General features: G+C 39.9%; 1 protein-coding gene across 3 annotated transcripts; it reads right to left on the bottom strand.

Moving 5' to 3' along the window:
* Nucleotides 1-2,286: 2,286 nt before the first annotated feature.
* On the bottom strand, nt 2,287-37,460 carry bod1l1 (biorientation of chromosomes in cell division 1-like 1). 3 transcript variants are annotated; one of them, XM_012955727.3, is made up of 28 exons: nt 37,368-37,450; nt 36,738-36,867; nt 32,616-32,740; nt 31,526-31,716; nt 30,305-30,895; nt 29,180-29,329; nt 27,993-28,162; nt 26,498-26,609; nt 25,785-25,905; nt 24,955-25,027; nt 17,926-24,511; nt 16,606-16,646; nt 15,838-15,925; nt 14,411-14,469; nt 13,871-13,922; nt 13,287-13,345; nt 12,698-12,782; nt 11,835-11,896; nt 11,119-11,191; nt 10,268-10,311; nt 9,182-9,251; nt 9,029-9,072; nt 8,283-8,322; nt 7,382-7,428; nt 7,211-7,292; nt 6,467-6,596; nt 5,770-5,895; nt 2,287-4,267 (listed from the first exon to the last, which is right to left on the bottom strand). In XM_012955727.3, the coding sequence occupies exons 4-28, from the start codon at nt 31,707-31,709 to the stop codon at nt 4,150-4,152; spliced, it is 9,207 nt and encodes a 3,068-aa protein (XP_012811181.2). In that variant the 5' UTR covers nt 31,710-31,716; nt 32,616-32,740; nt 36,738-36,867; nt 37,368-37,450; the 3' UTR covers nt 2,287-4,149. The 3 variants fall into 3 exon arrangements, with proteins under 3 accessions (XP_012811181.2, XP_012811182.2, XP_012811180.2); XM_012955728.3 differs by lacking the exon at nt 36,738-36,867 and having other exon boundaries at nt 37,368-37,460; XM_012955726.3 differs by lacking the exons at nt 36,738-36,867; nt 37,368-37,450 and adding an exon at nt 36,268-36,571.
* Between the last annotated feature and the right edge of the window lie 34,629 nt (nt 37,461-72,089).

Here is a 72,089-nt window from a genome sequence, read left to right on the forward strand (position 1 = left end):
AAAAGGATATAAAATCACTAAGGGCCAAGGCACAAACAGATACAGGGAATATGATGGAAAATAAGGACCAGATCTTTGCTCACAAACACAAGTAAAAACATTCTACTAGTTTTTAGCATATTTATTAAAGGTATAGTTCAGAATAAAGTATTTTTGCTTTATTCCTTGCAACTTTTTCCTAGAAAGTTGGTGTTTTCTGGCAAATTCTGATTCTGTCTCTGCACTCTCTCCAGCTCATTAATATCCTTCTTAAAGAGATACAAACACCAGAAATTTAACCCTATTTACAACTGCCATAACATTGTCTTTGCATGCTCTTTATAATTTTGTCATAAATGTGTTAGTGATTACCATTGCTAGCCTTAGACCAGCCAAAGATACTATTGACTAAATCACAATTCTACCCACTTGTGCATGCATACTATCAGGACTGCGTATAGGATTTCTGGAGCACCATGATAGATGGTTGTGTGGTGAATGGACAGTCCCATGGGCCAGGGCACTTCTCAGTGGAGAGGAGTCCAAGGTTGTGTTGAGCAGGCACCTGATTGCTTACTGAGAATGCATGTGGAAGCAATAGGCCGTTATTCACAGTGCAGTGAGGCAAGGTAAGAAGGCAAAATGCCACCCTGGTTAACTTTAATAACCAGAAGTCCTGTTTTCAAACCATTTTTCTACTAGTGCAAAGTGTTACCATGATGATGCCATAGACCAGTGCTGTCCAACTTCTGTGGTGCCGAGGGCCGGAATTTCTCTAGCATACATGGTGGAGGGCCGCTAATGGAAGCAAGTTTTGACAACTCCCCTTTTTGAAACCACACCTATTTTATCACAATGGTGGTAGCGCAGCAAGATCCCAAATGCTTGGTCCTCACTGCCATTCATATGTGAAAGAATTATATTATGTCATATTAAGTCATATATACCCTTAAATCCATATGCCTCCTCCTCCCCTTTGGATAGCACAGCAACCCTCAGTACATAATTACACACCTTAGGGACCATTTAATCGCTATTTCCAACTGCTAACAAACTCCCACAACAAACCCCTGCCAGGTTCACCTCGCACAAGCAGCATAGGGCAAGCAGAGTATGGCACACAGGCAGCACTCTGCCTGCCCTTAGCTGCCTGTGTGTGCCATGCTCTGCCTGCCCTACCCTGCCTGTGTGTGCCATACCCTTCCCTGCCCTATGCTGCCTGTCTGTGCCATACTCTGCCTACCCTATGCTCCCTGTGTGTGCCACACACATAGGCAGCATAGTCCAGGCAGTACCTACATAGGTACCTACAGTACCTATGTCTGAGGTGTGAACGGGTGAACAATGGGGGTGATTACAGCCTGAGCCTGAGGTGTGAACACTGCAGGGGTTGAACAATGCAGGTATTAAAAGGTGTGAACAGCAAAGGGGATTACATTTTTAAACAATACAGGAGGATTACAGCCTGAATCTGAGGTGAGAACCAGCCACACAGTGGGGGGTCGTGGGCCACATGCGGCCCGCAGGCCGCCAGTTGGACAGCACTGCCATAGACCATCCCTTTGAGGTTCCAGTTCTAATGCCTTAAGATTGAGACAAGGCTCTCCAGTTTCAACAGGGCTGGCATTAGGGTAAACCTTGGCTAACTTAGTAGGCTATAGACTAGAACATCATTAGGGTGGGACATGCTGGTTTTGTGCTGCATTCCTTCTGTGAGCAATAAAAAAAAAAAAAACAGCTAATTTATTATTCACTATTCCTCTGTAAATCTTACCAAACATCACCCATAGTTACCTCATGGGAATCTGTAATTCAGAACTTTCTGGATAATTGGTTTCCGGATAAGGGATTCGATTGCTAGATTAGTTGGTTTCCAGATAAGGGACTCCCATACCTGTACCAGATATAACTTCCTTCCATTTGGAAGTTTGTAGTGGCGCAAAAGCCAAGAACCCATGGGTTTCTAGTTATGCTAGTGCTTAAGGCAAACATGAGAGAGAAAGCCCCCCCCCCATCTCAAGACATGTAAATTATAGTGAATTATGATTATTGGATACTATACCTGTATCTTTTAATGAGGATCCATTGCATGTGGCATTTATTAAATGTATAAGATTATGACAAGAAAGAATGCTTGAATGTAAATTATGAATGGTGCAGTCCCGCTATATTAGTGTAGTGGTGCCCTTTCTACACCAAGATTCTGGGGCCACAACACCATAAAATCATTGGAGGGCTGACCCACCGTCATGACATTCAGTGTAGGACAATCACACTATATAGCAACCACACGTGTACCAATGCAAGTCTGGAACCAGTATATATTTTATGTAGAAAAAAAGTAAGAAACTAAGATGTATCACAAAATATCCACTGTGTAACAAATAAAACAAAAAAATACAATGTATCATGTGGATTATAAATTATATAAAGAGAATGCAATAAGAGGAGCAACAGCAGAAAGAAATTTATGATTTGGCAACATTAAAGCAGAGCAAAATCTAATACTGGAATATGTTCATTTGCTCCTACAGGGTTCTACGCCTTCGCTTATAGGCTGCAATATGTATGCACAAAACACATTATATATACATAACAAAACTATACAGGGATTTGTTTATGGGGATATATGTACAACTTGAATGAATTAGACAGAACAGAAATCTAAAGTGAATGGTTCTGTCTCACAATTTGTAACTTGCAACGGAGTTTTAAAAAGAAAAAAAAAAAAATCTATTTCACAGAAATATTTTATATATACATTTTATCCTTTTAAAGAAACTTGTTAATTTGTGAAAAAATATTCACTCTTAAACTTCGACATGAATGAAGTACCATAACTTTATCAAGGGGAACTCAGCCTGGACTCTCCAGCGACAAGTCTCAGTAGTTGCTGCTATGTGAGCAGAGACAACAGCCAATAAAGGAACAGTGACACCAAAATATGAAAGTGTTTTATAGTAATTACAGTATAATGTACTGTTGCCCTGCACGTATAAAACCGGTGTGTTTGCTTCAGGAACTACTATAGTTTATATATAAACAAAGCTGCTGTGTAGCCATGGGGGCAGACATTCAAAGGAGAAAAGGCACAGGTTACTTAGCAGATAACAGGTAAAACACCACTGTATTCTACAGAGTTTGTTATCTGCAGTGAAACCTGTGCCTATTCTCCTTTTCTCTGAAGCAAACACAAAATGCTTCCTAGTGCAGAGCAGCAGTACATTACAGTTTAATTACTTTGATACAATTTTATTTTTTGGCGTTACTGTTCCTCTAACTTAAAACAGCTGTATCTAGGGCAGGAACACAGCTCATATATAGGTTTTGTTGCCCATACATCAGCCCTGCTGCTATTGAACCTTAACTTCTTAGCTGCTCTTTAGGGCACCTGGAAGGCTGACCATACCTGCCATCCTAGTGACATATGGGCAAGCACATTTTATGGTTCCCGTTGCAACACATTACAATTCAAACTGTATAAATCTAGAATGAGTCAATGAGTTTGGAAATTTCCAAGTTCTTCTAGGCTGCTTGTACTTCTGCTCCTCTTCCAGTGTCTGGGAGGGAGTGGGGACGTCTCTCCTTCACCAAGAGTATGGGTAACAGGCAGGAGGCACGGCTATATTCATACATAATGCTTCCTGGCGGTTCTGCTGAGCCCTGCCCATAGGTTCTGTACAGGGGAGAAAGGTCCTAATCCCCAAATGAGACACTCAGGCCAAAGCAGATAGTTGGGAAGGATCCTGGAGAAACAGCCAATAGGTGGTTTATAAATGCACAAACTTACTATAAAAGTGTATCAGAAATTTCTACTTCGCTGTACATATCATGTTGAAGGCTCATAGAGAATGCATAATAATGGCCCTTTATAAATAATCACTCATGTCCAATATAATATAACAAGGGTGTTCCCTGATACGCTTAAATAATACTATATTACAAGACTATATACAGTGCAGCACCTACATTCTAAATACCAACCCCCCAAACTATTCAACTAAATACATTAACATTGATGCTTTTTGGGGTATCTTAGTGTACATGTGCTTTACATTCTAAGCACTCTATGAAGGTACATTTTGTACAGAGTATTAAATTAAAATAAAAAGATTGTAGGATTCATATAAATTAACTTTGCTAATGTTTCTTATCCAACCAAAAGCAAAATCACTGGCGCTTTGCCCTCTTCGGTGTGATTTCTTCTGATGTTTGTTGCCCGCGAGACTTCGCCAGAGGAGGACTTGGTTCTCGGCAACGTTTTGTGCCAGACAATTGTGTTTTCATCCTTTAATACAGAAAAACACCCAAAATGAAATATGTGCGACTGGAAATATGTGCGCCCACCATACTCCCTCTCCAATTCCGCCAAGCGGAGGCATAAGTACTGCACTTTAAATGCTCTTGTAAGAACTAGTATGGGATCTGTTACTCGGAAGCTCAAAATTACAGGAAGGCCATCTCCAATAGACTCCCTTATAATAAACAATTTACATTTTTTTTTTTTTAATTCCCTTTTCTCAGTAATAATACAACAGTACCTGTACTTGATCCCAACTAAGATATAATTACCCCTTATTGGGGGCAGAACAGCCCTATTGGGTTTATTTAATGGTTAAATGATTCCCTTTTCTCTGTAATAAAACAGTACCTTGTACTTGATCCCAACTAAGATATAATTACTCCTTATTGGGGGCAGAACAGCCCTATTGGGTTTATTTAATGGTTAAATGATTCCCTTTTCTCTGTAATAATAAAACAGTACCTGTACTTGATCCCAACTAAGATATAATGAATCCTTATTGGAGGCAAAACAATCTTATTGGGTTTAAATATTTTTTTTAGTGGGCTTAAGGTAAGTGATTCAAACCCCAGGAAAACCCCAGGTTCTAAACATTCTGGTTAATAGATCCCACCACTTTACTGCCCTTTATAGCTTCCACTGACATAACCATTTACCTGTAGGGATTAGGACCTGTAGCTTGGCAAAGAGATACTTTTCCAGTTGGCAGCTCAGAGGGACTTTGATGCCATGATAATGTGGGAAGCCAACTTGTTAGCAGAGATTTATATTGGGGTTCCCAAGAGGAAAGTTTTTAAGTTTAGGCAACAATTTCCTAGAAAGCTCTAACCACCTTTTAAGCATTAGAAAAAAAAAAATACCCGGGGAAATGGTAGGCCCTGGAATGATAGGCAGGGCTGAAAGAGCTGAAATTGTAATTTTTAAATCTGCATAGAAGAGTCAAAATTCTGAGAGTGCAATTGTGCTCTCTGTACTAGTGATGTGGCCCCTCTTTGGCCATTTCAGACACTGAAAAGTTAAGCGTGGGTGGGACAAGGGAAGTGGCATCAGAAAGGCTTTGTACAGTAGTGTGATTAAATGGGTCCTAGATGCGGACTTGTCAAAAAGCAGGAGTGAAGGATTATACCTGGAGAAGCTTGTATTTTTCTTTAATTTCTTGGAAAAAAAAGGGTTTCCCTATCAAGGGCTATGTGCAAACACAAAACAGCACTGGACCTAATTCAGGATTACAATTTGTTGTTTTATTTTTAAAACAAACCCGGGTTATAGAAAAATAAGGTGACTGCAATTCTTAACTACCACCTAGCATGTTTAGTGCAGATGCACCAAATCCAAGATTAGTTTGGGATTCAGAACTTGTAAATTTCCAAGTAAACTTTTTTAATATACAAATGAGTATTTGGCTTGATATTGGACCAGCATTCTATGGAACATTATTCCTATATGCCATCCAGTATATTCCTATATGCCATCCATTTCCCACTCACCTTATATTTGTGTTTTTGGGTGATTTGGATTCGAGTGAATTTTTATTTTTGCGCCTCTTACGTGATGAAGGCTCAGGGCTACTTAACTTTGAAGCAGCTCGGGTAGTGGGCTTGTGAGGCAGGTTCCTGAAAATATAAAAGCACATTTTGCGTTGTTGCCATTTTGTACATTTCTGAATTGTACCTGCTTTTCTTGAAATGATAGAATTGCGCCATGCTATCTTTCTGACCCAAGATTCCTTACTGTACCCCCAATAAACACAGTACGTAGTCCACCTCTTCAGCTTTGTGCAACATCAGCTGGCAGATCGTTACAACAGGTATGGGATGGGTTACCTAGAAAACCATTATCCAGAGAACTCCAAATTATGGGAAAACCATCTCCCATATAGCCCATTTTAAGCAAATAGTTCTAATTTCTAAAAATGATTTTCTTTTTCTCTGTAATAACACTGTAGCTTGTACTTGATAGTATCTAAGTTGCATGAATCCAAATCAGTGGCAAAACAATCCTATTGGGTTTATTTGATTTTTAAATGTTTTTTTAGCAGACTGAGGCCAACATTGATCCTGCACCTAGTGTTGCTCTAAGGCAGCTTAAGAAATGCGCCCCCTACCCCCAAGTTACTTTCTTGGGGCTGGAGTGGCTCAAGGGGGGAGGATTTTTTGCCGCCCCTGGTAACTTGCTAAGAATTACCTCTCTGCTTCCAGGCGAGAGGCTGCTCGTGTTGTGGCACCTTTATGATCATCTTCATTGTCAGTGTCTTCTGTATGTTCAGCATTCTCCTCCTCTTCAGAGACAGACTTCATCCGCTTTTTTTCTGGTTCTAGGTAGCGCAAAAAAAAAATAAAAATTAACTATTAAAACTACTTAAATACACAAGAAGGGGGGTTGTGGGAGCATACCAAGGCTAAGTAAAAATATATTAGTACAATAAAAGTGCAACCGACTCCAGTCAGTAAGCTACAAGAGAGGGGATTAATCAAGCCACTTCCATGTGGGTGTAGCACCCCCACACCTGTCCCCTTAAAAATGGGTGTTGGTCTGGGAAGTCTCTCTCCTTGTATTCATGTAAAAACTACTTAACCCGACTTTTGCAGAGCAACTGCATTATATTTGATGGCTAACGCTAATGCCCTACAGAGTCACCCCCAGTAGAGATTTATCGCAGGTGACTAATTTGCCAGATGAGCAAGTCTTGCCTTGACTTGGCCACAACTAAGGGTCCCTTGTCTGCAATCCTGATCAACAAAGGAATGAACACTGATTAGATATTTGGGAGGCTGAGGTTTAAACCTATACAAAAGTCAATAGGATGTCTCCTCACTGCTGCACAATAATGCCCCACACAAATCAATTTGTTTGTTACAAGAAAGTCAAGGGCTTTATTCCATAAGAGAGAGCACTATCCGTTTAAAACCCCATTTATTAAGGCTTTACCACTCTCTGAAGTGCTGAGGGAACGTTTTGGTTTCCTTCCTCTCCGGGGAACAGTCTGCCCACTTTTATCTTCCAACCTTACCTAAAGTACGAGCAAAGAATTGAGCAACATTAGCCGGTGAAGCCTTCTGAATTAGCATGATCATAAAGTTAACATGAAGAGTCACTTACATCAGAAGTTTTCTGACATTGCTCAGTCTTCTCCAAGGTACGCACATCTGTTAAAAGAGGCAAAATAGTTTTAGTTTAGATTTCTCTTTGCTATCTTTATTGGTTGACAGAGCAGATTGTAGATTAGCAGGCTGCTGGCTCAAAGTACTTTAGGATAATGGAGCATTGTAGCCACTGTGGTACTGTTATGGAAGGCCACCTGAAAACACATGACTGCTTCCCATAGCAAAATGGTAGCAGCGCTCCATGTTAGACTGGCCCACCAGGGCACAAGGGAAACACCCAGTAAGCCCAGGTGTTAAGCCTTGTATATTTCTTGGTCATTAACCCTCTCTCGATGAGAACAAAGGATCAATGATGAGAAGAAGAGTATGGCTGTGTATTATGAAGCTTCCCTTGCTCTGACACCTGTCTGCCATAAGTGCAGTGTTGCACTGGGATGCCAGGGGCCCACCAGGAAACCTTAGACCACAGGATCACTTTCCACAAAATCTTTTCTCTCTCCTGGTGGGCCCCTGGCATCCCAATGCAACACTGCACTTATGGCAGACAGAGGTGTCAAAGCAAGAAAAGCTTCATAATACACAACATCTTGTCAAAAAGCAATAACCAGCTCAATGCATTACTATGATCTATTTTTAGAAATACATTTCTAAGTAAACAAATCCATGTTCTTTTCAGCTAAAAGCATCACATGCTGCTCAGCCTAAATAAGAGGACAAAAACCCCCAAGGCCGCCCTACTGCTTGTCATTTAGGGGAGATGGGTCAAATCTGTGGCTCAAGTCAATGTACCGCAAAGGTTTAAATAAGCCTAATGTAAAAGCATGGTCATTGTTTCCCAGAGAATAGAAATACAGGTAGAGAAACCCATAACACAACAGACAATGGTATGCACATACCTTTCTTTGTAGAAGTGCTTTCTTCCTGTCGAAGGCGTGCCTAAAAGAAAATGCAAAAGAAAACTTTGTAATGCATTGTAACACTGACGGAAATCTTTAATTTAAGCAGTTCTATAATTGTTTCTCCTAAATCTATTTAGACAAATGAATCCACATTACATAAATGTGTAACAGTTTCAGAACTTTATCTCAGCACCATCACATCTTCATAAATACTAACTCAATCATTGATTATGATCTTAAACATATAATACTGCAGATTGCTCTTTCCAACAGCATTAGTTTATGACTGATAGACAGGCCCTGACTGGTCATCGGTAAATTCTGCCAAATGCCAGAGGGGCACCTGTAAAATGCCATAGACAGTCACTATCTATTGGGCTGGTGTGTACTTGAAATGCCAGGGCCTATTTTGAATGCTGCTGACAGATACACATTTAATACATCAAATGTGATTCGTTTTGAGGGCTGTAAGCTTTCACATTTGCAGTATCCCTATAGAACATATAATATACTCCCAAACTCCTATGCATACCTTCCTGGTACTCAGCAGATTTTTTGTATCCTAATGGGAGTCAGAGGCCTACATGTTAGGCTAATGACAATACCTGGAAGGGTAACAATAGGGATCTTTGGGCTAGATCTTGTATGGCATTTTAGATTTCTACATTGCATTGCTGCAGTAGCTAAGCTTATACATAGAACAATACCACTGAAAAAACAAATGCTGTATTTGATTAACCTACATTTGACGTTTTTCCTTCTTCGGAACTCTCCTTTACTGACAACTCTGAAAAACAATAATAAACAGCTATAATCATCTTTCATAAAAGTATTGCTAGGACTAAATTACTAAATACACAGTATTCAAAAAAAACAAACAAACAACTTATAACAACCTGTATCAGGAACCAGAGGCCGTTTCTTTGGAGGCCGTCCTCTTTTTCTCTTTTCTGGTGGCTTGGGTTCCTAAAACAACAAGGAATGTAGCTGCTGTTAGTGCCACACTGTTACACATCATTAATAAAAGAGCTGCAGCAATGATATTTACAGACAGTAGAGACTACGGTCACCAAAACGCAATGGGTTTAATTAAGCACTGTTACTTTACTTCAGAGGACCTTTGGCACGTAAGCTTTTTATCAGCGCCTGTAGTTTAAATTTATGTTTCTATTCCTTTGGACAGTTTGGGGGGGTAAGGTCGTGATCAGAAATTTAAATGGCAGGAGCTGATAAAAAGCTTACGTGCTGAAGGTCCTCTGATGTGAAGACAATTTCCGGGTCAGTGCACAAAGAAATTCAAGCACCCGTTGCCTTTTCGCCGTGCTGCTATGGAGCAGTTTATGACTAAAATTCTAAATAAAGCATTTAAAAAAACGACAAGGGGGAAAAGGGTAGGCCTATTATTAGAGATGTTTTATAGTGAATAAGGTTATCAAATATTTATGTGTTACTGTTCCTTTAAAAGGGGTTGTTTACCCATGAGTTAACTTTTTGGATGATGAAGGATCACCAACCTTTTTTACTTGTGAGTCACACGCAGATGTAAAAAGTGTTGGTGAGCCACACAAGCATGAAAAAAGTCCTTTGGGGGGTGCCAAATAAGGGCTGCCGGGGTCAGAGACCCCCATTTGAAAGCGGCATAGAGTTAGAACAAGAAGGTGGCAAATAATTCAAAAACTTTACAAAAAATAATGAAGATCAATTGAAAAAACTAAAACTAAAACATAAAAGGTGAACCACCTCTTTAAGTCCTGTAATATCCTTCTTGAATTAGACACAAATATACCAGGCACAGACACACAATATGCAGCCAGAAAGTTACTTCATCCCACATTTGCAGGTGAAGACAGTGATATATTCAAACTAAGCTAACTTTTAGAATTCTTCCAGAGCTTAAGTATTTGCATTTGCTTTACCAGAAGGAAGCGTTAAACAGACTGGACAACAATAACGATAAGGAAACATTAACTGGGGCAACATACCTCTGGGATTTCCTCTGTAGGTTTATCCTTAGCAAGGCTTTCTTCTAAAGAAGAGAATGGAAAGAACAAATAAGTTCTAAAACTGCAAACATATGAATACCTGTTTCACATATGCTGAATGATAAGCAGGGAGATGAAAGATAAGTAGTTAGAGCTTACTGTACCATAGCTATATCCGGCTTCTACTTAATGCTATTTAGGCTAATGGGTGTTTTCTCTACCAGCAGAGAAGATGCCAGTGCTGCCCTGCATATAAAGGTAACAGGCATAAATGGGATCTAACTTCCCCTAAACACCTGGCAGATTTTGGAATGAAAGCACCCCAAAAGCAGGAAGAAACAAGAAATAGTTGGAGTTATCCCCCCCATCCCTTATATATGATGACAGTCAAATGTTTTCCCACTGGTACAGATAGTATTTAACATTCTTGTGCAATTGAACTGATAGACAAGGTAGAATTCACAGCAAATCCCAATGAAAAAAATATGTTATACATATACACGTCAGCAGTGTCATGCCTGCCCTAACATCTGTGATATGAAGCCTATTAAGTGTCTGGCAGTCGTTTGAGGCCTATGGGCCCATTAGGCATTTTATTCAGGAAAAAACATGACCTTGCAAAAATGGATAGAGGCAGACACTGGAGACTGGACTCCTTATAAATGCTCAATTGGGCATTCTGAATAGCAGAGACCCCATGCATGAACTTAACCGCTTTACCAAAGAAGAGACACATACATATTATTCACACACTTCAATAGCTATATCTAGCTGCCAATACATATGGATAACTACATGTATAGTTGTTACATTTACAACATTTTGGGTCTGCACCTTACATGTCAATATACCTTTCAGTTTTTCAAGACTCTTACGGCCTCGGGGCTTTTTCACCTTTGGAGAAGATTCTTCTGAACACGGCACCTACACAAAGCATTAAGTTTATACATATTGGTAACAATTGCAAAAGAGGTCACTGAGACTTAGCCAGCAATAACAGAGACTAATGGGGTTATGTAATAAAAGGCAGTAAGTTTGCCCAGGAGCAGTAACCCATAGCCACCAATCAGCAGGAAGCATTTACTGGTCACCTGTTTTAAAACAAACATCTTATTGGCAAGCTATGGGTTACTGCTCCTGGGCAAACTTAGTGCCTTTTATTACATATGGGGGGGTAAGACTTTGGGCATATCTTTAATCAATTTTGAGATCACTTAAAGCGACGCACCCATTGATGGGCTCTGCAGCATCAGAAACAATAAACTCATACACAGAATGTCACTGGGTTGAACAAACACCCTTCCTTCCTTCCTGTGGCTTTGCACCATGGCCAAGATGATAAAATATAAGCTCAGGATCTATTTTGTGTGTGCTCAGCATTGGTCTCAGTCTCCCATGGATACAGATCGAATCGGAAAAATGCAATCAGTTAAAGGAAAACAGACATTGATATAAACATTCATCCAAACTGTAGTGGATGTTCAATATTGTTTTTTTTGGATGTGGAAATCATACATAGAAAAGGTTAACTAAGGAAATAAAAAAAAAAAAAGTTTATTCAACTTACCTCTGGTGCCTCTGGACCGGAGGTTTCACAAGTTGCTTTTTCCTCTCTTGGCACATCTTCATCTAGAAAGATCATATACAAAATAAGTACATTACTTGGCAACTGGCTTACATCAGTGGCACTGATGAATAGGGCATTACGGTTTTAAAAGCATCACTTATCACTAGACCAATACAGCTTTACATTTGCTTAAAAAAAAAAGTTCTATTAAACCTAATACACAGATTAAATAACCATATCTGTCAAAAATCAGCCATTGCTTTTTAATATGGCCATGCACAGAGCAATATGGACAGGCAGTTTGGCTAAAACCACCAGATTATCAGCCTTCACACAGTGTTTGGAGGCAGTTTAGACAGAATGCTGTGCAATTCCAACACTGTTAATATCTCCTAATAAAGAAGGAATAGCTGGTAACCTATTACTAGGTATGTTCACATCTCAGGGCCTGCTGGGTCACATGAGGAGAAAAGTTTTTTCCCCTTAAATTGAATCTTGTCTATAAATTTCACGTGATAAACCATGAAATAACTTTCTCACTCCCGGCGCAAGTTGCCCAGCGCTGGCAGGGGCAGTTTTTATTTATTTATTTTTTTAAATATTTTTTTCCCCTATCTAGAGTGTGGGCTCTATTAGCCAGCACCTCTAGATGGGGAAACGATATAGGGGTGATAGGTGCCCTTTAAATGGTAAAGGCATACAAAGTAAGAGACATTCTGCAAACCAGTACTTAATCTAATCAAAGCCTTACAACTCAACATACATGCAGTTTGTGAAATGCAGGAATTGCTGCTAGGTATTCCAGTGCACTGAAAGTCAATGAAAAGTCATTTAACGCACAACCTTTGAACAATCTAAAATACCTTTAATTGTTTCCAGTACATTTTGTTCTGAGGATTGCTGTTCTTCTGAAGTGTTTGAGTCTGTCGTCTCAACAAAGCTTTGGCCCTGAACAGAAAAAAAAAATAAAATATATTTTACAAGTAAGACTATTATAACTTGTCAGAAAAAAAAAAAAATTAACACTTTGCACAATATTTTCTTTACATATATACATATAAAAATTAACCCAATAGGAATGTTTGCCTCCAATAAGCATTGATCATATTTAAGCTGGGATCAAGTACAGATGTATTACACAGAAAAAAGTCAAATATTATAAAAATTTGAATTATTTGATTAAATTGTGTCTATATAAGATGGCCTTCCCATATTTAGGAGCTTTCTTGATAATGGATCCTATACCTGTACTAATATTCATTATGTGAGAGAACTCCGTGGTGTTTTATTTTAATAAAATCAGCAATGTGTAAAAATCTATAAAACGTGATCTTATAGGAAACCTATGGAATACGCCATAGATTTTAACTATATAAGCTCAAACCCTTACTTTGTTTAATGTTCACAAAGAAATACATATATAATACAATTTAAAAATGCATGCACAATTACCTTGCCAAGATCAGAAGACTCGTGTGCTTGTCTTAATACTGCTTCACTTTCAGAACTCCCTAAAAAACAGCAATGTCTGAATTGGATCCAAAATATTTTGATCATTCTATTACCTCTGTTGTGTATCTCCACTAGAAATGCGGCAGTCATTATCCAAACTGCTAGTGCCTATTTTATTGTGCCTACAAATAACAGTGCAAATGTTACAGCACAATACCCAGCATCCCCTGGCAGCCAGAAACTGAAGAGCTCACTGGAAACTCATGGTGCAGTGATTGGTTTGACATGCCTGATATAATCACTAATTCTATATACTTGTGCAAAGGCATAATGCAGCAGGCTTTGAGCAAACACACACATTTATTTCCTATGGGGCATCAATCAGCACAGCTTACTAGCAACACTGAACACTAAAAAATCTGAATCCTTAATCCCTGATGCCTATGGTGTTGGAGCAAAAATCATTTGTCACATTTTCAATGAGCTGTAATGTGTTATGTATCAGTAAATTTTCCTTTCATTAATAAACTGGACCCTTTTTTCCCCCCAAAGCCAAAAGTACGTTTACTGAATGTGCGAGGTACCTGTTTCAGGTGGTTGCATTAGGGAAATCTCACTTGCTTCACTTTTTTCTTCCTGTATAAATTAGCAAAAAAAACCAAACACTAAAGTTAAAGCCCAAATAAAAATAAAAAAAACACATCCTAGCCCTTTATTATTTAGCAATTAGAACCCCCCGAACCCTCAATGTCAAACAGACTGCCTAGCATTAACTAATTTCCAGGAGTCCTCCAATACCAGGAAAAACCCATGGGCCTCAGCCAAGACTTTAAATAGCTTTTTTCTTTGATTATTTTTGTTGTATGTTCCCACTGGCGATTTACACTTTTGGTGTGAAGAAAACTAAGGCCGTTTTGTCACTGCCGGTAGTGCAGACTTATAGGAGACAAATCGACCCATGTGCCATTGCCCTTAGATGATACAGCAGACATGCCTTAGAAGCTGTATAGGTTACATTCTAACCAGTGTACCAGGTCAGCTGGAATATTGTCTGCATTCGCAAAAGCAGATGTGTAGGTGGGGTGGTGTTGTGGCATGAAAGATATATTTTAATCTCTCCTTACCTCTTGATTGTTTGTCGGATTTACATCATTTTCGCTTTCAGCTGTAACAGAATCCTCATCTAACAAAAAACAAATCAGATTAAAAACCACATGCAGAGTGAGAGTCTGCTATCTAGGTTTTAAATGAAAAATACCTTTGATTCTCCCAACCATCCAGGTCATTTCATCCATGGACAACACACAGTTATATACACACATACATACAAAGAGGCATTTTCAAAGTATTAAGTTGTGAAATATAGGGCATGAGTGCAATGAAACAGACTACAGTTTATGCAGTCAAAAAAAGAAATCCTTTCATACATGCACATGTATAAGTGAACATGAATATTCATACATATCTTTGTACACAAACATTTACCTACAAACAAAAATGATTAAGCTTGAAGGAAATTAATTGAAATCAGACCAGCTGCAGTGTCTGGCTTTTACAGGGAAATCCTACCCAAACACAACTTAAGCTTTTTGAAAAGTAAACATAATTTTAAGCAACAGCAGTCGCCTGTCCTGAGCCTGCCTCCTGCTAATCCCACAATTCCCTGCACACGTGATGTCAATAAGAAACATCACAGTTCATCATTGCATTGTAACATCAAAGTTTTAGTCCCTCCTTCAATTTCAAGTGATGCAGAAAGAACCGTTTTGCAGCTTTTAAAAATGGTATTTATTTATTCATATAGTTTACAATGATAGGTATATTAGGGGTTTCTGTGTTGTGTGGGGCTCTTTAACTAATATTGGTCCAGAAGCCAGAGTTCCCCTTGAAGTAAAATGTTTTTCACTTCATCAATTAATCTAATCTTAATCTAAGAGCAGAGTAAAGTGACTCCACTTTTCTTTCAAGGGCTAAGGATTTCTAAGGAAGGGGGAGCGTGACTGCAAATTTGAATGCAGCCTAAACTGGCAGCCTGCTGATGAAAGACCGTATTATTTCAATGCACTTCTGAACCATGGGAAACCACTTGTTATTGTGTTATTACTAGGGACAAAATGTCAAATAATTGACAAGTAAGAACATATTCCTAGTTTAAGGTTCACTAACACAGTTCATTTGTGTGCCAGAAGAAATAGAAGAAATTAAAATCATTTGCGAACAATGAAGTCCCTAAGATACAGACAACCAAGTCAGCGCACTTTTACACTTTGGAACACTACTACAAATACTAGAGGGTAAGCTGGCACTGCAGGACACATGTATCATACTAATATAAAATATTGCATGGTTATTTTACCAGGTGTAAAATGAAGCTGATCCATAGTAGATGATGCTGCTGCTGCTGCAATTTAGGATGCAAAAGTAGTCACCAAGGGCTTCTTTGAACGTAAAACAAACCAAGGTCCATGGCCCCGTTTTTATAATAGAAATAGTATTGCCTATGACTTACTTTACTTTGTCTACATTCATTCCTGTTAATAAAGTTACTTGCCTTGATTTTTGCTCTCCAGGACTGCACTACCACTTGTTGTTTCCAAACATTCCTCCTTTTCCTCAGTTGTAATTTTCTCTTGTTCGTCCTAAACCATAAAACAATGCTTGTTAAGCAATATAGGTCAACTGTCACATACAGGTGTCCCAAAAGTAATCTTAATGCAGGGATCCCCAACCTTTCTTCACTTGTTGAGCCACACAAGCATGTTCTTTGGAGATGCCAAATAAGACTGTGATTGGCTATTTGGTAGCCCCATATGGGGACTGCTGGCCTGCAGGAGGCTCTGCTTGGAGTAAAACTGTCTCTGTGCTTCCAAAACTTGCCTCCAAGCCAGAGATTTAATAAATTAACACCTACATTGATCCCACTGGAATAAGAGATCTATCCATAATTTGGATCACCATATCTTATATCTACTAAAAAAAAATAAGTTTAAAATTAAACCAAATAGGATTGTTTTGCCTGCAATAACATTAGTTATATTCTGATTGAGGTCAAGTACAAGGTTCTGTTTTATTATTATTACAGAAAAAACAAATTCTTAAAAATTGGAATTATTTTATTAAAGTGGAGAAGATGGTCTTGCTGTAATTTGGAGCTTTCTGGATAAAAATTTTCCAGATAACAGATCCCATACCGGTATACTGCCACTCTTAGGTGTGTCTGAGGGGACTGATAAGTAAATATAATGCACCACCACTGTATGCCGCCGTGTTTGGGGTTGGGTCAAGCATAACATGAAAACAGTAGATTATAAACATTTACCTGTAACGCATCATTCCCAGAAACATCAGCCACCAGTTCATCTGTTTAAATGCAATAAATGAACAGTTAGAGGCAAAATATGGGCTACAAATTAATTCAGAACAGGTCATTGTTAGACTTAAACAACCTGCCAAAAAGCAGAGTTAGTAAAATTTTGCCAGTTTGGGCAATGGCCCATAGGGAGATTATTTGTTTGCGGTAAATCTCTGCTACCGCGGGCAATTAATCTCCCCGGAATGCCTTACCACTGGCAATAAGCGCATACAAGCCACTTTATTTGGCAAAATGGCGTGAAGTTGCAGGCTGGAGAAAATTTTGCATGACTTCAGAAAAACTACTTGTTTCGGGGAGATTAGTCATCTGTGGTAGCAGAAATTTAACTACAAGGGACTAATCTTCCAGTGGGGTATCAGCCTCATATAGCTGGCCATATACCACAGATCACTTCACTGAGGGGCAGCTATTTAAACTTACCTTTACAGATATACCAGATCATTAGCTAAAATGGATTCAAGGAGAAGGAACGGTAAAAACTAAGTAAGCTTTATCAAAAGGTCTGATATACAACCATAAGCACTCACAGAAACGCAGCACTCTATCAAAAGAAACACAGGATTTCTTGTCTCCTTTGTGTAAACATGTTCTTCAGTATCTAACACGCTCGCAGAAAAATCCTTCATTCTTGCTGGAGTCTGCGCAGCTCTCTCCTCTCTCTCTTTTCCTGCTCCCTCCTCCCATAAGAATTCATAAGTATTCACTCACCCTCCCATCAGAATGTGTGATCTGAGCTATCAGCCCCTAGAGCTGCAGCACGAAAGCTACTAAGACCAAGCTAAAATGGCAGGTACTGGGACCAAGCTTAAAAGGCATTTTGCCATTTGATGGACAATAGATCAGCCACATAAATGCAAGTTAGAACGCTATATTTATTCTGCAGAAAGCTTTACCATACCTGAGTAAACAGCCCTAGAAGCTCCCTCTGTTTAAGACAGCAGCTGCCATTTTAGCTTAATCTCAGTAGCTTCTGTACTGCAGATATCGCTGCTTGTAGCTCAGATTACACATTCCGATTGGGGGGGGGGGGGAAGAGCAGGAGAGGACTGTGCAGACTCCTGCCGGAATTAAGGACTTTTCTAAAAGAGGAAGTCTGATACCAAAGAACATGTTTATACAAAAGTAGAGCGTTTGTGAGTGCTTATGGCTGTATTTACATAGACCTTTCTGATAAAGCTTTCCTTCTCCTTTAAAATAAGAAAAGCACGTTAATGTCAAAAGCACACAAAAAAAAAAAACGATAAAATAAACATGCTTTAAAATTACCTGCAAAATGAACACTTCTAACACCAGGAGCTCGAGATTCGGTTTCTTCTACCACCTCCCTGTTTATGGAACCATGATCAGAGAAACTGCGACCATGATCAACTGACAGACCACCGGAAGGCACTGTATTACTTGGTATAGATTCAGATACTGATACTAAAGGAGAATCTTCAGGTTTAATAGTGGGATTAGGAACAGTGTTGTCTACAACAGTTTGCTCATCATTTGAAGGGACTTGTTCGGAAATATTAAGGTTGCCGTCTTCTTGATCATGTGTTACGGATTTATCTGCAGTCGGATTCTCCTGTAAATGAGAAGCAGCGTCCACTAAAGAATTTTCCCCAGCTGAGGTTCTCAGGTTGTCTTCATTTGTTTCAGATGTCAAAAGATTTTGCCCCTGAGCATTTAATGTAGTTGTCTCATCATCTGCAGCAGAATGTATTGCCACACACGTCTCCACTTCAAATATCTCTTCAGTACGTTGAGATGTATCAATTTCCATTTCAGCCGTCTGGTTATTTTCTTGCATATGTGGATTTTCTGCTGTAGAGAGTACAGCAGAACCATCAGGAGTTAACAATAAGGCATTTTCAAGATTATTCTCTTCTGTACTTCTGCCTGCAATGCTCGGTTCACTACCTTCTGTAGTTATTAGAATAACTGCACTCTTTATTTCTTCAGTAAGTTCATGGTTAGTTTTCGGCTCTCTCCTCTCTTCAGAGTTAACAGCTATAGGTTGACCCTTGCTATTGAAATTAAACATCTGAGCACAATTAGAATTCTCATCCGTGCCGGACGAGAATGAAGAATCTTCACTTGCAGTTCCAGTGCTAGTTACAAATCCCTCACCCTCCTCTTCCTCTTCTTTTGCACCAGTACTTGTGATAGCACTCTCATCATCTTCTGTAATGGCATTCGAATCAGTCACCTCTTGCCTGCTCATAGCATGGCCACCAGGTTCAATTTCAGCCTCAGTGCAGGAACTATCACTTTTTCTTATGTCTTGCCTCACTTTTGCTCTATCACTTTCTTCTGTTATCCCAGTGCTGGTGACAGCACCTTCCCCTTCCTCTAATGTAAATTGCTCATTTGGTGTTTCGGCTTCATAGGCGTTACCTATACTTGCTGGTGTCTCACAATTTGCACTCTCAAAGGAAGCATTGTTTTCTGTATCCTCAGCAACCAAGCTTTCTTCACTAGGGTCAGTTCTGCTAGTATGAGAGACAGGGGTATCCTCCACTGGGACAAGAAGTACATCGCCGTCATCAACAATTGCCCCAGCTTTTGCACAAGTCACATGATCAAATGTCTCGAAATTTTCAGGAGCCATAGCCGATTCACTCACTTCTGCGCCACCACTGGTAACAGCTCCATCAACTTCTCCATCTCTTGTTTGCTTTATATTTTGCCTAGGAGCATTACTGCAAAGTTTATATTCTTGAGAGCTGGCACTACTCACAGCATCTTCCTTTTCATCGGCCCTTTCATAATCCTGATTTACATTGTCATCCGAGTTAAGTACAGGATGCATAGCTGCATTCTTGCCACTTGCACTTAGCACCAAAGTCTCTTCTGAAGTACCAGATGTGTCGATGTCACTTTGTGATGATGCAAAGCTTGACTCAACCGTAGCCTCAACATTATGATAACTAACATTACTTTCACTATTGTTGCTGCTATAGACAAAGGAAGTATTTGCTCTTTCTGTGCTGGATGAAGTAGTTGCATCTTCAAGATTTTGGCTGCCCACTGTCACAGTTTGGATTTCCTGCAGCCTTATATTAGTAGACAGACCGGAAGAACTAGCAGCCTCTTCATTTTTCTGTGTCTCTGACACATTTTCTCCTTCTAAGCTGCTATCCATCATATAATCTGAAGATGTTGCATTCCCTCCAACACTACCAGATGAGGATTCCATGTTGTTACTTGAAGAAGCTGCTGTAGCTTCACTGTTGATGTCACAACAAATGTTTACATTTTCAGTTCTCTCATCTGCAGTAAGTATTTCTGCTATAACTGTGGATGTAGTAGCAGTATTAATATCAGGAGTACTTGTATTTTTGTTTTTACTACTAGAAGTTGTATCACTAGAAGTGGCTGCATTCCCACTGACTGTAAACGAGCTACCTGCAGTTTCTTCATTTGCAATTGGGCAGTTTTCTATTGTAGTACTAGAAGAAGCTGTAATACTGTCTTTTTCAGTCCCAATATCTTGTGCTCTTTTGTCGTTATTCAATAAAGTGCTTGAGGATGTTGAAGTACTTGCTTTTTCAGTATCCAGCTCTAGGTCCTCTCCAGTACTGCTATCCATTGAAATATTTGAAGAAGTTGTAGCTAGTGTATTGTTGCTAAGGACACAGTCTGCTCCACTAACGGTTATGTTGCTTGATGAGGTGGCAGCATTATCAGTACTGTTTCCAGGGCATAGTACAGAAAAATTCAGGCTATCACTACTGCTGTTCATTGCAACACTTGAAGATGCAGCAACATTTATATTGTTGGGACTTAATGAGGATTTATGACCTGAACGCTGAACACTACTAGTATTTAAAGAACTTGAGGATGATGCAGCTTCATCACTTCCATTCTGGCTTGGTACTTCAGGATCAACACACATATCTTCTATACTGTTATCTAATGCACAGCTTGATGAGGCAGTATTTTCTCTCTCTTTGAGGTGGTCTGCGTGTTTTTGGTCTTCATGACCCTGTTCTGCACCACTGCTTGAACAGCTTGCTGCATCCCCGCCGTCCACTTGACTAATAACAGAAACTTCAGTGCTACTGTCCATTACAAGGGAGTCTGAGGAGTTTACAACATGAGTTCCTGAAGATATAACACTAGAACATCTTTCACTCACACCAATGTCTTTCAGAGTAGTTGATGTTGCTCTAACATTTTTGCTTTCCTCAGCACTACCAAACTGTATGGTGTTATGCTGAAACCTGGAGTCTCTGTCTAAATAACCAGAAGAACTTGCTGTATTATCTCCACTAGGATTTTGCAACCATACACCAGAAGCATCGGCTAAACTGCTTTCCATTATATTGCTGGATGAAGCGGCTACATTTTCATTGTCAATTTCTGAAGAAATAGAACCCTCAAAATGTAATATTCTGCTGCTATCTATTGCACTACTTGAGGAAGCTGCTGACAAAACATTTTCTGAGACTTCCAGAACAACATTTTCTGCTAAACTGTCTGAAGAGGTTGCTGCATTTGCCAGAACATTTTCAGAGGCCTGAAGAGCGCCACTGTTGTCTACAATGATATCTGAAGAGGTTGCTGCATGTGCATGAGCATTTTCTGAGCCCTGAAGAATACCATTGTCTTCCACGGTGCTGTCTGAGGAGGTTGCTGCATTTACTGAAAAAATGTCAGACCCCTGGAGTACCTCATTATCTACACGGACATCTGAAGAAGTTGATGCATGTGTTATTATACCAATATCATGAGAAACCCCATCTGGGTTAGAGAGTGGAGCTGCAATGTCAGATGAAGTTGCTGCAACTAACCCAGAATGATCATCATGTATCTCCACATTGTCAGAAGATGATGCTGCAAGCATCATTACATTTTCTGGAATTGAGAGAGAATCTTTTTCCAAAGCATTGTAAGAGGAAGTTGCTGCATTTATGGAGTCATTTTCAGAAATCAAATCGGCAGCTTTATTTTCAACTGCATGGATAGAAGAGGTTGCTGAATGAGTAATGATATTTTCAGAGGTTGGAAATCTATCGTCGTTGTCTTCTGCACTGACAGAAGAGGATGCGGCATGTCTTGTGAAATATTTAGTAGCTTCACTTACGTCACCATTTTCTGTGTCACTTTCTTGACTGTTAGAAGATGTTGCTGCATTTTTGGGGGTGCCAGCCGAAGATGCCATATTACCATCTGATGAAGTTGCAGGTTTCAATAATACATCACAAATAGCCTCTGCTTCTAGTACAGCGCCGATTCCTCTCTGAGATGAAGTTGGTGCACTTTCCCGGCTTCTCTCTGGGGAGCATGCTGTACTAACACTGGAAGTTGTTGCAACTTCAAAGCTATTTTCTGATAACATTGTGATGTCTGCTTCACCTAAATTTTCAAAATCAGCAGAAGTGGTGGCAGTGCATTCCCCACTATTACCAACACCTACTGCATATTCACTACGGTTTGTGGCCATAACATTATCCAGATGTACGTTTGTTGATGTTGCGGAATTTTCACCTAAACTGTTAGTATAAATAATTGTTCCTCTGAGGGACACATTCTCTGTATGTTCAATTGTGGAGCAGGATGAGGTTGCCGTATCCTCACATTCAGACATATTTCTGTCCTGTGCACGAGATGAAGGAAAGGCATATCTTTCATTCAGTTCAGCAACCACTATATCATTTCTTTCGGAACTTGTTTCCACAATTGTACTGTCTGTACTGCTTTCTCTATAAGGAACAAAACAAGTTCCAACAGCTGATACACTCTCCTCACCAACTGATTCGCAATTATTCTCTGCCATATCGTTATCACTGGTTATCTGCATAACTTCTTCAACATCATTTCCAGTAACAATATTGTCTACTGCCAAAGTATCACAGTCAGAGCTTGTGTGCTTTATTTTAACTGCCTCCTTATTCGCATCAGTTTCACCAGTTGCAGTTGTTGAAATCACATCATTTGTTATTTCAGTCGATATATCAACAGGAGAAAAGGTAGAATTAATGGTAACACATGATTCTGGTTTAGGACTCGTCTGTTCAAGAGCAAAATGTTCACCACCACTTACATGCTGAAGATCTATAACATCACTAATAGGAGTACTACATTCTGCACTTGTTACAGGAGTCCTTTCAGAACAATTGCCTACTGTAGCAGCAGCAGTCTCCGAGTATTGCCTAGTATCATCTTCAGAAGGCTGTGTGAAATCATCAACAGGTTTATTTTCACTGTGCTCACCAGAGAAGATTCTTGAACATACTGATGCAGCATTTACTCCTCTAATGCTAGAATCTTGCTTTAGTCTGTTCTCCTTTCCATACCCACCGTCTATGCTGGTGGCATTTGCGTTAGGACAAATGCTGTTTAATTCAAATAAAGGCTCTGAGACAGCTACTGATTCAGCCGTTTCAAATCCTTTTTCCACGGATATTCTTTCAGATTTTACACTGTCACGAGAAAGTTCTTCGTTCATTATAGATGACATATCTTTGGAGTCAGAAGAACATGAAGAAAGCTTTCTTTTTCTCCCGGCATGATCATTTCCATCATTTTCTAGTTTTGAGCCTTTTTTAGAAGTCACACTGCCTTTAGAGCTTTCCCCTTTAAATTCCATTGGGGTTTTTTTACTTGATTTTTTATCCAAAATGCTTCTTTCTTGTGCTCTTTTTTCATCAGTAACTTTGGAACCTTTGTCATCTGGCTTACTACTCTCCCCTTTACGTTTTAAGTCCTTATGGCTGTGCTTTGAGCTTATACCTTTTATATTTTCTCCTATATGCTTCTTATCGAGTTTTGAAGAAGAACGTTCTCTATTGTCACTTCGAGATTTCTCCTTTTCTTTGTCTCCTGAATGTTTGGACTTATAATTGACATCTTTTGATACAGTACTTGATGCCTGAGTAGTGACTGCATCTTTTGCTTCTTCATGGTCTTCAGATTTAAGTTTTTGGTATTTTTCAGCATAATTTTCCAATAAAGTCTTATCTTTGTCATTCTTTTGTGCTGGCTCTTCCTGGTCACTCAGTTTTGATGATTTGCCGCTACTTTTTGATTTAACTTTTAAAGAAACACGTTCTTCTGAGCAACTATATGATCTCCTTTTATCTCTGTGAGTGCTTTCCTCTTGCTTTGCATTTGTGCGTGCTAAATCAGATTCAGTTTTATCATCAGAGGAGATCCTTGACTTTTTCTGAGAACTACTATGTTGTCTTGAATCAATCTGAGAGTCTCGGTGTGTTCTGGAATCGCTAAGTGATCGCTTATACTTGTGTTCTGATCTTGATTTTTCCTCAGACTGGCGTCGTTCTCGCTTACTCTCTCTGTGAACACTTTCACCTGTTTTGCTAGAATGCTCAGTTCCAGATGTTTTCTCCTCTTTGTTGTAAGAGGAAGATTTGCCTTCGCTTTTATGCTTACTTTTTCGATCAGATCTTTCTTCAGAGCCGGATTTGCTTTGACTACGCTTATGTGGGGTATCGTCATCTTTTGAATTTTTCTTAGATTTTTGAGCGTCAGAATCGTCATTTGTTTTATTTATATTCTCGGTTTTATATCTATATTTGGAGGACGACCTGTCTTCTGACACAGTTCTTTCACGCTCATTTCTATGCATTTTTGGGTCCTTTTTCTGTGCCACTTTCATGCTGGGCGATTCACTATCATGGCTTTCCTTTTTCAGTTTTTCAGTTTTATGTGCACTTTTCTGTCTTTGCTGTTCTTCAACATTTGTCTCATTCTTTTCCAGTGGTGTTCTTTTCTTAAAGTCCTTTTCTGTTCGAATATCAGTTTTACATTCTTCGGCTAATTCTGCTATTACTTTAGAGGGCTTATCACTCCGCCCAATATTATGCTTTGCTTCTTTACTAAGTAAAGTTTTGTCATGTGACTATAGAAAAAAAAAAAAAAAAAAATGAATGACAATCACTTCAAATGAAAAGCCTGGTTCTAATGCTCTAGTTTTTTTTTTCTACAACAATGGCAATTTTAATGTTCTTTTTTTCAGTTACCCAAGAAAACAAACAGTATCTTAAATTTCAGGCTGGATAAATGCACACATTAAAAATATTAATATATTTAGAGTATCAAGCATTTACTTAATTTTTTAAATCAGAGTGCACCACCTTCTGGACTCCTAGTGGGGAAAATTCTGTTTGTATATCTTGAGAAAGATCTCCTAGTGGGACCAAAACGTTAACAATCAACCTTTGATTTTTCATTTATTGAGTGTGTCTCATGACTATGGATATATTTTTTTTTTATTATAGCACCATGGCATTTGCTTAATTTTTATATTGAGTATTTGTTTACAAAAATAATGCAAACAACTACCTCATTTTTAATTGAATCCTTCATATCTTCTTCCAAAAGGTCAGATTTTGACTTCAGGGTATTTTTTTCATTCCTGTAAATAACAGAAAAACAAACACATGACAATGTATACAACTGCCTACATGAAAGGAAATATTTATTCTAACCAAATACACAGTGCTATTTATATACACAGCTCCACCCTCTCTTCTTTGTAACCAACATTTTTATTGAAAAGTAAAGAAAATACAGAAGATAAGGGGTTTGCGAATTCAGCTACCTTCCGGTAGTTTGTCAACCAAAAAAGTGATTCATTACACGAGTAATACAGCATACATAATACGCTTAAGTTGTTTGTCTGAGTTTCGTAAGGTAGACAGCTTAGGGGACAGTAAAGGAGGGCAAAGATGGAGGTAAGATAAAGAAGGGGGGGAGAACAAGGGGTGAGAAGAGGGGGGGAAAAAAAAAAAAAAAAAGCTCTTTACTTTCTTAAAGCGCAATCAAAGTTTATAAAAGTTACTCTCAGCAATTTCAACATAAGCAAAGGCCAAGGCATTTTTGGGGAAATTTGATGCATGCGGTAGGGACAAACTTATGCAAATAGCATATTGCATTTACTTTTCTCTTGCATAAAACTAGGTCACAGTAAAAACCAAAACATTTCAATGCTGTGAAATAAAAATATCATAGAACATAACTTCAGTGCAGGAGACAATTGAGAGATGTGTCTGGCTACCTATGCAAGGCCCTCTAATCTTACACAAACTGAAAAATTGTAAAGGAATACATTTACTATAAACCGAGCTACATGTTGTAAATTGCAAAAGAATGTCACCCAAAATTAGGAATACCTTGACGCTCTTATTTTCTTCTTGCTCCTTGCTACTTTTTTTTCTAAAAACATTTGTTCCTTTAGCACCTCCTTTATGCTGGTAGATTTTGCCTTGACATGTTTGGAAGTCACGGCTTTCCCTAAAAAAAAAAAAAAGCTGAATATAGATCATTTACTTAATGTTTCATTTAAACACAAGTCTTGAATAAAAGTAGTTTCTGCTTTGCAAGAAGTTGTTTAATCTGAAAGGGTTGGTTCATCTTTAAGTTATAGAATGTCCTATTCCTAGCAATCATTTCATTATTTTTTTTTTTTTTTTTATAGTTTTTAATTATTTGCCTGCTTTATCTACAGCTTTCACATGGTGGTTACTGACCCCGCTAGCTACAATTTTTTTTTCTTATTTTTATTCAGCTCCTCTTCTTTTCATATTTCAGTATCTCAATCACACCACTGCCTGGATGCTAAGGTAAACAAGCCCATAGCAACCAGACAGCTACTAAAATTCCAAACTGGAGAGATTCTAAACTAAAAGCTAAATAAAAGAAAAAAAAATTGAAAACCAACTGCAAAATGTCTCAGAATATCATGTCTACAAAATACTAAAAAGTTAATTCCAAGGTGAACAACCACTTTAACTACCAGGATGTCCAACTGATTATAATAAAATTAAAAAAAAAAAAAGCTTTGATCCTAAATGAACACATGCCTACATCAAAATGGCACTCTTACCTTGGCTGATTTTTAAGTTCTTTGTTTTCTCAGCTGCTTTCTGCTTACGCTTTTCTTCCAGTCTCTCCCTTTTCACTTGTCTTTTTAAAAGTCTCTCTTCTTTTTCCTTTGCCTGGAAGTAAAAACTGTGTCAAAAGCAAAGGTGTGGGATGCTTTTATCATTGCGATGTATTTGTTACCCCATGGTTGCCTACCGAGATTCAACTGGCAAAAATGACTTGAGTTAAAGCAAAGCAAACTGCGCCAACAACTAAAGTTGCAATTATTTTAACCTAATAAAATGCCAGCCCGACAGCTTTATAGAATAACATCAGTTGCAGTAATCATCTAGGGCTAAAATATCTAGCTACTACCTGAAGTATTCCTTTCAGACCAAAGACCACCCTCTTGAAATCATATTTTACACTAAAAGTCAGAACACGCAGAGCATTGCCCCACTGGAGATACTGCCTGCATATTCAATAAACCCACAGCTGTGACAATACTGCTGAACAGCAAGATATTAAGCATATAGAACTGCTAGTATAATGTAAACATCTGAAAATAAAGAAAAAGTATCTCACTGAAAAAAATGCTCAGAAGATTTTGAACCTCTTTAAATAGTAGTATACCCAAACATCTTATATTTGAGAGGTTTGCATGTAGCGGCAAGAAAGTGCTTCCCCTTACTATTAAATATACAGTATACGCTTATAAGGCAGACGAGACTTTACCCCATTGCCAAGAGTTTTCCTTCTTGCAGAAAGGAAATGTGGAGCTTGTAGACTTAGCAGGTTCCCTACATTATGCCCAATATAGCTAACATTGGGGCTTAATGGGACATAGGTGGGCATGTCCTATTTAGGTTTTTACAATTGGGGCCCTGATCTACTTAGTTGGCTGGGTCTACCTCTCAGGGGGCAGAGAAAGAGTGATTTAATATCATGTGCCCACCTGCAGGGAGGGCCTACTAAGTAGTTTCGGACCCAAAGACTTCTAATGACACTGTGTTCACAGCAACAGTAACTTACACTATATATCAGTAAATATTGCCCTTTTACATATTTTCCCTTGAGCCACCATTTTGTGATGGTCTGTGTGCTCCCTCAGAGATCAGCTGACAGGAAATAATGGCACTCTAACAGTAACAGGAAGAAGTGCTGGGAGTAAGACAGACCTTTGTACTTTAATTGGCTGATGTTACTTAACTTGTATGTGTGAGCCTTGAATCATATGATCCCATGGGGCGACCCTAAGTGCTTCAAATGGCAATTATCTATTTAGGATTACCCAATAGCACATACTTCTAAAAATGTGTATTTTTATGAAAACGGTTTATTTAGATGAAGCAGGGTTTTACATATGAGCTGTTTTATGCAATAAATTTCTGACCTACATTGTTCGGGGGTATATGTTTCCTTTAAAAAGGTGGCTTAGGGAAGAAGAGAGACAGCAGGGCAGGGGGTGAGTTTTTAAATGGTTCAGTTAACCAGCAGCAACGCCCACTAAAACTCACAACAGACTGCCGACGTTGCTCCACTGAAAGTTCATCATCAGAATCACTGTAGTATTTGGAGTACAAGTATGGTTTGTGCACATATATCTGACGGCTTGATTTTGCCTTTACTTCATTCTGATCAGTTTCTGGCTTGGCAATATTCTTTCCATCTACCTTGTCCTCTTCGTCTAGGAAACAAACAGAAATATGTAATACATCTCTCTGCCGGCAACGTAAATTTTATATTGACAGGATCTGTGGGTATTGCTTTGCAACATGAAAAGTACAGGTATACATGATAGCTCACAGGAATACTATTCTTTGAATTAAAAAAATCTGTTAAAGGACAATGAAAGGTTAATATAAATTAAAAGTAAGCCTAAAGGGATTCTTTTTAAGTACATACTGCATATCTAAATTCCCAGATCCCTGCTTGCTTCTCTGAGATATGGTGCTGGCAACCTACAGCAATGTGAAGACTACAGTGACATCACTGAAATATCTCTTCCCTTCCTGTAGGTGCCAGCGGCAGCCTTCCTATTCTCTGAGCATGTGTGTAACTTGATCCTGTCTCCTGATCTGAGCTACACATGCCCACCAGGCAATCAGAAGCGGATCTGGCAGAGGGGAGGGAGGGAATGAAACACATGTGCAGTATGAAGCAAGGAGGGAAAGGAAGGGAGAATACCTTTTTAGAGATGGCTGCCTGTTCTAGAAAATGTGAAGTAAGTGTGACTGAGTAATATTTGATTAGGTGAGCCAAAAGGCCCCATCTTCATGTTCAAGTTATCACACAATATGATACAACAAACCCTAAGCTCTCAAACAATAAGGGTTTTTGTGGCAGGGCACATAAAATAGGTGGGGGGGGGGGGGGGGGTTTGAGCCTAGTCAGCCAAATACAATGAGAGCTTGGATGACAAATGTATCTGCTGTTCATAATGATCCAGGAACTACAGTAGTGTATCTGTTATAGCAATGGGTATAATCTAATAAGAGGCACAAAGTGTGAATCAAGTCTAGTAACCCATGCAATCAATGAGATGATTACTAAACAGATAACTAAATGCTTCTTGGTAAGTAGAACTGAAGCAAATGTGCACATGTTACCATTTACATTCCCCTATATTTTCCTGTATTTGTATCCATATTAAATACTGATAAAGGTAGCATGAAGTCTGAAAAACCATGGAATAAGCACTTACCATCAGAGGTAATTTCTCCCTCCTCAGTACTATCTGAAACCACTGGGTCTTCCTCACTTTCTTCCTCAAATGAAGATAGGTCACTTGTATGCACAGAACTGACAGTGACATCTGTATAATCATCAATATCTGAATCTACAGAAAGATTATCTGGAAAAGAGTAACAATGTGGCTATTAAAATGCTATACATTTTACATACAGAAACAAAGGAATATTAAAGAAACTTATTTCAGCTGCATAATGAAAATCATATCTACAGAACAAATGGGACAGTTCTTTATAAGTTAACGTTTTTTGGGTAAGTTGCAACTTCTGCAACTCCAGCACTTAATGGTATTGCACAGTGTGCCTTGGACAATGCGAATGCCACATAAATACATAACAATACAATGATCTAAAATAAAAATGGAAGTGTGGTGGAAACTTTAGTTACACGTGGCTTTGCTCTACTAGCAGAGACACACCCATGGTTGCCCTATATTGTCCATGCAAACAGCCATTTATTTTAAAAGGAGAAGGTAACCAGAGTATAATCACTGGGGTCACCAGAGTAATGGTAATCGCTTACCTGATACCCCAGGCCGGTGCTCCTGTTAAGAGAAAATTGCACTGCTAGGGGTATATGCAAGCAAGAGACCCTTTGGTCTTTGTACATGCGCAGTAGAGTGAAAAGCCAAATTGACCAAAAAAGCCGGCTTTTGCTGCTGAAAGAAAGGATGGATTGTTCGCCTGCATTTACCCTGGGCTGGTGCAGTTTCTTTCTAACAGGAGCACTGGCCAGGGGTTTCAGGTGAGCAATTACAATCACTGGGGAGTGCCTAACATTGGGCACCTCCTAGTGATTTGGCCTTTCCTTCTCCTTTAATGATAAACACCCGTCTCAGTGCAAACAGGGTGCATTTTCAAACCAGAATCTGCCCTGTGGGTACATTGACAGGTGGTTGCAATTAAAATGAATGGAAAAACTCTCTCCCAATGAAAAACAGCAGAAAATCTGTTGTGTGAAATAGTCATATTTAAAGTCCAGTGTAATATGTCAGTGCAATATATAAAGAACATTTACACAAGAAGCATGTATGTTTTTGGAGTGTGGGAGGAAGCCAGAGAAGCCAAACAAATCCTACCTTCTTTTAAGGTGCTAGTTGCCTTCTGTTTACTGCTGCTCTTTTCTGGTTCGTTCTCACGTTCTTTCACCGTCTTATCCTCCTTAACCTTTACAACATCATCACCCTTTTTGGGGTACTCATTTCTTTTTTCAGTCTTTGCTTCCTTCTTATCCTCTTTCTTCTGTGCTATTTCACTGACCTCATTTTTCTTCTCACTCTCTACAGCTTTTGGCTTTTGCTCCTCATTTTCATTTGGAATGTCTTTGCTCTGTGAGATGCCAACTGCGTCAGGTTGTTTAAAGGCTTCTACAGTGGAAGAAATATCATTGGAATCTTCTGTCTTTATATCAGGTTCTGTTTCTGCAACCAGCATATCAGGGATGGATTTTTCCACCTCTTGAGTTTCCTCTAAAGTACGATCCTTTTCTTCTGTAGCATCAAAACTTTGCTGAATTGTTCTTTTGCTCACTTTGTCACTGTTTTTATTGTTCGGAGTTTCTATGAAGGCACGAGCAGCAGTTGCTTCTTGATTGAGTGAACTGATTGTTTCCAAAATGGACATTGCATCACTTGCTACATTGGTGCTAGGTCCAACTGCTGGTAGAGAACCTTGAGCAGAAAGTGTAACAGATACTATTAGGAAACTTATTTTTTTTCTACTTTTAGAAATTTGTAAAATTTCAAATTAAATCATGGCTGGTTAAGAAAAAAAAAGGTGCAGATACTAATTTGATATAAAATACAGGTATGTGATCAGTTATCTGGAAACCCATTATCCAGAAAGGTCCAAAACACTGGAAGCTTATCTCCATTTTAATCAAATAATTCAACATTTTAAATTGTATTTCCTTTTTCTCTGTAATAAAATAGTACCCTGTACTTGATCTATATAGGAGACAAAATAATTGAAACATTAAATAAACCCATTTTTTTTTTAGGAGACAAAGCAGTGCCGTCTAACTTTTTGCATGTATGTATCTGTGTGCAGATTATTTCTCATATAGCACGACTTGATTCTATTAAAATTATAATGTAATACAATGAAATCTATAGAGCCACCAACTAGACTGGGGGGGGCCATAAAAACCCTTTGGAGGGCCACATCAGGCCCACAGGACTCTAGTTGGACAGCCCTGAATTAAAGTATGTAGATCTAAATTATGGAATGGTCTGGAAAACCCAGGTCTCGAGCATTCCATATAACAGGTCCTATACCTGTACTTACAGACATACACATACCAGGAACAGAGATGGAGGCTTCTGATCGCTCCTCGTTTTGTTCTGTATTTACATTTCCATCCTCTTTATTATTCATCATGGCCAAATATTCTTTAACAACTTTTTCCACCTGAGGTCTGAATAAGTGGTTTATCTTTGGGTCGACAACCTGTGAAATAATTCTGTCAATGCCAGACTCTAGCATTCCAGACCTGCCAAAGCACCAAATAAAAGAATTGTAAATAACAGAAGAATTGTTTTTTTCATGAAACTGAAAACAATAAAAATATTGCTAAGTAATGAAGTATACAAGAACAACCATCGAAAGTAACGATAGCTATATAACGTGATAAACTTGCTCATGTCAATGGGACATTTAACTTCCAGTTTGAGCACTGTATAAAAAGACTCTTGAGGAGCAAAGATCTTGCTGGCCTATGGGACACAATATAATGCAGCATGTAATCCATAGTTCTTCAACTTTGGTCTTATCATGTGTTGCCTTTAGAGAGAGAGACAAAAACACACACACACACACACACACACGTGTGCATAGCTACTGCCTACAAATAAATAACTAATAATTCAAACCAGTGTTTTCCACTGCACAGAAGCACACCACTTACTGAATGGTCTACTGGCCCTGGTTACTTTTCCATTGAAGTACCAGTGATACCCTGCACTCTCCCAAATGGGCCTTGGGACAGTACAGAGGATCACTGGGACTTTAGGAAAAATGTCAGAGCACTACCTAATGGAAAACACCTGGACCAGTGCACTTGTCAGCAAAAAAGGTGTGCCAGTCCTAGGTCTAAGGTACCAACCCCCATTAATTAACACTTTACCATTTAATTATCCATAGTGTATGCATGCATTATCTATCTAGTCAAGTACTCTGCATCTAAATGTGAGTGAGCAAATTTTCCCCCTGTTACTCCACATCAATCATCTTACCATAATTCCAAAAATATCCAGGAAAGCAAACTGTTGTGTACTATGAATTTAACCTAACTGACCTTCAGCCTGGGACAAGCATCTAAAGAGTTGGGTTCCTGTAGTGGGTCAGTCCTGGGGAACTTTTGCCTTATGGCTATTAAAATCTATTACTTACTTAAGCACCTGCTGCCTGATGTTGTTCCTCAGCTGGTTCTTGTTTAGATGAGGACTCCATGTGTGGCTTGCTAAGTGACTGGCGACAAAGTTATCAACTCGCTGACGCAAATTTTGATACGCTGGCTACAAAAAAAAAACACAACCGGTTTTAAAATGGAAAATCTGTTTATGTCGTTTATGCCGTTACACAGCTAATTATAAATTATGCACTTATTGAATGTTCTTAGCCCTTGAGCCAAACGACTCACAATAACGGAATGAAGGCGGTTATCCTAGCCCCAACGGGACTTTCAAACCTGCCCAATTGACATCTGCCCAATTTTCAGCAATTTTCTGTCTGGCTCATCTGAAGACCCAATACAGTGGTTGATAAGCTGCCAACTCCATTGTGTCCATTGGCAGATAGTGTTTCAGCTCATCAATTAATTTCTCTTCCTAACAGTCCTTCTTCACCTTTAACATTATCCATATATTTATTCATGTGTTCCTAGTAGTGGGTAAAGTGTTTTCACCCTATAGCACAGATTACCATAATTCCTTGTTCTTCTTTACACTCTTATATAGACTGCCATACAAACGCGCAACTTTTTAAAAATAAAGCACTTGTACACAGTACTGCCAGACAATGTAATGTCAGACAATCAGAGGAAGTCAGGGTCCAAAGGCTTAAGGTGGCCATCCACGGGCCAATTGTAGCTGCCGATATCAGTCCCTTGGACCGATTCGGCAGCTTATCGGCCAGTGTAGGGGCAGGAAAGAGGGGCATGCCCGACCGATATCTGGGCTGAAATTGGGCAGATATCGATTGGGCAGGTTAAAAGATTTAGTCGGATCTGGGACCGCATCGGCTCGTTGATGCGGTCCATGAACCGACTTGCACCCATTGCTCCCTACAGTTTTCCAGATATCGCCCAACCGTAGGTGGAGATATCAGGAGAAGATCCGCTTGCTTGGCGACCTCGCCAAGCGAGTAGATCTTAACGTGTATGGCCACCTTTATTCAAGTACCTGAGGTTGCTAGTTGAACAATAGTTGAAGAGGGTTTATAAAAAGCAATTCAGTGTTAATGAGGAATAATTCACTTAAGACAGGCAGTAACATGTCCTCAACTGCAGTCAAGGATGAAAGGTGATGGCTGAAGAGATATATTTAGACAGAACTTATTGTAATACTGACGTGTTTGTATGGACTTTCATAGGAACATCAGCATTCGTTTAAGAGTTGTGGCACGAAAATCCATATAGGCCAAAGTCCCCCAGAGCAACCCCCAGTCCAGTGGTACCTGCTCATTATGAAGGGGACAGAGAGGAGAGGGAGCCATGCTGTTCTCTCGCTAGGCTGAAGGCGGCGCGATATTTCCATAGGCTAATTGCTAATCAAAACAGTACTCCAGTCTACGGAAGGACCTCGCCGCTTTCAAACCACCATGATAAACAAAACTGCAGAGGATCCCTTTGCCATGTAGAGTGCGCCTCTCGGGTAAGTACCTCACAGCTGGGGGAAGATTTTCGTGCAGCAACTTCTGAACGTGTCAGTATCACTTTAGTGTATTGTATAACATGCACAAAACTATTGTACATAAAGCAAAAATAGTGTTATCCTGTATTTATATAGCTTACAACCTAAGGTCCCTATAATACACACACAGGCCAATTTTATGAGTAGGGCATTTATGTGTATAGAGTGTGAGAGGAAACCCATGCAAACACAGGGATAACATAAAACGTGTTGCTAAATGTATCAGTGACTTTGCTTTTCCTCCAACCCGGATACAAATTAACCCAATCCAGTCACTATCCACCTCAGCACAAACACATCCACTGGATACCCAGTGTACTTGATACACAGTGATACAATATATAGCTGCCTCTGGCCCTGTTGTCCAATCCCCACCCCCCCACACAGATATACTACAACAGAGCTTATTTACCAACACTGCATGTATGCTTAATTCATTCATTGCAGTGGACAACAGTGATAGCGACCAATCAGATTTGTACATACATAGTAAGACTTACAGGAGTATGATTGGGTAACAGCGCTGGTGGATTTAAGCACTGGATCAGGAAATCAGCCCCAGTATCCAAAGCTGGAGGGACTGTACCCCCGCAGCCACTGCCCGGGGCAGCCCTAGGGACTGTACCCCCGCAGCCACTGCCCGGGGCAGCCCTAGGGACTGTACCCCCGCAGCCACTGCCCGGGGCAGCCCTAGGGACTGTACCCCCGCAGCCACTGCCCGGGGCAGCCCTAGGGACTGTACCCCCGCAGCCACTGCCCGGGGCAGCCCTAGGGACTGTACCCCCGCAGCCACTGCCCGGGGCAGCCCTAGGGACTGTACCCCCGCAGCCACTGCCCGGGGCAGCCCTAGGGACTGTACCCCCGCAGCCACTGCCCGGGGCAGCCCTAGGGACTGTACCCCCGCAGCCACTGCCCGGGGCAGCCCTAGGGACTGTACCCCCGCAGCCATGGGGCAGCCCTAGGGACTGTACCCCCGCAGCCATGGGGCAGCCCTAGGGACTGTACCCCCGCAGCCATGGGGCAGCCCTAGGGACTGTACCCCCGCAGCCATGGGGCAGCCCTAGGGACTGTACCCCCGCAGCCATGGGGCAGCCCTAGGGACTGTACCCCCGCAGCCATGGGGCACCCCTAGGGACTGTACCCCCGCAGCCATGGGGCACCCCTAGGGACTGTACCCCCGCAGCCATGGGGCACCCCTAGGGACTGTACCCCCGCAGCCATGGGGCACCCCTAGGGACTGTACCCCCGCAGCCATGGGGCACCCCTAGGGACTGTACCCCCGCAGCCATGGGGCACCCCTAGGGACTGTACCCCCAGCGCCATTGGGCACCCCTAGGGACTGTACCCCCAGCGCCATTGGGCACCCCTAGGGACTGTACCCCCACAGCCATTGGGCACCCCTAGGGACTGTACCCCCACAGCCATTGGGCACCCCTAGGGACTGTACCCCCACAGCCATTGCCCTGGGCACCCCTAGGGACTGTACCCCCACAGCCATTGCCCTGGGCACCCCTAGGGACTGTACCCCCACAGCCATTGGGCACCCCTAGGGACTGTACCCCCACAGCCATTGGGCACCCCTAGGGACTGTACCCCCACAGCCATTGCCCTGGGCACCCCTAGGGACTGTACCCCCACAGCCATTGGGCACCCCTAGGGACTGTACCCCCACAGCCATTGGGCACCCCTAGGGACTGTACCCCCACAGCCATTGGGCACCCCTAGGGACTGTACCCCCACAGCCATTGCCCTGGGCACCCCTAGGGACTGTACCCCCACAGCCATTGCCCTGGGCACCCCTAGGGGGGCAGCCCCACAGTTTGGGCATCACTTACCTAGTAAAGTGCTATTCTGCGATACAACTTTTTCGCGCCTTCCTACACAGATTTGACACATTCCCTCCTTCCAATTGCTCATTTCGAGATCTCTTAAACTAACCTTAACACGAAACATTGAAGCTAAAAGCATTAGTGCCGCAGAGGAAGATGGGAATTGTAGTCCCAAACAAGTGCCATGTTTTCTCTCTAATGAAGGGAGCTCTCCCCCTACACTGCTGCTGGACTACAGCTCCCATGACCCCCAGCATGCCGAGAGATGCATTTAAAAGACCCCCTCGCTATCTCCCATGTTACCTTCGTATCCACATCAGCCAAACAATCCCTTCGGAACTGGTCAAACAGCCCCTGACTCTTCAGGTGATTCACTATCTGGGACACAAGCTTCGGATCCCCGGGCGGCGGGGTGGCCATGCTGTCAGTCACGGAGAGCGCGTCTCAGCCTCAAGCCCCAGGCCCGGGAGCGGGTCTCAGCGAAAACAACGGGACCAAACGGAGACAAACCCCGTGTTTATGTTCATCACCTACACAAAACACAGCTTTCCGAGACCTGACCCGGAGGCACCAGGGAATTGTGGGAGCCAGGCTCAGGTGAGAGCAGGACGTTATTGGGGCGGCATGAAGCGACCAGCGCCATCTGCTGCACTGGAGGGTTCATAGCCAGACAAATCTCACTCAAAGTAATGAAAAGCTGAACTATACACATTATCAATGAGACCCTATTTTTCTAGCACAAACAAAGTAGGAGTATTCACAAAGGTAGTTACCTATGGGGTGAGTCAGGCAGCCTTGGGGCGCAATGCTACTCTGGAACACTAACCCATAGGCGCCAATGCGGTTATGGCCTTTATTAGCCTTAGTGTCCTTGACTGATTAGCTTTAAATGCTGATTGGTTCCTGTAAGGTAAAAAAAAAGTCAGCTGCGTTGTCAGTTCACCTCATGGGGTTAGTGGTAGCCTACAGAATGTCTGAACAACAGAGTTGCATCTAACCAATGTCACCAATTACATGATTGGTCAGCTACATATGCACGATTATTTACACTCACTTCTCACTGATTTAAAGGTAGCCTAATGATTAATGAACAATTGTATCATTCTGCTTGGCTCATCTGGTAAACACTGCATCAGCACACAGATGGACTACTTGCAAGGCTGCCATCACAAACTGGGGCCCCATAGGGGTTATTTATGTGGGGCCCCCCATGAACACAAGCAGCAGTTCCTAAATTGTGGCCAAGCCACTTGTGTGTGCAATATAAACAGCTGATGTTTAAGCGGTTCATATAAAGAGTTACATTAATTAATGTGCTAATTAACAGTTCAGTGGGATGTACCCTAAGTTCCATCTGGGCCCTGCTTTGCGCTGTCATTGCTTGATATGGCAAAGGTAGTTACCTGCTGGGTAACATGGGGTGAGTCAGGCAGCCTTGGGGCGGAATGCTACTCTGGACACTAACCCATATGCGCCAATGTGGTTTTGGCCTTTATTAACCTTAGTGTCCTTGACTGATTAGCTTTAAATGCTGATTGGTTCCTGTGAGATAAAAAAAAAAAACATCAGCTGTGTTGTCAATTCACCTCATGGGGTTTGTGGTAGCCTACAGAATGTCTGAAGAACAGATTTGCATCTAACGAATGTCACCAATTAAATGATTGGTCAGCTACATATGCACTATTATTTACACTCGCTTCTCACTGATTTAAAAGTTGCCAAACTAGCCAACTTAATGATTAATGAACAATTGTATCATTCTGCCAGACCTATCTGGTAAACACTGCATCAGCACACAGATGGACTACTTGCAGGGCTGCCATTACAAACTTTGGGGCCCCATAGGAGGTATTTATATGGGGGCCCCAAATTTTGGCCAAGTCACTTGTGGGTGCAATATAAACAGCTGATGTTTAGGATAATGCCAGATGAGGCGTCTGGCGTATATTTTCGGCAAGCGGAAAAGCGCTTGCCGAAAATAGAGCCATCCGCCTCCTACCTGTGCCTGCACCAGAATGAATGAGATACGCTCGGGTGCAGGCACATGTAGCCAAAATACGCATAAAAACGCAAGACTTTGCATTCTCTTGTGTTTTTATGCTTATTTTGGCTACATGTGCCTGCACCCGAGTGTATCTCATTCATTCGGGTGCAGGCACATGTAGGGGGCATTTACAGTAGCGGGGCGTATTCGCGGGTTTTCGGGTTGCCAATAATACGCCACGTCTGACATCAGCCTTAAGCAGTTCATATAAAGAGTACCATTAATTAATGTGCTAATTAACAGTTCATTGGGAGTCAGTGGGATGTGCCCTAAGTTACACCCGGGCCCTGCTTTGCGCTGTCATTGCTTGACATGGAAGTTAAGCAAGTTTTTGCATAAGTTACATAAACTGCATAAGATTAGGGGCCCAATGATATTGCTTTGGGGCATAATAACTAGTCAGTAGTAGTTAAAATATTAAAAATAATGCATTGGTCTTTTAATTGGGTGTCAGTGGAGTAAGTTATGTACATTTCTGTGATGTTGCTTTGGGGCCCAATAACCAATCCTTCCCCTGCTGAAAAGTTCATGTAGGAGCAACTCATATCATTCAGTAAAATAGCTTCCAATATAAACAGCTGACATTACTCTGTGATAAACAGTTCATATAAATAGTTAAAATGATTAATTAATGTTGTAATAAATCAGTCAGTTTACTGGGGGAAGTGGAATTAACCTTACATGTTTGCATTATTGGTCAGTGGAGCCCCTGTCAAGCTTCTCTGCATTGTCTTTTGCTTGATATGTACTTTGCCACCTGGCTGGTAGCTTTCCGGCCTGGCCAGTAAAAATTTTGTTTAATTCTAATGTTATTAATGGGGTGAAAATACAAAAATATAGGAAGGCAGGCATTTTTTCCAGCAAAGGTGGCAACCAGTGAGATTTTTCCAACCTGCCTGAGGCAGTCCTTAGTGCCCTGTACACAGGCAGATTAGTTGCTGACTAGGTCTATAAAGGCTGAATCAACATCTTATATTGGACCACGTAAGCCCAGCGTTAGAAACAAAAGCCTAATCTGCATCTGAACTCGGGACTATTTTGCTCTTGGGAGTCCTGTACAAGCGGACCAAGAGCCGTTAGGATGCGGTCAGCTCACCCCATTTAGGAAAAATATCTATTTAACACACAAAGAAAATTCTCAATTGCAATTAAGAGATGCACTCTGTATGGCTACTTGCCAACCACTGCAGACTGCTTAATACACCTGCTTAATGATAATTAGTCAATCGTGAATGTTTTATGTGTCTGGCTTTATAGGAGAAGGAAAGTTAAAATCAGTCAGGGGTGCCCGCAGTTATTATAAATGCTTGCCTGATACCCCGGGCCGTGATTCTTTTTGCTGAAAACTGCAACGGCCCGGAGTACTTCTATAGGAAAACCACAGTGCAATCTTCTTTCACTTCTTCTTTCTTCTGTTGCCCCAGGTCGGCACTAGAGCAGTAGAGAGAAAAAGACAGCTTTTTGCTTAAAGGAAAACTATACCCCCAAACAATGTAGGTCTCTATAAAAGTATTTTGCATAAACAAGCTCATATGTAAAACCCTGCTTCATCTAAATAAACCATTTTTATAAAAATATACATTTTTAGTAGTATGTGCTATTGGGTAATCCTAAATAGAAAATTGTTATTGTAAGAATTAAGGGCCGCCCCCTGGGATCATAGTATCACAGTGCTCACAAACAAGCCAAGGCACATATACATGCTAGGTCCCATCAGCCAATTAATGGGCAGAATTCTGCCTTTTGCTCCCATACTACTTCCTGTTACAGTCAGAGCTGCATTATTTCCTGTCAGCTGATCTCTGAGGGAGCACACAGCCCATCACTAAATGGCGGCTCAAGGGAAAGGATGTAAAAGGGCAATATTTACTGATATATATATTCCAGTTTGGTGAGACTCTTTAATAGGTCACTTAACATAATAAAATCTGTTGGTTAAAGGGGTTGTTCACCTTTGAGTTAAATTTTAGTATGATGTAGAGAGTAATTTAGACAATTAGACCTATTAAAGAGTCTTGCCAAACTGGAATATAGATATCAGTAAATATTGCCCTTTTACATCCTTTACCTTGATGTACCATTTAGGATCTAATATCATGGGACTGGCACTTTGTTTCACCAAAATCACAAATTTTGGAGATACAATAGCCCAGAAATACAGCCCAGACACTTCCCTAAGCATAAGAGGTCATTAATTTTTTAATTAAGCATTTGCTTTAAAGTGCCCTGTGAAGGGTCAGGCTATATTTCCATGATGCTCTAGATCTGAAAATACAACAATTTCAGTGAAACAATGATCCATCACCTGGACATGGAATCCCAGGCATGGCACTTCATCACTTAGATTTCAGCAAAGGTGGCTGTCACTATCACTTATGGCTAGTAGCACACTTGTCAGGGGGAGAAAATGTTGAGTGTACCACTTGCCTTAAGGTGGCAGCCGTCTTTATACTGCCAACAAATGTAATCTACACGCTGCATGGTCTATTAGTATTCAGCACAGATGCATGCTGTAGATTGTCTTTAGGCAGCCATTCAGCATATCTAAACTGAATTCATATTCGCTTTGCTATAAATGTAAAATGACCCTCTTTTTAACATCAACCAGCAACAGGACTGGCAAAAACACAGGCACATAACATATATGCCACCCTTCCTTATATAGAGAGATGTGATGTATGCCTAATGCATGCTTTTTTTCCTTTTTAGTTTTTATAACAACACTGCAGTATGCACTTTGCATAAATCTTCTATTTAGAGGACCACCATATCCTGCAGACTTGTGCTTAGAACTGCTGATGCTTCTGCTTGCACAGGTATACAAGCATTATAAACACAATAGAACTTGATGACAATTAGAATATCCCTGTATATATATATATATATATATATATATATATATATATATAAAAAACAAAGAACGCCACTGACAGGATTTGCTGAATCTTCTAATTTTAGATTTATTTAGTTCAACACATTGAAACCCGACTCCCAACAAAGGTCCCTGTGAGGTACCAAAATGTTAAGCAAAATAAAACCTTTGGAAGATTGACTCAGCAAATCCTGTTAGTGCCGTTCTTCTGCATTGCTTATGTTGTTTCTTAGCTCGGACACCCAGGTGTGCACCTTACATCTATCTCACTCACTCTCTCTTTATATATATATATATATATCTGTATGTGTGTGTATAAATATATATAGCCCAAGTGCATTTATCGCAGGAACAAACCTCAGGCTGCAGATGGCACCACACACACACACCACACGTCATGATTTCAAGATTTTTTTCTTAATTAAATGGGCAGTATACCCACTTGTTTATGACCAATGCTTGTGCCAAACAAAGCTTTTGCCTATCATTTAAATACAGGTCCATTATCCAGAAACCCCTTATCTAGAAAGCTCAGAATTATGGAAAGGCAATCTAATAATTACCATTAAATAATGCACACTTTTAAAAATTATTTCCTTTTTTCTTTGTAATAATAACACATTGCCTTGTACTTTATCCCAGCTAATAATAATTCATCTCTATTGGAGACAAATTAATCGTATTGGGTTTAGTTAATGATTATTTTTTGTAGACTTAAGGTATCCAAATTACAGAAAAAAACCTTATCTGAAAAACCCTAGATCATGAGCATTCTGGATAACAGGACTCATACCTGTAATTACAAATCTTTGTATTATATCAAATTATGTGTAGTTCCTTTCCCAAGGGCAAGTCAATACAAGCTTATACACTGGTACAAATTAATATCATATCCAAATTTACTGTGCATTTTTATATTTCCCTTAGAGTAAAAACAAAGAGAAATAGCAAATAATGAAACAAAAAAAATTATGCTTTGCATAACTCAATAGGTAGTGGTTGCCATAGTAGCTGTTTAGGTGCAAAATATTAAAAATGGCTTAAGGAATAATTGCTTAGAAATAGGAGAAGCTTTAGATGTAATAGTGAAGGGTTTAGGGATGACAAAGAAAAGGAACAAAGAGAGAGAAGGGAGGAAGGGAGAGAAAAAAAAGGTTTGGGGGAAGTGGAATAGTCTAAATGCTGTGCCTTAATCTAAACATATATCTATAATATAAAATGGTTTCATTCTTCTTTGACAGATGATAAAAGTTTCAACAACTTCTTAACCATATGCTGAGACTGCATTCAGGACTTAGTTTTCTGTCCTCAGCTTTTGTATTTGTCATGAGGGGCAGAACTTGAAGGCCTGGGTCCCCCAACAAAGTTTTTTTTGCCTCACCAGCCCCCGTGAATGAGCGAGTCACCAACAACCCTTACTTGTCTGTGGCTGTTTCCCTATTCCCCCAGGCACTTGCCCATATAGTTAAACCACTGTTTGGAATTAGTATGCCAGATTAGTACTGGGGTAGCTGCCAATGCAAAAATGTCTTATACCTATCTGATAAAAGACCTAAAAGTCAATATGTCTGGCTGCTCTATGCATATTAAAATGAGGTGTTTTGTCAGCATGTCTAGCATTAATATGATTAGGGCTAATTATTGAAGTCCCATAGTGTGTATTTAGTGCACTGAAATTAGATCAGTCTTCAGATAAGCTTGTATGGGGCTTGTAAGCTCTTTTGGGCAGGGCCCTCTTCACCTCTTGTATCGGTTATTGCTTGCTTTATATGTTACTCTGTATGTCCAATGTATGTAACCCATTTATTGTACAGCGCTGCGGAATATGTTGGCGCTTTATAAATAAATGTTAATGTAATGTTAATGTAATATGGGGCAACTCTTTGTCAATTGGAACAGGCATTTATCAAACAGCAGTCCAAAGAAGGGTCTCCTTAATTGCATCGTTTGTATATTATTTGGCTCCTAGCTCTAAAAACATGATGTAAGGCCATATTAACTACATAACATAGTATATGTTGTTGTTAACGCAGAGCTGTAGCAGTTGAAGAGGAAAAGGCAGGACTGGCTGCATTGTTGGCAGCAAGAATTACAGGGGCCAGACAACAGGCTTGGAGCTTAGAAAAGAAGGCCTTTATGGTTCAGGGTATGCAGTTGCCTGGGGGTTGACACCTCTAATATATTTCAGTACGTTTTTAAGTGATTTCTGGAAAGAAACTAAAATTACTTAGGAATCCGCCTTTCAGTTTCTCACACCGAAATTAAACAAAGCAATTCTTGTCACTAGCAATCTGTGTCACTGAGAAGCTAAAGCTCCGCCACTCTTTAATGTGGCTGGTGAAAAGAAGGGAATTAAGTGTTCTTTTGAGAAAAGGATTCTCAGATGATGATTAAATTTCTAGCAAGCAATGCAAGTCATTATGTCTTGGGCATTTCACAATGGCCCATCTTCACAGATATTTGCAATGTTTCACTAAAATGTGCTTCGAATGGCATATAGTAACGGCTGTTTTTCTATGCATAGCATAACTGCAAAAAGCCAACAGCAAGTGATGAACATTCGTTGAAAACCAAGCAAAGCGATTGCCACTTTACTAAGGTCTAAAGTCAACCACATATCTTCTATGACAGAGTGGAAGACGCTGGCAAAAAACGAACCTGCAGGCAGCGGTTCTGGAGCAGGCAGCGGTTCTGGAGCAGGCACCAGGGAGGGACTGACTGATAAGCAATTTGAATTTCTTAATATATGAGTGTAGTAGAATCCTATATTTATTAAAAGTTTTTACTAGGGATGCACCAAATCTAGAATTCAGTTTGGGATTCGGGCAAAATTCAGCCTTTTTCAGCAAGATTTGGATTCGGCCAAATCCATGGCCATGGCCAAACCGAATCTGAATCCTTAAAATAATGTGACTTTTTGTCACATAAACACAGAAGTTGAAAATTTTTAACCCTTCCCTTAACCTCTTTAATTCTTCCATATCCTAATTAGGATTTGGTTTGGTATTTGGCCGAATCCGAAAATGGCAGATTCGGTGCATTGGTTACACTATTTGATCACTATTTGCAGATTTGTAATATTTGTTTCAGGCTCATTGTGGCAAATTGTAAGCTTGAAACTACAAAAGAGGGGGTTATTTCAAGGCACAAATGTGTTGGCTAACTTTATTCTTTTCCCTTCCTATATAAAAATAGATCCTACTTACTTATATGTATACCTTCCAGCATCAGAGCATATGAACAATTAACACCACATTCCAGTTTACTCTTATTACCTCTAAAATCATGATTTTTGTAGAAACGATATAAGGTTAGTATGTGCTGTTAGATATATTATACATATAGATTTATGCTGAGCAGTGTTGAGTTCCTTACCATTCCTTACCACTGTAGCTGGAAGTATGTCGTGTTTTTGTTTAGGAACTCAGTGTTTTATTTATTGTTTGGCAGATTTAGCAAACAAGTAAATTGGTACTAGGAAGCATGTTGGAAATTCCGTATTAAAGAAATAATTCTATAAACTGTCAAACAATTCCATTAATTCATAAAATCTTGATTTGCACATTTCAAGAGATAACTACATTACTGCCATATAATTATGGAGCCTGTGGATCAGGGGCCTAATTTGGTTTCCTTTATTGCAATCACAAGAGCATTGATTTGCCAATTGTCTGTAATAATGTAGGCAGAATGTATGAATTAATAAGCACAGTGGCACAGAGAGTTAGTGGCATCATAAAGACAACTACAAGCAAAGAGTAATGATGGATGCGCATTGAATGATACTGAACTGGGACCAAGACATTGTCTAATAGACTTGATATTCAGTTATTGTCAGTTTGTTGCAACAATGGTGTTGTGTAGATGAAGAGTAATAACATTATATTTAACCAGGATCTAAAAGGAAACTCCAAAGCCTGGAATTAATTATGCAGATTTTATGAATTTTTATTTTTGTTTAGAATTGTATTTTACAGATGGAGGGTGCAGAACTAGAAACGCAGACATGGCATTCTAAGCAACGTTCCATTATACATTCCTTATTCAAAATATTTTAAAATTGTTTGTAGATGTGATTGCATTTGAAAGCAGCATTTGTCTGTCCCTTGCTATTCTCTGCATGGAACACTCTGACTTGTGAAATGTATTAAAGGGCTGGTTCACATTTAGTTATAGAATGTCCTATTCCTAGCAACTGGTTTTTTTTTGTCCTTTTTTTTATAGTTTTCTACCTCTTTCCAGCTTTCATATGGAAGTCACTGACCCCAGCAGGCAAAAAACTATTGCAACGCGAAGCCTTTGTTTTGTTTTTACAGGTATGGGACCTGTTATCCAGAATGCTTGGGACCTAGGGTTTTCCGGATAAGGGATCTTTCCGTGATTTGGATCTCCATAACTTAAGTCTGCTAAAAATAATTTAAATATTGAATAAACCCATTAGGCTTGTTTTGCCCCCAATGAGGATTAATTATATCGCAGCCGGGAGCAAGTACAGGTACTGTTTTATTATTACAGAGAAAAGGGAATCATTTAACCATGAAATAAACCCAATAGGGCTGTTCTGCCCCAATAAGGGGTAATTATATCTTAGTTGGGATCAAGTACAGGTACTGTTTTATTATTACAGAGAAAAGGGAATCATTTAACCATGAAATAAACCCAATAGGGCTGTTCTGCCCCCAATAAGGGGTAATTATATCTTAGTTGGGATCAAGTACAGGTACTGTTTTATTATTACAGAGAAAAGGGAATCATTTAACCATTAAATAAACCCAATAGGGCTGTTCTGCCCCCAATAAGGGGTAATTATATCTTAGTTGGGATCAAGTACAGGTACTGTTTTATTATTACAGAGAAAAAGGAAATCATTTTGAAAAATGTAAATTATTTGCTTATAATGGAGTCTAAGGGAGATGGCCTTTCCGTAATTCAGAACTTTATGGATAACGGATTTCCGGATAAGGGATACCATACCTGTACTTTATTTCGTATCTTCCTGTTCAGTCCCCCTCCTATACTTAAGTTTTTTGTTTATACTATGTCCTGCTTGCTATAGAAAATAAGACCCTAGCAACCAAATAGCTGCTGAAATACCAAATTGGAGAGCTACTGAAAAAAACTAATTAAAAAAAAAAAGCTACTGAAAAAACTATATAGAAAAACAAAATGAAGGCCAAGTGCAAAAAATGACCAATTGTAAATCAGAATATTACTGTCTACATCATACTAAAAGTGAACTACCCCTTTAGGCCACTGTTCCGAGGTATGTAAGCCCCCATGAATACCATGCTGCCATTGTTCATCAGTAATGTATTCCTAAGGGGCAGGCAGAGGCAGGCATTCAGGTGTCCCCCTCCTGCTCCCTAACTGTCTGATTTAGACCCGCAAGTCAGGAAGCACCTGTAGGTGTAAGAGCCCTTACTGGCTGCCCTATGGCCATGGCTGCAATGCAAATACCTTTGGTATGCCCCAGGCACAAGTGCTTTCTGAATGAGCATTATGAGACGGCACATTAATAAGTAAGGCCCATGGAGTCTTTGATATAGAAATGGTGATGTTTAACCCATTGTTTCAAATTAATTACATTTTCTTCCTTTAGTTCACATTTAATATACGGGTTTACATCTCCTTCAAAGTTATCCAGCTACTCTCAGATTTATGGCAGTTCTCCTTTAATCCAGTAGATGGCGTTGCCTGTCTTTTAACCACACGCAGCAAATCTGCATAGAGTTATATTTAATTCCCAATTAAAATGTAATTGTGCTTGCAGCTACCTACATTGAATTAGTATGCACGTGGCGTCATTCCACCACACCAAGCCAAGCTCACTGCCGGGAACTTGGCTCATCTGTCCTTGTCCTTGGTTATGTCCCCACTTCTGCTCTGATAATGACCTTTATGAGAGGAGGGACACTAGTTTTCACAACTTTCATGCTGAAGGATATTTTATTTTTCAATTATTTGCAGTGTATCTTTTATTGACACTTATTTTGCACAGCCAAAGCCTAAATAGGAACAAACAGAAGTGTCATTCTTTCAACCTCTATGATGGATTATGGTTGCTTAGTGTGTGATCTGCATCTATTACAATGGTCTGTATGGTTGTACATTTTTAGCAGTGCCCTTTGTGACTTTATTGTAAAGGTATATATGTATTATATGTGATTTCATCCTGTGCTCATGTAGCCCTGCTTCCCTTCCCTCTTATGGGAGACATAAAGTACAGGACTTCCTTCCACCTCTCAGCACTACTCCTCTGTATTGTCTACCAGTTTTCCAAACCAAAATTTGTTTATGAGCCCTACACAACACAGTAACTCCTAATATACCTATCACTGTGATCTGTTCCTACAAAAAGTATAAATAAATACAAATTTTAAATGCTGAAATCCAGCTGCAAAACAGTTCTTCTCTTTCTGCATCATTGAAATTCTTGCATAGGAGGAGGGACTTAAAGGGGACCTGTCACCCTAAGAAATAATTACACATTTTTTTCTGTTGTGTTTGTCAAGCAAAATAAACTTCACACTATAGAAATAATATAAATCTTGCTTCAGTCTTGGAATTACAGAATCACAACAGCAGGCAGGCGCCATTTTGAAGACAAAGGCAAGATTTTTATTACCCAACAATCTTGTGTATGTGCCAGAATGGGGGACCTGATGCCCATGCCTGCACTGGCTACGCAATAAGATGGTGAGGAGGGAGGGGAAATGAATGCTGAATGGAAAGTGAAAGAAGTTGTCTGCTCCGCCTCTATGCCTAAGGCATAGAGGCGGGTCAGGCAATAAGATTGACAGCTGGGATTTTTAAAGGCCTTTATAATGGGCATTGATGTGTTAATAAAAAAGTAATTTGTGTTTCATGTTTATTTTAAAAATAACCTTTATTATACAACTTTCTATGTCTGGGTGACAGGTTCCCTTTAAACATGTGTTATGTTTGTGTTCACTGTTAATGAGTTATGGATAATTTTAATGAGTGTTAGGGAACAGGCGAAGGGTCAGGGTCAGTTGTTTGGCTTTAGAGAGGCTGCAATGAGTGGTCCCATATAAACTAACAGAGTAATGTTATAAAAGCTCTAATGATTGCTAGTAACCAACAGCAACCGATCAATTCTTTGTTTGCAGACAGTTGACTAGAAAATGCTACCAGCTGATTGGTTACCATGGATTACTGGACAGGTAGCAAACTAAAGACCATTTGTTACTCAATCCTATAAATCTTTTGGGGGGGGGTGCATATCTGTCAGTCATGCTTGAATGGCTGTGGTAAGAAGTTCCTATAGGCTGGATAACTATATACACTGTACTTCAGCCTATAAAGTGCTTCCCAAACTGTGAAGGGGCACCCCTTGTGTGACTTGGAGCAGTGGCGGAGGGGACTCAGTCTGAAGGCCAGTTAGGGAGAGAATCGCCATTTGCATTCCCAGATACACCTGGAAGTCCAGCTTAGAGATCAGTTCTGAATGACCAATAGTTTTCAATATCTCTAGCAGTTCATGAGTTATGGGGACCCCGACCAAGGGTTGGACCATCAAGGGAGCCTGAACTGGAAATCTATTTATATAATAAATCTAAATAATAAATAATAGTTGTTATTTAAGAGTGAAAAAACACACTCAAAACCCAGCGCTTCTTGGTGTAGATTCCGTGTATAAAATTGAATGTTCAGTGTGCTGAAGACTGTAGTAGCTGTAATAAAATGGCAATGAATAAAAGTCTCAAGTAGCTCGTAGCTCAACGCGTTTCGTTGAAACCACTTGCTCCTGAGGAAGCGTGCAGAGAGCACGCGAAACGTGTTGAGCTACGAGCTACTTGAGACTTTTATTCATTGCCATTTTATTACAGCTACACTGTAAGTAGCCTGCATTTAGCAGGGTTTTATATTCTTATTAAACGTTTTTACACTATCTTTGCCTCCTCTTCTGCTCTACATATATTGAGGTATCTGACCCCCCCTTCAATCAATTACCCTGCTGGGTTGTACCTACATGTTCTAGTTCATGTTCTGGTGAGCATTCACTATATCTCATCCACCACGGAGTTGGGTTAACACGTTTTACCAGTATATTATTAAGCACGTGTGGTGTTAAGATAATTCATTATCCCATTGATCTGCACTATATTTTTGTTTTGTTTCTTTATTTTTATGCGCTTCCAATCAAATAAATAATAGTACTGGAGAGCAGCATTTCTGATACCTCAGGTGGTCACCAGAAGTGTAAGAGGGGGTTGACATCCCCAGTATTTGTCTTAAAGGAAAACTATACCCCCTTTATTATAAGTCACTATAGATGGTTAGTATATAGAAGATATATTTGTCGGCATATTTGTGTTTTGTGTGCATGATTGGGAGCAGCCATGGTTGTTAAAATCTCATCCACAGACCTCGTCATTTGGTGCAGTGATGGCATTGCTGCCTTGCAGTGCTGGGATTCTTGGCTCAGTTCCAGCCCCTATAGCTAATTAGTGTTTTTGTAAGATAATTAGACATAAACTAAAGGAAAGTTGCAGTTGGCTTTTCTTGGATTTCTCCATTCGACAGCATGTTGTGCCCATCTCCAGTTGTTTAGTTGCTGAGGACCTCTCTGGCAGCAGTCAGCTGGAACCCCACAACGGGTGGAGAATCCCATATTGCAGGCACAATCTATATGCTATACGCTGCCCTTCTAATTACCCTACCAAATTGGGTGTCTGCATTATTTAGAGATGTCCTGTAAATAATTCATGTGGAATTAATTCCTAGCTTTCAGCAAACTGTAATTTCACGCTCATTTATATCTTCATCTATAAAACAGGCAGCTGACATTTTGAGAGTTCATCAGTCTTAATTTCAGCATAATGCTAAAATGGCATATCATTAAAATTAATTAGATTAGTATTAATGATCGCTAAATTTAGACAAAGCAATATTGACTGTGGAAAAAAATAAAACATCTTGTAAGGTAAAAATATGCATAAAAGGTGGACATGCTAGTTTATACATTGATATATCACCACTGCCAGGAGTTATGTTGTGAAAGGGTAAATGTTCCATATTCATTAGTAGGTCAACATTAAATGTGTTTTCTATTACATTTTTAGGAAAACATACAGGCATAGGCCACAACCTGCTTTGGTTTCTCCCATTGCTTCCCTGCTGTGTTTTAGTTTCTTTAAGGAGCACTAGAAGGGCCACATTTCTTAAGGGACAGGTTAACACCATAGGTTTACACCAGAAAATGTTTCAAGTAACGTTTATGTACCATATTGGGGGATCTGAAACCCATGCACATGATGCACAATTATAGGCAGGGAGGGGGAATATGATATCTAGGAAGTGTAGCATGGAAAATGAAAGGAATTGCTGGCCCCACCTTTATACCTGAGGCTTAGAGGCGGGGCAAGCAATTTATGATAGACAACTGAGATTTTTAAATACCATTAAAACAGGTATGGATGTTTTAAAGGAAAACTACACCCCCAGAATGAAAGTTTATACTATGTTAAGTGACCTATTGAAGAATCTCGCCAAACTGGAATATATATATATCAGTAAATATTGCCCTTTTACATCCTTTCCCTTGAGCCGCCATTTAGTGATGGGCTGTGTGCTCCCTCAGAGATCAGCTGACAGGAAATAATGCAGCTCTTACTGTAACAGGAAGTAGTGTGGGAGCAAAAGACAGAACTCTGTCCAATCATTGGCTGATGAGGCCTAGCATGTATGTGTGGCTTGGCTTGTTTGTGTGCACTGTGAATCCTATGATCCCAGGGGGCGGCCCTTAATTCTTAATATGGCAATTTTCTATTTAGGATTTCCCAATAGCACATAGTACTAAATAAGTATATTCTCCTGAAAATAGTTGTTTAGATGAAGCAGGGTTTTACTTGAGAGCTTGTTTATGCAATATATTTTTATAGAGACCTACATTGTTTGGGGGTATAGTTTTCCATTAATGAAAAAAGAATGCGGGTTTCATCATTTTTATTATGAAGCTTTTTATGTCTGGGCGCAAGGTCCCCTTTAAACATTCACTCAGAATGGCAAATTAGAGAGGCTTCAGATAGGGTTTTTTGCTTTCCTCTGGATTAACTAGAAGTTGGTAGGTTATATATGGGCATTAAGGTTGAACCTGAACATTAAGGTTGTCTTTTTTCAACCTAACTTACTATGTTACTGCTGTTAAAATGACCATTCCATAATTACAAAAAATCAGCAGTGCCCACGTTTCGGTTACATAATAGCCAATTAATTATCTGATCTGTGGGCTACATAATGCCTTTGTGTAAGGGCCAGTTGTTTCTGTAAAGGGATACTGTTCAGCTCCTGGAATCCAGACTCACCTCTCTTAGGAATTCAGGTATGTATGTGAAATTCATGAGTCTGTGTCCAAACAAAATATATAAAGATTCCCCAGCAGAAAATGATTTTCAAAAGCATCAGGTTATAGGTACCTCTATCAGAATATTAAATCCTGTGCATTATCAGAAATGCAGGAAGAAATTGCATAATCTCCATTCAAATTCATTAAATATAAATGACAGTGGCTTCTTCTATTTAGAGCTGGATATTTCCCTTGGTTTGTAGGCACAGAAGGAATTCTAACCTCCTTGTAAGCGTTGCCCTTTCCATTGCATCTGCCTTATAAATGGCTCTCCCTCTATATCTGCACTGACACGAAGATGATACGATTCCCCAAAGAACGCGGCTTCAATTCTCATCTTACCTTACGTTTTCAGAAGAATTGATTTCGACTCACTAGATCAGGGAAAACAGGAGGCTAATACAAAATGTCATAATGCTATAAAATGTAAAAAATTCCATGGAAGCGGAGGAAAATGAAATCACTTTTGTGCAGTAAAGCACTTTATATAAGCAGAGGACGAGTTCTATGTATATGATTTATATTCTCTTTTAGATAAATTTGTTTCAGAGTACAATCCCTTGCTTTTTGTTTTTAAAAGAAAAACACACAGTTCAAACTGACCAAAATTTAAGAATCATCGTGGGTCACTTTTCTGGCATTTTGCAATGGAAAGTGGCGTCTAAAATAGCTTCCATGTTGGTAGTTACACTGACGCTCTTTGCACCCTAAGTAGCTAGGTGCCCCAAAAAACAACTAGTTTTTTAAAGGGGTGGGTTCTCTATAGAATGTTCTAAAATGTCCTATTCCTAGTAACTTTGCAAATTGTCCTAGTTATTTATTTTTTATAATTTTTGAATTATTTGCCTTCCTCTTCTATATTTTTCCAGCTTTTTCTGAGCGTATGGTTTTATTATTGTTACTTTTTATTATTTATTCTTTTGTTCAGGCCCTCTCACATTCATATTCCGGTCTCTCATTCAAACCACTGCCTCGTTGCTAAGGTTAGCAAGACCTTAGCAACCAGCAACTGGAGAGCTGCTGAGCAAAAAAATAACTGAAAAAGCCTGCAGGAAGAGGCAGGACATGCATACATTTACACGCTTGGCCAATTCAGGTGGCAAAGAACATAAAGAAAGCCCTGTACTTACTGCCAAGTGGAGGCAGCTGTTTGGGGTCCCCTGTGGCAGTGAGTGCTGTGCTCCTCAGGCACCAAAGGAGCACTATTCTGTGTCAGTATGTGCAAACGCATATGGAATTTTGCTGGGTTCAATTCTGCATCCTTGTTAGTCACTAGATCTGCACCTAACAATCAGAAATAAGCCCTACAGAGTTATTTCTAGCCTTTTAGTGATACTTAGTATACTTAGAATATATTTATCACACAAGATTATGCTGTAAACATGTATGTGGAGTCATACACTCCATCATTTGGCATTAGAAATAAATTGGAGGTAAGAAGTGTAAATACATAGATACATGTATGGGACATGTTATCCAGAAAGCTTGGGACCTAGGGGTTTCCATAATTTGAAACCTCATACCTTAATTCTACTAAAAAATTATTTAAACATATACATAAACCCAATAAGATTGTTTTTCCCATAAGGATTAACTGTATCTTAGTTGGGATCAAGTACAGGTATCGGACCCCTTATCCGGAAACCCGTTATCCAGAAAGCTCCGAATTACGGAATGCCCGTCTCCCATAGACTCCATTTTAATCAAATAATTCAGAATTTTAAAACTGATTTCCTTTTTCTATGTAGAAATAAAACAGAACCTTGTAATTGATCCCAACTAAGATATAATTAATCCTTATTGGATGCAAAACAATCCTATTTGGTTTAATTAATGTTTTATTGATTTTTTAGTAGACTTAAGGTATTGAGATCCAAATTACGGAAAGACCCCTTATCCGGAATACCCTTGGTCCCGAGCATTCTGGATAATGGGTCCTATACCTGTACAAGGTACTTTTTATTATTGCAGAGAAAAGGGAATAATTTAACCATTAAATAAACCCAATAGGGCTGTTCTGCCCCCAATAAGGGGTAATTATATCTTAGTTGGGATCAAGTACAAGGTACTGTTTTATTATTACAGAGAAAAGGGAATCATGTAACCATGAAATAAACCCAATAGGGCTGTTCTGCCCCCAATAAGGGGTAATTATATCTTAGTTGGGATCAAGTACAGGTACTGTTTTATTATTACAAGGTAAATCTATAAAAATCTCAGTTTTTTGTTAAAAATGAAGTCTATGGGAGATGGCCTTCCTGTAATTTGGAGATGTCTGGATAATAGATCCTATACCTGTTCTCAGCAACCCAGGTCATCCAGAAGTCCATAATCGACTATAGAGCTTGTATTCACATAACCATTGCTAGATATTGCAGCACTCATTATTCCTATCCTGGTCCTTGATTTACTAATTCTGCAGGTCATGAAAAAGGTATTACCCTATATGGTGAATAGATACTTCTCAGAAGCAACTCCTGGCTACAGACCAGACAGCATTCTGCTTCTGGTCTTCAAACTTCATCTTTCTTTTGATAAAGAAGAAGAATTGAACGCTACATAAAGTGCTATTGGCTATAGGGTGAGTTGGCAGCTTACCATATGCCTCTGTATGACTGATATCTGATTGGGGCTCACCCAGATATTGATAGGGAAGACTGGATCATCCCATCAGATTAGAAATACATAGAGCCATGGCTGCAGTCCACTCCAAAACAAACCCCGCAATCTGTCAAACAGCTTAAAGATGGAAATGGGCCAGTATTTCCATGCTCTGACTGCCGAGTCTGAAATCCTGCTCTATAAATGGAATGGTATTAGCAGCGTGAAATCAATAATATATAAACGATGATGAGAAAGGTCAGTTGTACTGAAGTCCCTTGCATGAGGTGGCAGGGAATGAGAGTAGAAAACACATACTAGAAAAGGACAGATAAATGTTAATAAAATGTACAATTTAAATGTAAGATTACAGCAAAGTGGGCAATGCTATGTAGGTGAAACCATGGGGCTTTTTCTACACAGGCTTAGATCTGTGTTTTAGCATTCAGGCAGCCTACATGAATATATATAGGTATGGGATGCGTTATCCGGAAACCTGTTATCCAGAAAGTTTAGAATTATAGAAAGGCCACCTCCAATAGACACAATTAGAAATAATTTTGATCTTTTGTTTAAATGATTTCCATTTTCTGTGCAATAATAAAACAGTGCAGGTATGGGATCTGTTATCCAGAATGCTCTGGACCTGGGGGTATTCCGGATAAGGGATATTTCCATCTTTCCACATTAACTAAATTCAATAGGACTGTTCTGCCCCCAATAAGGATTAATTTTATCTTAGTTGGGATCAAGTACAGGTACTGTTTTATTATTACAGAGAAAAGGGAATCATTTAACCATTAAATAAACCCAATAGGGCTGTTCTGCCCCCAATAAGGGGTAATTATATCTTAGTTGGGATCAAGTACAGGTACTGTTTTATTATTACAGAGAAAAGGGAATCATTTAACCATTAAATAAACCCAATAGGGCTGTTCTGCTCCCAATAAGGGGTAATTATATCTTAGTTGGGATCAAGTACAGGTACTGTTTTATTATTACAGAGAAAAGGGAATCATTTAACCATTAAATAAACCCAATAGGGCTGTTCTGCCCCCAATAAGGGGTAATTATATCTTAGTTGGGATCAAGTACAGGTACTGTTTTATTATTACAGAGAAAAGGGACTCATTTAACCATTAAATAAACCCAATAGGGCTGTTCTGCCCCCAATAAGGGGTAATTATATGTTAGTTGGGATCAAGTACTGTTTTATTATTACAGAGAAAAAGAAAATAATTTCTAAAAATTAAAATCATTTGTTTAAAATGAGAAAAATGGGAGATGGCCTTTCTGTAATTCATAACTTCCTGGATAACGGGTTTCCGGATAACGGATCCCATACCTGTACCTTGTTTGATGGTGTCATGCCAGCAGTATTGCCCTGGCATTGTAAAGGGTTAAACCTGGCAACATTTTGTTTTTGTCCACAAGAGACAATTAATTAAATACACAACAAGGGACTGTGGAAGGTGACAAATTCATCTGAGTTAATCAGACAATGCGGAGCCAGGCCATTTCGGGCAGGAAGCGGAGTCCATTGGTTTTTTTGATCTGTTGATCAAAGAAAGGCAATTGTGGACCTAAGAACAGCAGGGGGTTCAGGTAGGAGAAAATATGGATTATAGAAAGGGGTCCATATCTCCTTTGCTTTAGGGTTCACATCCTCATAAATCACATATTGGTTATGAGGAGGTCACATGCTTCCCAATGATACCAAACAGGGACAGCTTATACCCACCAGTTAGGAGGGATAGTGTCTGGGGGACTGGGACATGAGACACCCCTCATGTTTGATATTATTCTGATCGCCCACACATGGGTTAAAGCAAGCCCATATTTTCATAATAATATTGGGTGCTGGCAAGTGCGAAAATTATATATGTGACAGCAATATAATATGACAGCAACTGGCCTGAGAATTTCAGCTCTCTACAGGGGGTCCCAAGGGACAAGTTCCTGGGCACTCCCTCCTCATGCATACGGTAATGAGAAAGGGTCCCACAGGGGGATAAAAAGGGCCACAGACCCAGGTACTCTTTAGTTCATATTTGGGGTCCCAATTTCTGTTGGGGTGTGTGCTCAATTTTCCAAACTCTTACCTCAGGAGGACACAAAAGATAACTCGGTAACATACGTAGGGTTTCTCTGTGTTTTATTTCCTTTTATTTTATTTACTGTTTGTATGTGTATGTCTCTTTTTGTAAAATCTTTTTGAATGCACTGTTTACCCTGGTAATATTAAATATAAAATGTAATAAGTTATGTCCTTTTGACTCACGTACCTTGTATACATGCAAATATATTAACTGCTTGGCTGTGTAAATGCTAATTAACTAGTTGACTGCTAGCAGGAGAGTGTGTTTGACTGTAATTTAACCCTTTGGCTTCTAGAGTGCTGGTTGAATTAGTGGAAGCTAACCCCAGTACTTTTACGAAAGTAATGGCGTGTATGGCTAATATGGCGTGCGTTTTTTCACACGCGGCAGCTATTTGTGCGCGATGTGTTGATTAGCGCGCGTTCTGTCAAATACTGCACGAAAATAGTCTTCGAGACTTAAATAACGCAAGCAGCATTGGGCCTGATTCACTAAAGGGCGATAAAACGTGCGCTATTCTTATTGTGCGCTAAAATTTTTACCGCCGCTTAATTTTGGCGATTTTTCGCACGATTTACTATAAGCATACTCGCGCTTTTTTACGCGCGATATTGCATGCGTTATTTAACTCGTGAAAGACTATTTCAATGCGGTATTTGCCGGTACATGCGCTAAATTACGCAAATAATCGCCGAATATGAATGGTAGCATAGAAATAGTGTATAAAAATTGTCGAAGCATATAAATGGTGTATATAAATATTAGCCACATATAAATAGTAGATGCTTATAAATAGTAGCCACTAGTGATGAGCAAATGTGTTCTGGTTTCTTTAGTGAAAAATTAGCAAATCTTTCGAAAGATCCCCGAAACGGCAAAAATGTTGTGCGGGCAAAAAAATTGTTGCCCGTGACTATTAGTTTTTTGACACTTGTATCAATTTTTGGATGTGCGGTGAATTTTTGCGTGGCGAATTTTTTCATGCGTTTTGCCATTGGCGGATTGGTTTGCGAAACGCATGAAAAAATCCGCCGCAAAAAAATTCAACGCACGTCCAAAAATTCACTGCGAATCCATGCCTGGCGAAACATTTCATCACTTGTAGCCAAATAGAAATAGTTGTGCAAATGAACGCACGCCATGTTAGCCATACACGCCAATACTTGCGGAAAATTACTGTATTAAAAATGAACATTTCGCTGCAAACTGGCGGCTGCGTCACTCTGGGGGAAACACAGACTTGAATAAATAACACTGTAAGTCCATATTTTATTGCAAAAAATCATTTACTGTACTTTTGTATAATTTTTCGCCTGCCTGTAGTAGGTGTTAATTTTCGTATAGCCGAATGCGATATTTAGCGCGCAAAAGTTATAGTGAATCATGCGATCGTATTCTTTTCAGCGCGGAAATTAACGCAAAACGGTAAAACTAGTGCGAGAAATACCCCATGCCAAAATGGCGATTTTTCGCACGCGATAATACTATGGTGAATCGCGCGCAAGTTATTTTGCGTTTTTTAACGCGAAAAAGTGTGCGATAATTTTTATCGCCCTTTAGTGAATCAGGCCCATTGCGTCAAAATTAACGCAAGTATCCTTTTAGTGAATCGTGCGTTAAGACGCGAAAAATTAGACGCGATAAAATTTTAATGCATGCTATAAATAGCGCACGGTTTAACGCACTTTAGTGAATCAATCCTATAGTGTGTGCTACAGTGGTGTATTAGGTTGCTATCGCCTGTTAATGATAGATGGTGGCAGCGAATAGTTATTTGGGGCGGTGGTGTGTTTGGGGGTGCCTGATGTTAGTCTAACCTGTGTGAAAGGTGAGTGTAACGCCTTGTTTCCCCCGTCCCGGTGTCATGTGCGTCTGAGAGCGGCGTGTTCCTGACAGATGGTAACTAATATATAATTAATCTTTATTGAAGGCAAAACAATTGTTTTTTTAATTCTTAAATAATTTTTTAGGTGTGAGGATCCAAATTACGAAAAGACCAGAAACCCCAGGTCCCAAGCATTCTGGATAGCAGGTCCCATACCAATAGTAAGCAAACCAACTATTTTACACAAAACCTTAATTAAGGCACTAATGGAAAACCTCATTATATTGCTGCAAGATCATGTCATGCTCATTGCATTACTGCCCTGGCTGGATGGTATTTATATAGACTATATATATTATTATAGACTAACTAATACTCAAAATAGATATACTGCAAACTTCATCAATATAAGATTATAATATCCATATGTAAGTGGGGTATGTACAGTATACCTAACATTTATAGCTGCACATTGCTTCTCAGACATAATAATGACTGCCCCCCTTGCCCAATGGGCCACCTTTGTCTTCAGGGCCTTCATGTCACCATCCTGCAAGATAGCAGAAAAGAAAATGTCTTTTTTAGTAATACCGACTGACCTAGAATAATGAAATTGTACACCGATTGCTCTGGAATTTACATAAAGAGAAATTCCAAGTCCTTGAATGAAATTCCAGAAGGGCAGAAGGAGCAGTCAGCTAACTCTTATACCAGGTGGATATTGTCAAATAACATTTTGTTCATTTCAGTAAGTGAATACTACAGTGTTAAAGGCTCCATCTGTGCTATGGTTAAAGGGGTGTGATAATCAAAATTATGCTTTTTTTTTGTACCTGTGTACTACAGGCATGAGTGTTTCTGGGGCCACAGGGTAGAGAAACCTTGATTTGTATTGACAAGATTTAATAATTTTATCCAGAAATCACAATTATTCTATATCCTCCTATTCTATAGGAGGATAGATTTTTATCGTTATTAATATTGTTTTGTTCAGGGTCTCTCCTTTTATTTTATAATGTTATTCAAACCAGTTGCCTGGGAATCATAGGAGAATTTTTAAGTAATGTGCAACCTGTCACCAGTCACCCATAGCAACCAATCGGTTGTGAGATTGTAATCACAGTAGAAGTATGAAAATGAAAGTTATACGTTTTTAGTATTAACCCACAGCTGCCTCCGTATCTTAATTCCTCACTGGAATTTAGGGACAGATTCATTTTTGATTAATACAAGTTATCTCGCAGGAACTCAATGAAAGGCTATGAAAAAATCAGGATTCAGTTTAGGAGATATTATTAAGCCAGATTCAATTATTAAGTAGGGATGCACTGAATCCACTTTTTTGGATTTGGCTGAACCCCCGAACCCTTCGTAAAGGATTTAGCAGAATTAGGTTTTGGAAGGGTTAAATCTGGGAAAAAACTTTTAACTTCCGTGTTTACGTGACAAAAAGTCACAGGATTTTTAGGATTCGGCTTTGGTTCGGCCAGAGGCAAGTGAAAAACATATCATAATATCATAATTCAATTCAAAATTTCCGCATACAATTCAGTTTTCACCCAAAGGACCACATCCAGTTTGAGAAAAAAATAATTGTTTTTGTTTTATGATGTAAATTGAATTAGGAGATATTTTTGCTCTTGTAATCAATTGTGGCCCATCAGAGCTACATTTTTCGTAGGATCTATAGAATATCTACCCCTGGCATTCCTACCTACGTCCATCTGCTGACGGGATCTGGCGCAAGCATGTATACTGTATGTTTGACGTAGAAATAAATACATTAGCATTAGCCACGGAATATCAGGATCCGAATTCTAGGTTGGGCCCTTAACACTCACGATCCCTGTATGTTCCAGTGTATTTCTGGGAGTGCTTACATGCATACTGTACTGCAGCGTTCCTGCATTTGTCGCCTCTGCAGCAGACGGCAAGGGTTAACCTTGTTTCCATTGGGTAAAATGTGTAAATGTGTATACTGTCACTCATTGTTCCATATTATGCTCAAAATGAAACAAAGCAGAAGTAGTTTGATTAGAATGCCCACCCCAGCAGGCAATCCATACATCACTTTTATATTCGTCTGAATAACAATAAGCAACAGTTATTTCCTAGAGTCCTGTTATTATAGCATGCGTTCCCGCTTGAGAATGAATATTACTCTGTGCTTTGTGTCTAATATTAGATAAAATAATGACAGTTGCTACTATCTATTCACACCAATGACTTTCATATAACAAACATTGGCTGTCTCTGGTTCCTACAGCAATTTTATTCTAAGAGTAATGGCACAGCGGATGATTTTGGGTATTTTGAACTCTGGATTTTTAAGTAACCTAATTACATTTCCAGGCAACCTGGACAAATGCTTGCAAGTGATTCCCATGTAAAGCTGGCCATACAGTGAAAATGTGCTTATTTGGTGAGATAACCAAACGAGCAGGCTTTCCCCAAAATATCCATCTTGAGGTTGAAGATATATGGTTGATCCGACCTTTTAGCCCTGAGGCTAAACGATCAGATCATAATTGCCGGTATGCAGGCTGCCGAATCAATGAGCACATCAATGCACAGATCCGGTTCTCGATCCAACGGGGAAATCAAACCTACCTGAGCAACATCTGATTTTTACCCAGATATTGATTGGGTAGGCCCATAGAATGGTCCATCTGCAGCTTTTAGTGGCCCATGTATGGGCACCTTTACTCTAGAAGGGTGATCCTTGTCGCAGCTTATTTTGGCAACCTAATATCACTGCTCAAAGAGCCTGAAATTGTCCCTGTAAAGTGTCATTGCAAACATTGATTGATTTTTATACACATTCAGCCTCATCTTACATGCCTAAGACCATTCAGCATTTCTGTAGGTAGTAATACCTATGCTTAATTGAGGTTAAATACCTCGATCTTCTGCTTCACCCACGACCCAGAGAACCAGAGAAGTATGAGTGAATGTAAAATAAGTCCATTTTCAGCTGTGCTGTTATGCACTATTTATTACAGCAATATTAGCTCTTATTTATGAGGCTCCTGTTGACCATAAGTGTATTTAGCTAGCTTTCCATTGCCCTTAGGTGATTTGTTTGTAAGGAAATGTCTAGTGATTTATTTTATCTCATGTGTTCCAAGCACATCCTCTGCATGTATTGCATAAAGAACAGCTCTGCGTGTTATCTATAAATCCCCAATGTAACCAAACATTAAGCAACAGTCAGAGCTGGATCAGTCCTATATATTTACAGTATATCCAACCACAAGCTCCCTTAAGTTGTATAGGTAATGGTTAATATCTATCCATTTACCAGTAAACGAATGTCTGATCTTTACTTTGCTGTGTAAGTGATATAAAATGGCACACTCATTAGTAGCTGTCTCAGTGAGTAATGGCCTAAGGTTGGTAATTGTGATAGAGTTGAGTACTAATGCTTATTACTAATGCAATATGTTCAGCAGTTAACAGTGTAATCAAACCACTTTATTTGTGTTCTTCTTGATTTACAAATTATGTTCAGTAGCCATTCTGCCACAATTCAACAATTTTCTTTTGCAATGTTCTGTGATGCTTTGACTCTGGGTGCCTAAACCTTTCTCTTGTAGTGCCATAAGTGTAATGTGCAGCACTTAAGAGCACAAACTGGGCAACATTTACTGGGCCCCCACTTTCTCTTAGCTGGTCCAGCCTATGTAATTCCCCAATACTCATCTCCCTTGGCCTGCTTGGCTGAGTAAGCCCTGTATTCCTTAATGGTGTCTTCCATTTAAGCATTGTGCGTTTGCCTTCCCTTTAAGGACTATGTTTTGGAATCCTAACTGATCTTAGGTAGTTTTTAGAAAAAACCCATGATTACCTTTGTCCTCTTGTGATTATGTATGTATTGGCTCTGCCAGTCCCTGAAAAGCAACATTTAGTACAGGTATTGGACCCGTTTTCCAAATAAGGGATCTTTCCATAATTTGGATCTCCATACCCTAAGGGGCTGATTTACTAACCCACGAATCCGACCCGAATTGGAAAAGTTCCGACTTGAAAACGAACATTTTGCGACTTTTTCGTATGTTTTGCGATTTTTTCGGATTCTGTACGAATTTTTCGTTACCAATACGATTTTTGCGTAAAAACGCGAGTTTTTCGTATCCATTACGAAAGTTGCGTAAAAAGTTGTGCATTTTTCGTAGCGTTAAAACTTACGCGAAAAGTTGCGCATTTTTCGCGTAAGTTTTAACGCTACGAAAAATGCGCAACTTTTTACGCAACTTTCGTAATGGATAGGAAAACTAGCGTTTTTACGCAAAAATCGTATTGGTAACGAAAAATTCGTAAAGAATCCGAAAAAATCGCAAAACATACGAAAAAATCGCAAAATACCGATCATTACGAAAAAAACGCAATCGGACTCCATTCGACCCGTTCGTGGGTAAGTAAATCAGCCCCTAAGTCTACTAGAATATCATTTTAGCATTTAATAAACCCTGAGGGATTGTTTTGCCTCAAATAAGGAATAATTAACCCTTAGTTGGGATCAAGTACAAGGTACTGTTTTATTATTACAGAATATGCCTGTTCAAATCTTTACCTGTGAGCCCCCTGGCAGCAGGGTCGATGAAGGGGCTGCATGACCCAGCTCAGCATCACTAGCGGGGATAGGTAAGTAAATGTTAAAGGTGTGTGCTCAGAGAAGGAGGGCTGGCGTGGGTATATAGGTGAGACACAAGGATGGTTGGCTAGCCATCATTTTAAGAGGACGGCACAAAGAAAGATCCCCACCTTTCCTACTTTTTTCTGGGTTGGATTTATTGTTTTGGTTTGTTACTTTCTCACTGTCACATATGTGACCTTGGAGGAGGGGGTACAATAGTTTTAAGTAAGGTAGTTGGGGAGAAGGCAGGTAAATTTCTGGAGCTGGATGGGTTGTCACAGCTTTGATGGGTGCTTGTCAGGGTGCCAGGGTGGGGGAATCAGGTCTGGAATGCCAGTGGGATGGTTTAACCCCTAAGGTGGGTGACCATTAGTATGGACTGAGTGCAAATAAAGTGCGCTATAAAGTGATGGTGGGCCCCGAAAAAGGTTGAAAAAAGGGGGCCTGTAGAGGATCTGGATTGGTGGTGGGTATGCTCTAAGCTAGGGATTTGGCGGCCGAAGGATATCGCGGCTCATTGCGTTGGAAAGGCAGACTGAAAAGGGGCGAGGGAGAATGTTCTGTGTACAGTAAATTGTTTCTACCTATTGCACTGGTGTTATGTAGGTTTATAAATTCTGTTGATGTTTTACACTGTTGTAACTTTAATAAAGCTGTGGCCATTATCATTCCAACAATAATATCGTGCACAGTTTTTATTGGAGAGTTAGGCAAGCGAGTGTAGGTGGATGGATGCATGGGTCAGATTTTATGGATTTAATTTCTGCCTCCCTTCTGCTTTCAAGAGCTTTGCTCTTACTTTAGTGCCTTCAAACTGCCTATTTTTCTAGAACCTCTGTTCCTCTGCATTTGAGCTCATCCTGTTCACACTCAGCATGGGGAAACCTTTGTACTATAGACCCATTGACAGCAACTGGAAGCATCACAACTGTCTCCCAAAAAGTACTGTGCATATTTGCATGATATTGTGATCCAGGGGCTGTTTGCCTGTGGTGATCCCTAGCATTTGGATTACTGCTAATTATCAGCTCCAATCCATAGCCTTTGTATCACAACTGTACCATGTTTACTGAGGCTATATCCCCTGAATTTTAAATTCCTAGTGTTTGGGACCTACAAATTCCAACAAATTCAGCAACTGAAGTGCATAAGTGGTTACTGTGCTCTGCCATCCAACCACCTTAAGGGTTGCCATGCTTACTGTAGCTTTCCAGTTGCATTCAGGCCCGGATTTGTGGAAAGGCCACAAAGGCCCGGGCCTAGGGCGGCACAAATTGGGGGGCGGCATGCCGCCCCACCGCACCAAAATATTAAAGTGTTTTGGCGTATACGGAGCAATGGGGACCTCTCCCCCACTGCTCCGTATGCGACTGAAAAGACTGCGCATGCGCGATTGTGACTGTGCGCGGGAGGGGTGGTACGTGCGCCGGTTGCGCATGCGCACGTGCGGGGGGGGGGGTGGGGACGCTGACGGACAGGGGGCGGCCTCGGGGCGCCCGGCTTATAAATCCGGCCCTGGTTGCATTATGGCTTGAAATATAATTGTGCAGATGTTGCTCACATTCCATTTAAAAGGAACATATATACTGAAAGAAGTTAAAACGCTTAAGGTCTCCTTTCACCTTGCATTTTACCCAAAATGCACAATTCTTTCCCAGAATTCAGGTATAATTTCCTGGCTCAATGCTGCAGGCACAAAGATTTGGGCTTTGTAGTAAGTAGTATGCATAAATAAAATACAAGCATAAGACAGGACCCCAACAACCACCTGCATGGTCCTTACTTGTGCACTAAACCTACTTTTAATAAATGGCCGCTACAGTTTCCCAACTGCTGTGACAATGAAATTGACCATAGAAAGAAATAATCCATAAGTAATTCACAAGGTACTATGCAAATGAATCTTTTTATTAAGAAATATGTATATTATGAACCAGGTTCAGATCAGGTCCAGATAAGATAAATTGCATGGTGGGTCTAAATTAGATTTTACCAGTTCAGTTTGTTTTGCCTGTGAAACTGATAAACAGATTTAATTTTACTTGTCTCCAGCATGAAGAATAGTTGATAAGAATCCAGCAGGAAAATCCACCTACAGAATACATATTATTGTGCATTTGCTCGAAGCTGCACAGAGATTAATCATCTAAAGTCATGTACAAGTGACAGTGGGCTTTGCATTACTTGTAGCAAGAGAAGAAGAAATGCCCAGAACAGCTTTTATTCCAGTCTGGCAGCCCCAGTTGTCTCATAGGTACAAAATGCAGAAGAGAAGCTTAATAACTAGTTGCAACCTATAAAGAAGAAAAACATTAGATTATGCTGTTCTGAGAAGTTTGCCATTGGTATGTGTTTGACTGATGGGTCATCACATACCCTAGGGATACCACATAATATACAGTTTCCTCAAACAGAGGCTCGTGAGCAACATGTTGCTCCCCAACCCCTCTGATGTTGCTCCCAATGGCCTCAAAGCAGGTTTTTTATTTTTTAATGTGTGGCTTGAAGTCTAGATTTGGAGGCATAAAGACGATGTGTACTGTCAAGCAGAACCTCCTGTAGTCTGACAGTCATCATTGGCCTACCAAATAACCAATCACAGCCCTTATTGGGAACCCCCTGCAAAATGTTTTCATGCTTGTGTTGCTTCCTAACATTTTTAACATTTAGGGGCACATTCATTAAAGTACGAAATCCGATCATTTCTGATGGTTGCAAAAGTAACGAAAATTCCGTTTGTTCGAATATGAAGATTTTGTACTTCGAAAATGTTCATATTGAAACGATCATTTGCGAATAGCGATCCGATAGTCACAAAATTTTCATATCTAAACAATCGTAGACGGCAGGAAAACCTTTCTGACTTTGAACCTTCAGTGCATGATTTTGGAAGCCTCCCATAGAACTCAATGGCACTCTGCAGCTCCAACCTGGCCCAAGGAAAGTCTCCCATAGGGCTCAATGGCACTCTGCAGCTCCAACCTGGCCCAAGGAGACTCTCCCATAGGGCTCAATGGCACTCTGCAGCTCCAACCCGGAGAAAGGAAAGCCTCCCGTAGGGCTCAATGGCACTCTGCAGCTCCAACCTGGCCCAAGGAAAGTCTCCCGTAGGGCTCAATGGCACACTGCAGCTCCAACCCGGCCCAAGGAAAGTCTCCCGTGGGGCTCAATGGCACTCTGCAGCTCCAACCTGGCCCAAGGAAAGTCTCCCATAGGGCTCAATGGCACACTGCAGCTCCAACCCGGCCCAAGGAAAGTCTCCCATAGGACTCAATGGCACTCTGCAGCTCCAACCTGGCCCAAGGAAAGTCTCCCATAGGGCTCAATGGCACTCTGCAGCTCCAACCTGGCCCAAGGAAAGTCTCCCATAGGGCCCCTTAAAGGTTGGGGACCCTTATATAGATTATTATTAGTGATAAGAGAATCCTTCCCATTTCACTTCACTGGAAAATTTGCAAAACTGCTGAAACATTTGTGAAACAGTGAAAAATTCATGAAATGCTGCTTTCACGTGAATTTTTTTGATGCATATGACTTTTTTTGAGGAAACCATGACTTTTTGGATACAGCTGCGACCTTATCATCATTCGGTGAAATTTTATCGGCAATGCGGAATTTGGCAGCAAATCCATGCCCAGTGAAAACATTTGCTCACCGGCTCTTTGTTTTGTTTAGTTTGCAGCCCATACTTGTCTTCAGCCATTTTGGTCCCATTAACATTAGAACCAAGACTAATAACAGTTATTTAGTATGCCATGCTTCTAAGCTTTCCTGTGCGAGCATCTTGTGCAGAATTCAAAGGGAAACAAGTAATCAATGAAATCTTTAGCTGTTCCATGGGGCTTACTGATTGCGTTTCATCATGCCTTGAGACTATAAATTATTTCAGAGACACAGAGAAAAGGCAGATATTAAACAAACCAGAGGAGTTAATAAACTCAGGCTTTTCACATAAATGGAAGATTCAGTAGCACTCCAACTTCTGCGGTGCATTGGTTTAATTCCAAGGAAACCCAATTTCAGGACGAGAAAAACCCAATTGTTCTTTGGAAACCAATTATTTTCACGCTTATACTGAATAAGAGACCTGGAGCATAGCCGGCAACAATATGGAGTCATTTGTTGTTCGGTAAAACAATCTTTCAGACGTTCAGATGACATATAACTAGGACCTTTGGAAACTTTTAAAGCAATAAAAACAAATTGAAATTGATGTTGCACAGTCATAGGGTAGGGAACCAATTGTTTACACCGTGGAGAAGAAAAGAAGTTCCTTACGCCTGCAAATTAATTCACTCAATGCAAATTTTCCCCAGCTAATTCTGTCTGGTTTAGCTACTAATCATTTTTTTACTGCCCTGTGGAAAATTAGATTCTTTTACTCAGAAAGAAGCTGAAATCTGCTATGTCCTGTAAAGAATGGCCAGAAAAGGCAAACTTCATTTCTACAGTACATTCTTGCAACAACTTTTAATCTAGTTTTTACTGTATCAACAAATGGTATTGCCACTAAGAATATGTGTGGTATGTATGTGTATGTGTATGGTATTGCCACCAAGAATATGTGTGGTATGTGTGTGTATGGTATTGCTACCAAGAATATGTGTGGTATGTATGTGTATGGTATTGCCACCAAGAATATGTGTGGTATGTATGTGTATGGTATTGCCACCAAGAATATGTGTGGTATGTATGTGTATGGTATTGCTACCAAGAATATGTGTGGTATGTGTATGGTATTGCTACCAAGAATATGTGTGGTATGTATTTGTATGGTATTGCTACCAAGAATATGTGTGGTATGTATGTGTATGGTATTGCTACCAAGAATATGTGTGGTATGTATGTGTATGGTATTGCTACCAAGAATATGTGTGGTATGTGTATGGTATTGCTACCAAGAATATGTGTGGTATGTATGTGTATGGTATTGCTACCAAGAATATGTGTGGTATGTATGTGTATGGTATTGCCACCAAGAATATGTGTGGTATGTATGTGTATGGTATTGCTACCAAGAATATGTGTGGTATGTGTATGGTATTGCTACCAAGAATATGTGTGGTATGTATGTGTATGGTATTGCTACCAAGAATATGTGTGGTATGTATGTGTATGGTATTGCTACCAAGAATATGTGTGGTATGTGTATGGTATTGCTACCAAGAATATGTGTGGTATGTATGTGTATGGTATTGCTACCAAGAATATGTGTGGTATGTATGTGTATGGTATTGCTACCAAGAATATGTGTGGTATGTATGTGTATGGTATTGCTACCAAGAATATGTGTGGTATGTATGTGTATGGTATTGCTACCAAGAATATGTGTGGTATGTATGTGTATGGTATTGCTACCAAGAATATGTGTGGTATGTGTATGGTATTGCTACCAAGAATATGTGTGGTATGTGTATGGTATTGCTACCAAGAATATGTGTGGTATGTATGTGTATGGTATTGCCACCAAGAATATGTGTGGTATGTATGTGTATGGTATTGCTACCAAGAATATGTGTGGTATGTGTATGGTATTGCTACCAAGAATATGTGTGGTATGTATGTGTATGGCATTGCTACCAAGAATATGTGTGGTATGTATGTGTATGGTATTGCTACCAAGAATATGTGTGGTATGTATGTGTATGGTATTGCTACCAAGAATATGTGTGGTATGTGTATGGTATTGCTACCAAGAATATGTGTGGTATGTATTTGTATGGTATTGCTACCAAGAATATGTGTGGTATGTGTATGGTATTGCTACCAAGAATATGTGTGGTATGTATGTGTATGGTATTGCTACCAAGAATATGTGTGGTATGTATGTGTATGGTATTGCTACCAAGAATATGTGTGGTATGTATGTGTATGGTATTGCTACCAAGAATATGTGTGGTATGTATGTGTATGGTATTGCTACCAAGAATATGTGTGGTATGTATGTGTATGGTATTGCCATTACTGAGAGGAATGGAAAGAGAACAAGCACAAGAAGTAGAAGACCTTATGGCTTATTTATCACTGGGAAAGCAGTGTGCAAAGAGCAAATATTGGGGCAGTCCACCATTTTCTTGCACTTTGCAGTGTGCCTTCCTGGATAAATGAATTGCCCCTAGGCCTGAGCTCCTATTGCCTTAAACCCTCATCCAGCCCCTACTTCACACCCACGTGCACACACTCAGTGCTGTATTGTGGTCTGCTGCTGCTCTTGGCACCGCACCCTCAGCGCACCCCACTGGTACCTGTGTGGTACGGAAGTGATGTAATGTGCATGCATATATCCCTTTTGCCTGCCTCTGGCCAGCTAGGGAGCCCCCACCCCTCACCCTTTTCTGCCTCTTGAATTAGCTGGGAACCATCTGGCAGTAGAGGGAGGATTTCTATATTAAGAAAAATTGTATTTCTCATGTAGGCACCTGAGGGCTGCCCCCTAAAACTGCCATGCTAGGCACAGGCCCTATGGTGCTTATATAGTAAATACAGCCCTCCAAACACTCCTCCTCAGCTCCCGGAAGACTGGGAAATTGAAAAGTGGAAGGTTTACTGTCAAATCTTCTTTGTGCCCATTCCTTAATGCTCCGGAACAAATACAAATGCATTTGGGCGTCTTGCTGCCCCAAAATTGCTGTCAGTGACCTTAAGGTCTTGCACCCCTTAGTCTGCTTGCACATCTGCCCTGGATTTATTTCCTTGTTTAACTCACATTAAGGGACAGATTAATCAATTTTCAGGTCCAAGAAAAAACCCCTTCATTGCAGGGGTGCGTATTTTAATAAACTAGGGCAGACTAGTCATGGTTGCTTTTTGTCATGAAAAAAAGTCTTACAAAGGCTTATAAAGGGCTACTAAAGCAAATGAAGTATTGTTTTACTTAAAAAGGGTATTAATTTTGCCTCTTATAGGTCCCTAGTAAAGCCTCACCTTGAGTATGCAGTGCAGTTTTGGGCTCCAGTCCTTATGAAGGATATTAATGAGCTGGAGAGAGTGCAGAGACTGCAACTAAACTGGTAAAGGGGATGGAAGATTTAAACTCTGAGGTTAGACTGTCAGGGTTGGGGTTGTTTTCTCTGGAAAAGAGGCACTCTGTACAAGTACATTAGAGGGGATTATAGAGGGGATTATAGGCAGATAGCGGGGGACTTTTTCTCTGTATAAACAAAGAACCAGAAACCACCCCTTTAGACTTGAGGAACCAAACTTTTGTTTGAAGGTTGCAGAATGCCCTGCTGTGTTGTGATGTGTGTTGTGATGTGCAAATTCCCTTAAAAGTGGCTTGGATGAGTTATTGAACAAGAATAATATCCAAGGGTATTGGGATCTTACAGTTAGGGGCTGATTTACTAACCCACGAATCCGACCCGAATTGGAAAAGTTCCGACTTGAAAACGAACATTTTGTGACTTTTTCGTATGTTTTGCGATTTTTTCGGTGTCTTTACGAATTTTTCGTTACCAATACGATTTTTGCGTAAAAACGCGAGTTTTTCGTAGCCTTTACGAAAGTTGCGTAAAATCTTGCGATTTTTCCGTAGCGTTAAAACTTACGCGAAAAGTTGCGCCTTTTTCGTAGCGTTAAAACTTAAAAGGTGCGAAGTTTCGCGTAAGTTTTAACGCTACGAAAAAAGCGCAAGTTTTTGCGCAAGTTTTAACGCTACGAAAAATCGCAAGATTTTACGCAACTTTCGTAATGGCTACGAAAAACTCGCGTTTTTACGCAAAAATCGTATTGGTAAGGAAAAATTCGTAAAGACTCCGAAAAAATCGCAAAAAATACGAAAAAATCGCAAAATACCGATCTTTACGAAAAAAACGCAATCGGACTCATTTCGACCCGTTCGTGGGTTAGTAAATCAGCCCCTAAGTTTAAGTATTTTTAAATCCAGTTTATATATGTTTTTGTTTAGATAGGTCTGTATAAGTATGTGTATACGTGCACTGGGGTTCTTTTGGAATGGTTGAACTTAATGGACTTTTGCATTTTTTCAACCCAAATTAACTATGTAGCTTTATTCTTTATTAGCTTTAATTTTCTTTATCCCATTTGATACCAGATACAATACATCTTGTGTTTCCGGATAAAAAATCTCTAGTCAATATCCACTTACTCCATGCACATTGGGCTTCTTTTTATTCCTTTTTTTGAACAGCTTTGTCAGTGGTATGTACTGCATATTCCTAATTCTCAGAACAAGTTACTTCTGTTGGGAAGAGATTACTTAATATGTTATTTTTTTTCTGTTATATAAAATGAATTGGCCTCGGCTCTGTCGGCACGTTTATACAATTTTTTAGAAAGATATAACTTACGCGCACAATAACTTAATTTCATTCATGGAGAATCAACTCATGCTGAGAAAACCAATTATTGCTGTCCAGTTTATGTTTTTTCCCATTATTATATAAACTCAAAATCACTTTCTATCTTAAAATGTTAGTCACCCAAAAGTGTGTTTAACAGAAAATTCTCCTTGTCAGAGTACTTACTAAATGCATTTAATTAATAGTGATCTGTGCGAACCTACAATCACTGTCTCATTCGCTGCTAAGCCCGGCCTCCTCCTATCTGACCCTCATTATGCTAAGCAATGATTTGCTCATTTTCATATTAATTGCATGAAATAGCAACAATAATGCTCCACATGAAATGAGCAAAGCAATGAATTGCCCAAGTAGGACAGCTATTTCGCTTGTTTAACCAGTCTCATTGGGCCCACACAGAGAGCACATTTCATGTGATATCCAATAATTGCTTATCATTAGACAGGGGTCCCAGTGAAATGTCCTTATTTATCTAACTTTCATCTAAGATTAATGATTAGATTAGCCTAATTACTAAATGAAAACACATATTTCTGTGTTTATGAGGTTTATGAGGATAAATGCATAAAATCAGTGTACAACCAAGATGCAATAAAATGTATGTAACGCTTTTCTGACCCAATTAGGAATAAACCCAGGCTAGTAGTGAATAGAGAGCATGGGTTACATTGCGACACTTAATGCAAAGGGGTGAGCCTCCGCTATATGGGAGAATCAAGATGGAGCGAGGGTGTAGTTGAACTACAACTAGCTGAGATGTGTTGTGCAGATAGTAAATGATGGACGCCAGAGGATTCTTTATAGTTAACTATGGTACACGTTTATTTGACAAGGCACAACTTAATAGTGCAGCAGGGTATACTCACAGACACAGCAGTGTATGATGGTCACAGATAGTACAGCAGATGTGACCCTTTAGGCATAGAATAACCCACTTGGAGGATGCACAGAGGATTAGTTGACACCTGAGATATAGACCTTTCAGAAGGGAGTGTTCCGGCCGACTGTGGTCCAGGGGAGAGCTCCTAACACTGGTACCTGGCGTCTAATAAAACCGGTCCCTAAAGAACGACTACAGAGCCGGGGTGGACTAAACCCTTTTACAACTCCTGGTTGGGGCTATTAACTGCCCTTACTAGTTAGCTGACTACAATCACCACTCCTAGAGGGTGCTATTAATAAATCTGACTGTGCTGGCTTTACCTCGTTCACGGGGCCCTGTCCCCGACTTACAAATTAGCAGTTTATTGTTACTGGGGCCTACTTGCCTCAGGCTCAGTGACATGAAGCCTTGAGACATCAGCAGCCAAAGAGGAAGACACTTCCTTGTGCAAGACACTATATAGTCTGCACAAGGG

Source organism: Xenopus tropicalis, chromosome 1 (genome assembly GCF_000004195.4).
Source record: "Xenopus tropicalis strain Nigerian chromosome 1, UCB_Xtro_10.0, whole genome shotgun sequence".
Lineage (NCBI taxonomy): Eukaryota > Metazoa > Chordata > Amphibia > Anura > Pipidae > Xenopus > Xenopus tropicalis.

Excerpts from the sequence above, each read along its gene's own strand:
- bod1l1 (XM_012955726.3), bottom strand. The coding sequence starts at position 36,384 with ATGGCCACCCCGCCGCCCGGGGATCCGAAGCTTGTGTCCCAGATAGTG. Across the intron at positions 13,923-14,410 it reads ATCCGACAAACAATCAAGAG|GAAGAAAAAAGTGAAGCAAG; the intron begins GTAAGGAGAGAT and ends TAATTTATACAG. Across the intron at positions 8,323-9,028 it reads AAGAAGGAAAAACGTCAAAT|GCACGCCTTCGACAGGAAGA; the intron begins GTAGGTTAATCA and ends ATTTTCTTTTAG.